General features: G+C 48.6%; 1 protein-coding gene across 1 annotated transcript; it reads left to right on the forward strand.

Moving 5' to 3' along the window:
• The first annotated feature begins 12,638 nt into the window (after nt 1–12,638).
• On the forward strand, nt 12,639–22,838 carry LOC147726999 (uncharacterized). The gene is made up of 3 exons (XM_086963551.1): nt 12,639–12,684; nt 19,993–20,115; nt 21,905–22,838. Exons 1-3 carry the CDS (start codon nt 12,639–12,641, stop codon nt 22,303–22,305), a joined length of 570 nt encoding a protein of 189 aa, XP_086819677.1. The 3' UTR covers nt 22,306–22,838.
• Nucleotides 22,839–72,089: the final 49,251 nt, after the last annotated feature.

Consider the following 72,089-nt stretch of genomic DNA (forward strand, 5'->3'; position numbering starts at 1 on the left):
AGAGCGACATGGTCAGCGACTGGCTGCCGCCCCCTCCCCAACTGCCCACACCAATCCCCGGACACATGAACATGAAACATGGTTATCTTTGGAAGGCGGGAGGTCGCAAGACCCCCCAGCAGTATTTATTAAGATATAAAAATAACACATTTTTTATTGCATGGTAAACAATTTATACAAAAATCAGCAGGACATTAGATACAATATTGTCAACAAGTTTGAGAGACTAACCTTAACAGAAACTCTAATACAGATTGTTTCCTAACCGAATCTAACATCCTCATCTAGATTTTTGTATACTACATTTCTGGCCATATGGCAAGGTCGCTAACCGGTGTCAGGTCCTACTAGCTGCGCCTTACCTAGAGATGTGCGCATGCGCAGCCGGGCCCGGTAATTACCCGGTCCACGCCGTGAACTCCATTTACCCACTAAAGGAGGGCCCTTACTCTGCGCCATCCGGTGACGTGTCTCTTCATCTTACCGGCCAGCACGTGTTCCGACGCCCTCTGTGGCCGTCGAATGTCCCGATATCCCAGTTCATGGCTCTGTGGAATTGTCCAGCCGATGCCTCGGGACCAGGAAAAAAGACCGTCGGAGCTGGAGTTCTCGCGGATCCATCTTCGCTCTGGCTCTGTCCGCGCTGAACGCCCCCTCCCGCTACGTCCCGATGAAGATCCGATGATCCTCCGTCATCCCTGCGTCGTCCCGCCAATCTTGACCTGCAGGGGGGTTAAAAGAGAAAACAAGAAGCCCCGAGCGAGGGGCACGACACGCTGTGGGGGAGCGTCCAGGGAACAAGAGGGTCTCCTGGGCGCTCCCCGCTTCTTTATTCCCAAGGGGCCCGGTGGGGGGGCGGCTACACCCCCCGCCCAGCCCCTCTTGCGGCCCGCCCCCCTGACCCGGAAGTCCTACTATGACATCCGGGTCAGGGAGAGCGCCAACCAATCGGTGGTGGGGTGCACCCAGGAGGGCACACCCCACCACCGAGAGGCACAGAGGAGGAGGCGGTCGCCGCGCCGCCAGGCGGGCGGGGGGGCCAAGAGCCCCCCCTTTTCAGATGATTTGAACAGAATAAAAGTGCCCACGTGTAGCAGTCAAGCACAACTCCGTTTCGAATTTGTCCTTCAAGGCAAACATTGGCCGATCTAGTCTCCTTCCTTAACCTTTTGCTTAGACTGAGAGTAGCAAAGCACGCAGAGACAGCCTAAAATCCAACATCTGGACTGGCATAAATCAGGATGCTGCTGATTATATATCAAACGCACAAAAGGTGGTGGGGATAAGGCTTGCTTATAGTCTAAACTACTGACAATTGCTCTGGCTAGCTTCCCCAACATGTTGATTTTGCCCACTGAGCAACCCCAAACAGAGAACACCTCTCTGCAAATCAGTACTGACCCTGTTCTGTAGGGGAAAAATCCCAACCCAAACTGCCAGCCAAGACCCCTTCTAGACCTAGAAGGGAACACGAGAAACCCCCAGACCTATTTCACTCTTGATAGACCTCTGAGTGAGATAGAGATCTTTAATCCTTGGCACAGCCAGCAAGAGACCCACATCTGGCATACACTAGGCCACTTAGGGGCGGGCATTCCATCAAACACACAAAAGGTGATGGGAGGGGTGCTTTCATATAGTCTAAACTATTGACAAATGCTCTGGGTAGCATTCCGCACCCCTTGTTTTTCTCCCACTGTGCCACTCTAGACTGACCCTGCTAACACTTATTTTATATACTGTGATGGGCCAGTTTCAGCACGACTGGGAATGTTAAGTATGAAATAAGGGGCAGATTTATGTTGGGAATGCGCCACGTTTGCGTCACGCAACTGCGGCGTAACGTGGCGCATCCCGGTGACCGATTTACAACGTGACGCATCTAGGCAGATGCGTCACGTTGTAAAGCCCTGCGCCACATGTGGACGTTCCGGCGCAGGTGCGCCTCGCAAAAGTGGCTGAGTGAAATCTATAAGATTTCACTCAGTCACTTTTAGGCCAATGCTGCGTCAAAACCCTGCGCCTGCTTGAAGCAGGCGTAAGGCTTGACGCAGCATTGGTCAGATAGGGCACCCCGAGCCTTGCTGTAGCTGCATCGCGCTTGCGACACAACTCCAGCAATGCGCCACTTTTACGGCACAGATGCGTGACGCATCTATGCCGTTTTTGCCCCATGGTGCGCCGCATTGTAAATGCGGCGCACCATGGGTGGCGGAGCTGCGGCGCACGATAACTGGCGCATCCCTGGGGATGCACCAGTTATCATAAATCTTCCCCTAAGTACTTAGGGGCAGATTTATGAGTTCTGGCGCATCTCTGCAAATCAGCAGGGATGCGCCAGAACTGATGCGTCACGCAATTCCCTCCTTGCGGCACCACAGACGCGCCGCATTTACAATGCGGCGCACCATGGTGCAAGGAAGGGCCGATGCGTGACGCATCTTGTGGTGTACTGTACGGGCGGCGCATTGCTGGAGTAGCGTCGCAAAAGCGACGCAACTCCTGCAATGTACAGAGGCCACCCATACATAACGTGGTGCGTCACTCCTTACGCCTGCTTCAAGCAGGCGTAAGGATTTGACGCAGCAGCCTTCGTAAAACTGACTCAGTGAAATCTTGTAGATTTCACTGCGTCAGTTTTACGGGGCTTTCCTACGAGGGAACGCCCACCCTGCGACAGAACGCCCACAGGAAACCTGACGCAGATTTCATGTGGCGCAGATCTTTACAACGTGACGCATCTGCTTAGATGCGTCACGTTGTAAATAGGTCGCAGGGATGCGCCACATTTCTGCGCCGTCACGTCACGCAACGGCGGCGTAAACGTGGCGCAAGTCCGTCATAAATCTGCCCCTTTATATATGATGTTATACCCACATCTTGTATTTTACTTTAGAATGAGTGGAAGGCTTTTAATTAATCTAAACACGAATGGAGTTCCCTTTGAGTGTTGACTTCGTTTGACATTTAGAACGACTGTAGAACATCGGCTTTTCTTTACCCCTTTCCCTGTGCAGATCTTGCAAACGAGGTTGCATGCCAGAGATTCCTTATATTCGATTCTTGGGGAGCTTCCGAGTTGATGGAGAGTATGAAGTGGCGCACAGCCGAGTTGGTTCCTTGCAGAACGGGTTTCATTCCTCACTTGACCTCTATGTGTTGAGTCAGGGTGAAGTTTTGCCAGTTAAGCACGTGTGCGGGTTACAGTTCCCCGTGCGCTGGTTAAAGCTGAACTTGTAGGTGTTTCCCTTCCTGTAAATGATGAGTGTTTGTGACTAATATTTAGCTTCTCCATTTCTCAAGTCTATGCAGAGTGCACGCAATGTTGCATACACTCTTTTATAAATAAACCATTTTAAAAGGCAACAGTAACTAACTCCCTCGCATAATGTTTTAGCTGCTATTTTAGCTTGGTAAATCGTCCTTGTTATACAACATTTAGTTTTATTTCTAAAAATCTTTTCGCATCTCTTGCCAGATTGGTTTATTACTTGTGTGTATGATCTTGATTCATCTTCCTTTTACCTCTCATTTGCAAGCTACACATTTTTTTCTGATTTTGTTCCTCACAAAGATACACTGGTGTCGCGGATCGTGGTGGCTCATGGGAGATGACTAGGGAAATGCAGTTCACGGCACTATTTCATCAGAGGTTTTTCAGCTCCAAGTAATATCATGCAGCTGTGAAAACTTGGTAATTAACAGCACAGGATAAAGGGATCTAAAGCAGAAAAACGGGCTTAAGGGGATTTAAAAACGAACTGTGCTTGTCATATGTGTTTTCAAGAAGGTGATAGGTTATATAACTAGCAGCTCCCTGTTAGATCTGGGTCAGAGTTTAGGCTGCTTTTGTTGTATTATCCGTGCTGCGTTAAAGCTTAGTGAGGCACGCGGTGTGTGCCGCTGTGACGCAGGAGAGGAGCAAAGGCCGTTTCTGTCAGGAAACGACGCATTTAAATTTTCCTTCTGGCAAATTGACATTTGGGGTGAGGGGGCAGACCAGACACAGAACCATTTTGTTGTGTGTAAAAGGCAGCTTTACTGAAACAGGTGCACATTAAGATAATATACCTGGCTACTGCCTTACAAAACTAAAACCTTGATATACATCCGATAACTGGCCCTGCCCCTACGGTTCCCTCAACATGCCCCCACCCTGCCATTAACATATAAACAACATTACAATGTATTGCAATTAAAAAAAGACACTTTTATTAACCAACATCCAATGCCTGCCTCTCTAAAACTATAAAATCACCAAAGTTCTACAACTGAACCTTAAATTACCTGCCTACGCTTTCCCTGCCCCTAATCCCAACTTTTAACTGTAACCCAAAAACTTCTGCCAACACGGCAAACTTTTAAAACCCCCGCCACCCAGAATAGGGGGTGTGACCACAAACCATTTTTTGCTCCCCTTCCTGTTCTACTTATCAGGCCCTCTGCCCGTGTGCCTTTGCACTTTCAAAGACCTAGCTAACACTTCTCTGACTTCCAGGGGGTATAAATCCATGCCCATCCTAGAGAGGCAAAAAATAATTCCTGAAAAATTCCACTATATCAAAACATTTCTCAGAGTGGCTAATCCTTCCAAAACCCAAGCTCCTACAAAAACGTGTCATTTCTGTGTTCACTTTCCTCATAGCTCTATCAATAGCACCTGGACTGATGGCTCCACGCGAAAACCTGTGGGGCACAAACTCGATCCATAAAACAAAACAACTTGCCCACTGTTCCTTAATCAAAGACAAGCCCCTTTTCTATATTCCTCATCAAAACCATGCCCTTTTCTTTGCACGGGTCGTTTTTGTCAAGGTGTAACACCAATGTATCTGCTCCTATGTCTATTACCGCCCAACAACCATTTATTTAGACAGGGAATTAGCTCCTTCCAGCACATGCCCCCTTTGCCCCTCCAAACAACTTTAAACATGCATTTGTTAAAACCTAAATTCAAACAGAAGTAGCTTTGTCGCGCCTGCACTTGCGCCCATTTCACAAAAGAGGGCCCCACGACCCAAATGTTCATTTTCTTTGCTTGGGGGCTGCGCAACGAGCCTGAAACTACAAAAATTAACATGAATTTCGTACATTGCTGCCCAACGCATGCACTTCCCCTGCTCTCCTTCTTACATAGCGCCTGAAACAACCTAAAGACCAGCAGCCCAGGTGCATGTTATCCTCTTGTGCCCAGCCCCTGGCTGTTGCTGCCCCAATGCAAAAAGAGTACGTCCCAAAAAAATCCCCAATCCACCCCGATGATTCTGACAATGACCCTGTAGAAAACAGAGACCTTCTCAGGGGTCCCACTGATACTTGATCCTTTTAAACCAACAAGGAAGAAATCGGCACAGAAGCTGTAATATAAAATTCATATTTAGTAAACCTCAGATGAGGGAGACTACGTCACACAGAAGCCTTAGCAAATGAATGAGGCAGTCTAAGGAGTACAGAAAACTGGGGCCTTATATATGCTTAGAGTTACATAGTCAGCATAAGACAAAGGGGCAGTCCTGGCTCATGTAGGCATGCAAAATGACTAATATGGACATGCAAGATCTGCTTGCTCAACAAAGTGGGAGGAGCTAACAGTTGCTAATTCTGGTGAACCCATCCTGAAATTTACAGACTAGGAACAGTTGCAAGGACAGCTACAAGCTCAACTGAGCATGTGCGAAGGTGGAAGATGCTGCATATAGTTTGTTTCTAGGCAGATTACCAGAGTAGTCAACACCGAGGGAGGACAGAGCGGTATACACCTGTTACAACGCAACTTTTACAACTACCTACCATTACAATGCAACTTTTACAACGCATACCATTACAACGCATTGCGCTGGGGGGCGCTCTAGGATAGGGAATAAGTATAATTTACTATCCAACACCTTCCCTAGTGTCCACGGGGACTGGAGTTGGAATAGTAAATTATACTTACCACTATCCAGCACCTCTAAGCGCTATGCGTTGTAATGGTATGCGTTGTAATGGTATGCGTTGTAATGGTCGCGTTGTAATGGTAGGTAGTTGTAATGGTATGCGTTATAACGTCATACATCCGAGGGAGGACAGAGCACATGGCGAGCACTTGGCAGCACAAGGCTAACTAAAATGGCTGTCAGAAATACAAAATGGCTTTCAGCTCATGCTAACAAATTCGTCCAATATTTAACAACCCTACCACCAAATGTAGCATCCTACATTGCGTACGTACCACAAATGGGGAGGCATTGGCGTCAGGATTCTGTCGGAGTGCTTGGCCAGCCCATGGAATCTCCCCTCTGTGAACAACACAAAGCATCCGCTATGTCATTGTCCACTGCCGGCATGTGTAAAGCCCGAAAGCGCTATTGTGTCTCAAGCCGCCCAACACAAATACTTTCTGCAATTCAATCAATCAATCAGTGACACTTATAAAGCGCGCTACATACCCGTAGGGTCTCAAGGCGCTGGGGAGGGGGGGGTGCCGCTACTGCTCGAACAGCTAGGTCTTCAGCTTCTTCCTGAAGGAGAGGTGGTCTTGGGTCAGGCGCAGGTCGGACGGGAGGGAGTTCCAGGTCTTGGCGGCCAGGTAGGAGAAGGACCTTCCTCCTGTAGTCGCTCTTCGGATGCGGGGGACGGCGGCGAGGGCGTGGTTGGCTGATCGGAGGTGGCGTTTGGGAGCGTAGAAGTTGACTCGGCTGTTGAGGTAGCTCGGGCCTTGGTCGTGTAGGGCTTTGTGTGCGTGGGTGAGGAGGCGGAAGGTGATTCTCTTGTTGATGGGGAGCCAGTGAAGGTCTCTCAGATGACCGGAGATGTGGCTGGATCGTGGGATGTCGAGGATGAGTCTGGCTGAGGCGTTTTGGATCCGCTGGAGTCTCTTCTGGAGCTTGGCGGTGGTCCCGGCGTAGAGGGCGTTGCCGTAGTCCAGTCGGCTGGTGACGAGGGCCTGGGTGACGGTCTTCCTGGTCTCTGCGGGGATCCACCAAAAGATCTTTCGTAGCATGCGTAGGATGTTGAAGCACGCCGAGGAGACGCTGTTGACTTGCCTGGTCATGGAGAGGGAGGAGTCCAGGATGAAGCCCAGGTTTCGTGCATGGTCTGTCGGTTTGGGTGCGGTGCCCAGGGCGGGAGGCCACCAGGAGTCGTCCCAGGCGGAGGGTGAAGAGCCCAGGATGAGGACCTCCGTCTTGTCCGAGTTCAGTTTCAGGCGGCTGGTCGTCATCCACTCGGCTACCTCTTTCATCCCTTCGTGCAGGTTGGCTCTGGCGGCGGCGGGGTTGTTGGTCAGGGAGAGGATCAGCTGGGTGTCGTCGGCGTAGGAGATGATGCTGAGGTGGTGTTTGCGTACGATGGCCGCGAGGGGGCTCATGTAGACGTTGAAGAGGGTGGGGCTCAGTGATGATCCTTGGGGGACGCCGCAGATGACTTCCGAGGCCTCTGACTTGTACGGTGGTAGGCGGACTCGCTGTGTTCTTCCGTCGAGGAAGGAGATGATCCATTCCAGCGCCTTGTCCTGGATACCGATGTTGCTGAGGCGCCGTGTTAGGGTGCGGTGGCAGACCGTGTCGAATGCCGCGGAGAGGTCTAGGAGGATGAGGGCCGCTGTTTCTCCCTTGTCCATCAGGGCTCGGATGTCATCGGTGGCGGCGATGAGGGCGGTCTCGGTGCTGTGTTTGGCTCGGAAGCCGGACTGTGAGGGGTCGAGGGATCCGTTCGTCTCGAGGAAGGCGGCCATCTGCTTGTTGACGGTCTTCTCGATGACTTTGGCTGGAAACGGTAGAAGCGAGATGGGGCGGTAATTCTTGAGGTCGGTGGGGTCCGCTGTTGGTTTTTTGAGTAGAGCGCTGAGTTCGGCGTGTTTCCAGCTTTCGGGGAAGATGGTGGTGTCGAAGGATGTGTTGATGATGTCTCGCAGGTGGGGTGCGATGACAGCGTCGGCCTTGTTGAAGACGTGGTGAGGGCAGGGGTCGGTTGGTGATCCGGAGTGGATGGAGTTCATCGTGCGGATGGTGTCTTCTGTGCTGATCGGGGTCCAGGCGTGGAGGGTGGTGGTGGGGGGGGGTGGCAGGTCGGTCGTGGTGTGCGTTGGTTGGTTGTTGAAACTGCTGTGTATGTCCGTGATCTTGTTGTGGAAGTATGAGGCGAGGGAGTTGCAGAGGTCTTGTGATGGGGTGATGTCGTTGTTTCCTGCGCTGGGGTTGGAAAGCTCTTTCACGATGTTGAAGAGTTCCTTGCTGTTGTGTGCGTTGTTGTCCAACCGGTCCTTGAATGCTGTTCTCTTGGCGGCGCGGATCAGCTGGTGGTGTTTCCGGGTGGCCAGTTTGTAGGAGGTCCTGTTGTCCGGTGTCGGGTCCCTTTTCCAGACTTTCTCGAGGGCTCGGCAGTTCTTCTTGGAGCTCTTGAGTTCGTCGGTGAACCATGGGGCCTTCTTGCTGGCGGGTCTGCTGGGCGGGGTCCTCAGCGGGGCGAGCTCGTCCGCGCAGATGGTGATCCACTTCGTGAGGTTGTCGGCGGCCTGGCTGGGGTTCGCTGAGCTGGCAGGAGGGTGTTGGCTCAGGGAGGTGGCGAGCTGGTCTGCTGTGATCTTGTTCCAGCTTCTGCGGGCGGTGTGTTGCTGGTGTTGGTGGGTCGTCGTTCTCTTGAAGGTGAAGTGGACGCAGCTGTGGTCCGTCCATTGAAGCTCTGTGGCGTGGCTGAAGTCGATGTCTGTGCTGGATGAGAAGACGGCGTCGAGTGTGTGTCCGGCGAGGTGGGTGGGGGTGGACACCAGTTGCTTGAGTCCCAGGTTGGCGAGGTTGTCGAGCAGGGTGCTGGTGTTGTGGTCGTTGTTGTTCTCCAGGTGGAAGTTCAGGTCCCCCAGGAGGATGTAGTCGGCGGAGGGGAGGGCATGCGGGCTGACGAAGTCGGCGATGTCCTCGCTGAATTGCGTGCGTGGTCCAGGGGGTCGGTAGATCAGGGTGCCTCTGAGGGTGGTGTTCGGGTTGGTGTGGATCTGGAAGTGCAGGTGTTCGGCGCTGGTCAGGGTGTTGTCGGTGCTGGTCGTGAGACGGATGGTGTTCCTGTGGATGATGGCGATGCCTCCTCCCATCTGGTTGGCGTTGCGGTCCCTCCGGATGATCTTGTAGCCCTCTGGGATGGCGATGGCGATGTCGGGAGCTGAAGAGGCGTTCATCCAGGTCTCCGTGAGGAAGGCAACGTCAGGGGCTGTGGCGTCTAGGAGGTTCCAGAGTTCGATGGCGTGTCTGTGGACGGAGCGGGTGTTGAGCAGGATGCACTTGAGGTGGGTGCTGCTGGAGTTCGACTTGTCGGGTGCTGGTGCGGGGCTGGTCCGGATGCAGGAGAACTTGCAGGCGTGGCAGCTGAAAGGTCCGTGGGTGTGTCGTGGTGTGGCTTGATGGCATTCTGGGAGTCGGCCGGTGTTGAGAGCGGTGAGGGTGGCGGCGGAGTACGTCAGGCGGGTCGGTCGGGCTCCTCGGGGGCCAGGGGTCCTGGCGCTGGTCGCGATCCGGTCGCGGACGGGCGCAGACGGGCTTACCTTTGGCGCGCCTTCGGCGCACAATCGGCGCGCCCGCTGCGCGTGACCGCTGCGCGTTCGCACGGTCGCCATTTAAGGCGAAGTGCGCGGGTGGGCGGAGCAGCTGGGAGGCGGGAGCGGGGAGGGAACAGAAGAGAAAAGGGGCGGGGACAAGCGGCGGTGGCGGGAAGGGAGGGCGGGGGGTGGCGCGGTAGGCGGGCAACAAGGAAGGAGAGCGCACACTTTAAAATACAAACAGGCAAAAATAAACGACAAAAAACGGGCAAAACAGAGAAAAACACAGATCGGCAAGACAAGCACAAATGCTTGACAAAACCTGGAAAAAAGCGGCAAAAGCACTCGCAGCGGCGGCAGCCGGCAAACGAGGCTCAACGAGGCAGCAGGGCAGGCAAGGGGCACACGCAGCAGCTGGTGGCCGTGCGGCGCGGGGGTGTCCCACAAGTGGGACCTGCTCATCCCTTGCGGACTGGCGATTCACAATTCCGACTAATGTCAACTTTCTTATGAGCTACTTCTTCCCCCCCGAGTGTCACTGCTACCACTGAGGGAAAATACTCCAGGAAAGCTATGCTTCTACCACCATCCTTCCAATGTGATGGCCATTGTTCTGCGCACCACCTCCCTTGCCAGAACAAGCCAAAGCCCTTGCTGTCTGCCACATCAGAAAATATCTGTACGTTCAATGTCAGGTCCCCTTCGCTTGCCAGCGGAACCTCATTGAGCACCTGTAAAAACACAGTCCACATCCTCAGGTCCTCCTTCACCCCAGCAAAAAGTCGAATGTGATGGTGATGTAGATGTTGCCCTGACAATGCGCACCCCAGTCTCCGACAGAATGTCCTCCCTGCCCTCACTACTCAACACGTAAAGTTGGGATGGCCCAAAAGTATCTATTTTTTTACCTTCACTTTGTCCCGTGATAACATGCCTCTCAGCAAGACCAACATTTTCTCTTGTTTGTCCTCTGGCAAGTGTGCCTGCATTGCCCTAGAATCGATCTCAATTCCCCAAAAAGACAAAGCTGTGCTGGGGCCCATCGTCTTTTCCGGTGCCAGTGGCACCCAAAGTTCTCCCATCAGTTCATGTAAACTGTCCAGGGCTGACTGGCATTCTGCGGAGCCCAGAGAACCCACAAAGAAAAAGTCATCCAGATAGTGTGTTACCAGCTGGTGCCCTGTGCGCCGTGAAAATAGCCAATGTAGAAACGTGCTGAAGCACTCAAACAATGCACACAAAATAGAGCAACTCATCGGCAGTGCTTTGTCCGCTTACCATTTTTCTTCAAAATGGATACCCAGAAGTTCCCAATCATCTGGATGGACTGGAAGCAACAGAAAAGCAGATTTTATGTCACATTTTGCCATTGGTGCAGCTGCGCCTGCCGTCACTACTAGTGACATGGCCATGTTAACCAATAAATAAGATACCGTGGCTCCCTCCTCATCGATAACATCATTGTCAAAAGTCCCTTCTGGCCAGGACAAATGCTGTATCAGTCTGTATTGCCTTTTTTGGCACTAATCCGAAGGGATAAATAATTAAGCTCTCAGTGGGCCATTCATTGAAAGGTCCTACTATCCGCCCTTCTTTCACCTATTTATTTAGCTTTTCTTGCACTATCTGTTCATGTTCTGTTGCTGATTTCATATTTTCTGCCCATCTTCTGTGTCTTGGACCCCTGTACCCCAAACAAAACTCCCATCTAAACCAGTTGCGCAAAACCTTTGCTGCCCCTGATCCTCATAACCCTTTAGCCCTGCCTCCACTCTCTTGAGTTTAGCCAGAGTATGAACCTTTTGGCCCAGGCCCTTGGGGCCCCTTACCTTCCCTCGTGCCCTCAAACTGCTACTGGTGCCCCTCCCTGTGTTTCCCCTTGCCTGGTCCCATTGCTGACCTCCAATTCATATTCCTCCTCTTTAGACCCTTCTTTGGACCTCACCTCCCTATACAGCAGCTTAAGCATTTTTGACATATTCTTCTTTCCAGATGCGCTCCTTCGTCGCCAGCATCAAGTGGGCCCCTAGCTTTTTTGTAACTCCTATATATTGGAGTTTCTTCATTTTCAGTTCCTTACTCTCTGGCCCTTCTTTCTTGTCCCCTTTCTCCTTGCTATCCTCCCCTCTCTGTGTTGGTTCTGCTCTCTATTTTGTACCCTTCGGGTCTTCTGCCTCCCTTGTGCTACCCCAATGTCCATGACGTATTTCCCTTTTCTCAACCGCCCCCCTCCTCCTGCACCTCCTTTCCCCAATGCCCACTGACACCATTAAAGGCTTTGCTTTTGCACGTTTTGCCTTACCTGGCTCTAAAGAGGGTGCCTGTATAGTTGCAGTCCACCTCACCACTGGGCCCATATTTTCTGAGATCCTGGGTGGCCTTACCGCAGCCCCCAACACCTTCTTTGGCTTCTCTGCTTGTGCCTGAAACATACTAGTAGACACATTAGCCTGTGCCCCCTTCCCGATCGTCCTCCTCCAGTAACTCGCCTTCTTCAAGGCTTTCCTCAGCAAAATCTTGCTCCTCCTGCCCCCACTCTTGGTGCCATTCTTGATTTAACTCTGCACTATGGGCCCTACCAGACCCCCTGCATCCTGTTCCTGGTGGAGCCTACTGTACCCGCTGGTACTCCTCCAGCACCCCTTACCCGGCTGATGTTGCTGCTTGTTGCCCCAGCGGTACACTGAGACCCACTGGGTATTAGGGCCAGCGAGATCGTTTTGGGCATACTTTTGCTGGCCGCAATGGATTCCCCTGCCGATATCGGGTGCGCCGTTCTGGGCTCCACCCGGCTTCTCCTCAGTGCCACGGAGCCACCCCCATCTCTGCTGAGTCTTCCGCTTTGCGCCGTTTCTCACCCTGCAACACAAATGTCTGGTCTGATGTGCTGGTTCCCTGCCAACTGCTCACCTGGTCCACCATCATTTTCCTACCCTGTCTAGCATTCCCTTCTGTCCTACCCCCAAGTCCACTGCCACCTCCTCACCGTCATCCCCCCTCTTCATCCCCGCTCCACTCTAACATGGCCGCGACCAGGGCCGAAGTGTGACCTGAGCTGAGCCCAACTCTCCCTTGAGTCCCCTTCCCAAACCTACCTTCATGCCTTGACCCCCTTTGGCCTCCCCTTACCATGGCCCATGGCCCTAACCCCTGGGACAAGAACCCCCTTTTGACATGTAAGTGTCCAACTGCCCAACCCTGTCCAGGCCCTTCACCTCAGCATTCCATGAGGAGAAGATATTCAAGCCCACCTAGGCCTGGCTATCCCATGATGGCTCTAACTCCAGAGGTATTTCATCCTCCTCCCCCCCTCTTGTCCCTGGGGCCCGCTTCCCTTTCCCAGAGGTCTACCCCTTCTATCTGCCCCTCTGCCCCACCACCTTGGCTCCTCCACTCCCCAACGACCATTCCAATATCCTCCTACTCAAAGTAAACCTTGTGCTCACCCGCCCTCACTTCTCCCGCACCCAAATTGGCTCATATCTCCCCTTACTTGGCTGCCAGTTTCCGTGCAGACAGTTCCTCATCGTGTGCCTCGTGCTCGGCCTCACGCTGGGGGATGGGTCCCATAGCCTGCCCCCGCTTCCTGGCTTCACCCGTTCTGAGGCGGGAGGCGCTTCCTCAGTAAAAGCTCTGGCCGCCGCTTGCTCATCGTCCCCATGCCCAGGGGCCATCACTGTATGTTGTTTGGGCCCCCGGCTACTTAGGGCCTCGCTTCCGACGTGCGCCATGTTTTACCCAACCTCCTCCACTTTCCCCCGAGGGGACATTACACGCCCCAACCTACTCTGCACCGAGGTTCCCGGGCCGCTCTCCTGGCAAATGAGAGGACCCTCTCACTCACTGCACCCACCTTGATCTTCTTGGGTGATGTGCATACTGTGATCGCGGCAGCTACGTCTGCCAACCCCTGCCTTAGCGGACGCGCCGGACCTGCCGCCTCAAGAACAACGAGATTGAGGCGCCCAGCCTCACTCAGCAAACACACTGCCTCCAAACCCCTAAAATCTTCCATGGCCTTCAGATAACACTTGCTAGCCCTCCCCTCCAACTATGCTCATGATCTATGAGCTCTGAAAAAATGTGTTCCCCACTATGCTCAGCTCCCACCCACCAGGTCACCAAACCTAAATGATAGCTGGGAGCCCAAGCCTGCAAGCTTATTGTGCATTGAGCTATGATTGGCCTACACCTATCTAGTCCAATGAGCCACAAAATGGAAGCCCCAGGGGTGCCCCGCCCCTCCCAAACTGCCCTGGGGGGGGAGGGTGACCTCCATTCGGTCACCTGCCCCGAAAACCCCCATCTGGAAGGCAACTTCATGGATTTTTATGGATATTGAAATTTTGTGGTATCAGTGGACGTTAAAGATTGATCCTTTCGCTAAGCAATACCAACTAAAGAGTGTGGTAAATATTGGCGGGAAACAGATGATGGCAGCTAAAGAGCCTATAAAAGTTCCCCGGCTCTGTCTACAACACTGACATACCTGCTAATAGTACTTTTTAAAATAGATTCAGTGGCAGTTGAGGAAAAATGTTGGTATTATACAAGTGGGGCATGGTGGAGGAAGTGACAACATTCTAGTTATTATCAGCTTCCGCCAAAGTGTTTCGTACCCTTTTACAGTGGGTAATGTTTCTGCATGTTGTTTTGTTGGAATGGCACATTGATCCAGTTTCATGCATGTCGTGGGTATGTGTCTCCTTGTGATTGGTGGCTGTGTGTTCTGCTGCGGGGGCTCTCTGGCAAGAGCGGCACGTCTAATTGCAGCAAAAAATAAACTACATGTTACAGTGGCCACGACACTATTAGTCAGAGCTGTCCCAGCAGGGCAGTGCAGGAACCACTGTGTTTTTCCTACTACTAGCCTCTTGCTGGATGCAGTGCTTTCCACATCAATAATCCATTGCCGCCTGGGTGAAGCATTTAGGAGCCCTCATTCCAGCCATACTTGTGACAGCAGAGACCACCAGCTCTGCTCTGTTCACGTGCCCATCTGCCAGGTGTTATCTAGCCTGTCTCTAAGGAGCGCCTGCCAGTTCCTGGCCCTGGACCCCTCGGCTTCTAGTTGCAGTGCTTCCAATTTGTTGGTTGCGCTTTTTCCCAGGGTACTTTGCTCTCACTATCCTTTCATTTCACCCCTGAAAACAGGGCTGACCTTGAAAACTGTCCTTTCTTGCTCAGCTCCCATCCCTCATTCTTGGCTGATGCCACCTCTTTTCTTCAAGACTCTAAGCTTCCTGGTGCCAGTGACTGCTGGGTAATTCCATACGCCCAGGGTGAGGCTGGCCCCCAGGACCTAAGACTGGTTAGCTGCGCCTCTTCTGTGTGCGAGAGAGGCTGGCACTGCTGGGATCCATGCTATATTTGAAAAGTCTAGATATTGGAGTGTCGTGGAGTAGACAGGGTTCTAGGACCCTGTGAAGACCGGGAGACCCTGAAGTAACTTCCTCGCAAAGGTGTAGGACAAGAAGTGGGTGAAAATAAAACACACACACACAATCACAAGCAGCTGTAGACTAAGGCAGGGACCATCTTCCCTCAGTGTAGGCCACTTGAGTATACTATAGGGATAAGAATTAAAAAATACCTCACTCGTCGGGCGCCTGGCCCATGATTCACTGCTGCATCTGACACTGGGCAGCACTAGTAGGCTGGACATGGAAGCTCAACCTTTGTCAGGAGGCTGCCACAGCTTTCAGGGACGGTACTGTTGATGCGCTGTCCTTGAAGGCTACAATATGCTCACTTCTCTGGACCTCTTTGCATTTGTTGGGGCAATGCCAATACTTTTGTGCAAGAGGCTCATCAAGTTTTAGCGATGTTCATGACTCATTGCTTTCCCTCCACAACTGAGTGTGCCTGGGTGGATTACCTGCCACCCTTTGCCTCCTGTACTGTACCTGTTCGCAGTGAATGATGCTACCATTGTGACTGTCAGTGTTGTACCAGTATATGAGGTATATATGCTCTGCTTCGCCTTCTCGTTCAGTGAGGGCAACTTGCACTCACGTTTTGCCTCACATCACACACCGGATGGATACACAACATCTACAGTAAGCATGGGCGAATTTTGCGGATCTCGCGTTCGCGAATTTTGCGGATTTGCGGATTCGCAATCCGCAAAATCCGCGAATTCCCGCGAATTTGCGGATTTTTTTTTTTTTTGTGTTCGCCCGTGTTTCTGCCAGTTCGCGAGGGTTTTTACAATTTCGCAATTTGCGAACTTACCTGTCGGGTCGCAAGTTTTGCGAACTTGTTGTTTCTACATGTCCAGCCTGTTTGGGACACTCTTCTTCATCACTGCCACTCTCTGTCACCACTGCCACTCTCTGACTACTCATGCCACCCTCTGGCCCACCCATGCCACCCTCTGTTTCATCACCACACCATCTGGTTGTCCAGTGTACATTATTTTCGGCAAAGCAAAGCACACCTTCCCTGCCTCAAGTGACCTGAATTAATTTGGGGCTGATTAATGTGTCACAGAATATTTTTTTAGCTGGCACCTGCTTCCTTAGTGCGCCCTGATTAGTGATCTTTTGCACTTGCTAAGTGCTTTCATTGTTGCAAAATTAGTTACAACACCTGCCCTGCCCCAACTGACAATAATGAATTAGGGGCTAATTAATGTGTCACTGAAAGAATTTAAAGTTCCAGCCTGGCACCTGCTTGTCTGCTCCTTTAGCTGTAAATCAGGACCTTTGTGGCATACAGTTAAGGTCAGAGCAGGGTCACACAATAGTTGCAAGCAGGCAACCGAATTCTGGAGGGCCCCCTCAGGAAGCAATACAAAGAATCGTTACAAATCATGAGGTTGACCTTTTGCACCTGCTCATTGCTTTTGCTTTTGCTGAAATCGTTTTGCGGTTTTTTTCGCGCTATTCGCGGGGCGCGGCGTCGTGCGAAACCGACCGCGGAAGCCGCCAATTCGTGCGAATGAGCATTTTATTTTTTTGCGGCTTGTTGTTTCGCGAGTTTTTTTGCAGTATTCGCGAGCCGCTTGCAGCGCAACACGCGAATTTACCCCAAGGTCGAGTACGGGCGCGGCCATTTTGTTTGCGTGACGTATTTCCGTTTCCGCCCGCTATGTATAATCTCGCGCAGTAAGCGCATTGCGAGTAGAGGTTCGCACGAGATCGCGCGGGAAATCTAGAGGTTCGCACGAGATCGCGAGGAAAATCTCGCGCGAACTGACTTTCGCGCTCGGAAACGGGCGCCGGCCATCTTGTTTTTCATTCATTTCCTGTGTCTGGGCATGGTGTTTAATCCTCTTGATATCTTTCCCATCCTTTGCTTGTTTTCAGTTTTTTTTTTACGATTTTGCTTCTTATCTATCCCTCTCTTTTCCTAGCTGTATATTTTTGTCTTTTCTGCTATTTTTCTTTACTTTTAAACTACTTTTGTAAACTCTTTTCTTTTCTTCTTCCCTATCCTATTCTTTCTTAATTTTCTACTTCTTCCTACCTTACCTGCCCAGACCATGGTCAAGCCAGGCGCCGTGAAGCTGCCCAGGCACTTGAGGGCCGCAGCGGCGGCGGGGAGTAGTGCTGGACCCAGTGGCAGGACAGCAGGCGTGAGATCGAGGGGGGAGCAGGTGACGCGCCGGGAGATATTCAGCCCGGAGGAAGTGGGCGCGCTGGTCTACTTCGTCCAGCGCCGCCTGCCCAGGACCATCGCGGGAGGCGGCAGGATCGCGGCCGGCGGCTACAACATGCGGGAGCGCCGGAAGCGGTGGGAGAAGGTGTGCTGGGCCATATCCCACCTCTACGGGGTCCAGCGCACCTACAGCCAGGTCACCCATCGCTGGACGGACCTCCTGGACCGCGAGCGCGACCTGCTGGACCAGCTCGGCTTGGAGATCCCCGGGCTTGGTGAGTAGTAGTAGCCATTGGCATTTAATCACTCACTACTATGATGTTTTCTCCTGCTCTGTGTTGTTGTATTGCAAATATTTGTTTTTTACATGGAGCAAGCCAATAATGCCGCTGATGACGATTACATTGTAGTTAAATTATATTTCAAAATCTTCTGTGCATTTCAGGTGCACTGCTCTCCTTCTCAGTGGGGTTGCTACTATGCTTATTTGTTTTCTATTTCGTGGTCTCATTGGCCTGAGTAACTATTATGTATGAGTGTACTTAACAGAACTGCGTAATGCTAGACACTAGGGGGCAGATTACATTTACAAGCCCCTTGCGCCACGTTTACGTTGCCTTGCGTGACGCAACAGCGGCGTAAACGTGCCGCATCCCTGCAAGTCATTTACAGCATGATGCATCTAGGGAGATGCGTCACGTTATAAAGCCATGGGCCTGCACCACAATGGGTGCGTTCCTAGTACGCAGGGTGGGCGGTCCAGCGGCTGTGCGCCTCGCAAAATTGCCTGCGTGAAATCTACAAGATTTAACGCAGGCACTTCTGCGACGCTGCTACGTCAATTCAATTCCTTATGTCTGCTCGAAGCAGGCGAAAGGACTGACACAGCATGTAAAGTATTGGGTGGCCCTGAGCATTACTGGAGTTGCATTGCGTTGGCGACGTGACTCCAGCGATGCGCCGCTCTTACGTGACGAGATGCGTCACGCAAGTGCCTACCCTTGCGCCAGGGCGCGCCGCATTGTAAATGAGGCACATCTGCCGTGTCGCAAGGGTAGTTTTGCGTGACGCATTTGATCTGGCGCATCTCTGGAGATGCGCCAGAACGCGTAAGTAAGTATGCCCCTAAGGGGCAGAATTGCAATTACCGTCGCATCCCTGCAAAGTAGCAGGGATGCGCCATTAATTGTGCGGCCCGCTACCACCACCAAACATGGTGCGCCGTATTTGCAATGCGGCGCCCCATGGGCCCAAAACGTCACCGAAGCTTTACTGCTGGAGTTGCGTCGCAACGATGGCGCAGCTCCATCAATGCTCTGGGGTACCCTATCTCCCCAATGCTGGGTCAAGCCGTACGTCTGCTTCAAGCAGGTGCAGGGTTTGTGTGACGCATCATTGTCCTAAAGGTGACTGATTGATATTTTGTAGATTTCCCTCAGCCACTATTAGGATGTGTTCCAGCGCAGGAATGCCCTCCCTTGCGCCGGAACGCCCCCTGATGGCGCAGGGCTTTATAACGGGATGCATCTCCCAAATGCGTCACGTTGTTATAATATTATACGCCGCACCATGGCGCCCTTTTTTGTTTAGCTGCTGCGTCACAAAAGTCACGCAAGAACGGCGCAAAAGAGCCGCAAGGGCTTAAATCTGCCCCTTCCTTTGTAACCCTGACAATAAGAAAAATAGTGGCGGTGGATTGATAGTTTGACTATTTAAATGACTGGTAATGTAGCAGGCAACTGTTAGTGTTGTCACTGATCTGACTGAAATCACAATGGAGTTTGTCTGTCACTTTGCGTCTTGCCTGCGGACTGCTGCCTGCCAGTCCTAGGTGAACGTTTCAGTACTTTGTTTAGTGAGTTACGTGACTTTCGAAGTCACAGGTCCGCAAATAAATAAAAAGTAACCATAATCAATATAATTTCGCGGAAATATTTTGTTATTGTTCTTTTGAAATGTTTGATTTGGTTGACATTGACAAGCAACAATCATCCATGTTTTCTGTTCTTTCTTTCATGTTGTACGTCAGCTCCCCCCAGGGGCGAGAGGAGGACACAGGAGCAGCAGGCGGCGGATGCTGTTCAACAGGGCCAGGATCGGGCAGGCGAGGGCTCCTCTGCTGGCCCCAGTAAGTTTTCATTTTAGACTAGTACCTATTTTTCCTAGCGTTCCTCATTTGAATTTTTTCAAAATTGTCTTTGCTCTTCTTGTAGACTGTATCTAAATTCTTATCCTGCCTCTACTATGACTCCCTGTGGTATTACTAGATTATTCTTATTAGTCTGTCTGTGTAGCTAACTAAGATTGCACGGTTGGCGAAACTCCCATGATTCTAGTCAGCAATAGCTCTATCAACTTAGTGCAGTCCTCTGGGATTGTCCATAATGTCTTTTGAAGTGTTCTATCTGGACTCATGCTTGCAAAAATTGCAAAACCTTTCGCTCAGTCACTCTAGTCTGGAGGACCAAAAAACACAGATTGTATTTAAATTTAAAAGCTTTATTAAAAGTAAACACATTTATTAAAATGAAGTCATAATAAAACTAAACGTTTAACTGATAATGGAAAATTGGTTAGTGCTGACGATTAATTGAAGACATTTCTTGTGGTCGAGCCGAGCTCTCACCTGGTTTCAACTTGATCTTGTTGTTAGAAGTCCATCTTCTGTCTGTGTGGAGAAAAATGGTGCGTGTTAAAAAATCAGCCTTCATCAGTTGTGCCAAAAAGTGCAGCAAGACAACCTTCCCTGGAAAAAGGGACATTTTTTTTAACTTTAACGTAGACAGTCACAAATTACATTGTTTTCACATGTCTTCATTCCTAGACCAAATACTAGTGACTAGTGAGTGCTTTATTCTAAGATTCTTAAATGTACTTTGTAGGTGGAACATCTGGTGGCGGGGCCAGTGTGGTGGTGGTGCTCGACACGGAGACGGAGGGCAATTCATCAGGGGAGGAGGCGGCGGCGGCGGCTGTGAGAGTTGAGACGGTGGTGGCGGCCAGAGGTAAGCTCTTATATATTCCTTACTTATTGAGATTGAAGACTAGCTGGGAAGGCAAGAATATGAGATGCATGGCTGGGTGAATGATGAAGCAATGATGGGTGGAAGGACAACAGCCTGGGTGGGTGACACAGAAACTGTATGTGTCCATATACCTGGATCATGCTACTATCTGACTCTTAGATAGCATATGTGTATCTAGAGCAGGGGTACTCATAGTACGGCCCGCGGGCCGGTGGTGGCCCGGCAAGCCTTCCTTGGCGGTGCGCAGACCTTGCAGACAATCACTGCTCCCCCGGCCCCCACAGAGCAGAGGCTTTTTTGTATTTCACCTGTTAGCGCCCCTGCATCTCCACTCTGACAATCACTGCTCCCCCGGCCCCCACAGAGCAGAGTGGAGATGCAAGGCCACAAAGAGGTGAAATAGAACAAAGCCTCTGCTCTGTGGGGCCGGGCAAGCAGTGATTGTCAGGGTGGAGAAGCAGGGGCGCTAAAACAAACAAAGCCTCAATAATATGTTAATGGTCTTTTAAAGACCTGTTAAGTACTTTGGTGTTGTTGTCTGTGTGTGCGCGTTGAGGAAGCGGTCTCAACCCGGGCTGAAGGCTGACACAGATAGACACACACACAGTGAGATGACAGAGGGAGAGGGAGGGCAGGAGGGAGAGAGAGATGGAGGGAGGGCAGGAGGGACAGCAGGAGGGAGAGAGATGTATGTAAATGCTGGGTCTGGTGGCTCAGTGGATGAGGGCATCTGCTGCAGGGACCTGTGTGCAACCTCATGGTCACAAGTTATCGTTTTGCTTTAGCCCCGCCCCCTCTGACTCCGCCCCCACCAGTGCGGCCCTCGGCCCCAAACTACACTGTAAATGTAGCCCCTGAGAGAAAGTTTGTGAGTACCCATGATCTAGAGAGAGTAGATGGTCAGTGGATGAACTAAGTGTAACTTTGAAGAGCATGTAACACTGCACCCGCACGTCCGTTCCAGTGTAGGAAAGGCAAGGAAAAGAACTTTTAATTTTGTCCAAATACTACCATAAATAGTAGCAGTAGTTTGTATTGCAAGCACTGCATAGATCCGGTTATTATGGTGGCCACTCCCTACCTCTCTTAATAAGTTTAGTAGTACTCAGTCATTCATGTGTGGATGTATCACTGCCTGTCACTCAATAAAAAGCAAAGCACCTAAAGTCATCCCATATATAAGCAAAAACATCCCATGTGAAGTGATAGATAATCAGATTATTTATCTTCTTCAATTTTCCATTTCTAGTACTCATTTCCACTGTAGGGTGAAAGTTAAATTAATTAAGCAGTAGCCCTTGAGTTGTAACAGAGTATTCTCAGTGCCACCCGTAATAGAAAAGTAAGAGATTCACCACCTGCATGTACTGGACGGGTACAGTAACGCAACGGCAACGCAAGTCTAGGTCACTCCTCATGGCGTGCGTCTCTTTTTCTCGGGTGCAAGTTTACCGCGCTGGCATTATGCCGGCTTGCAGAAAATAACGTACCAATTTTCCAAAACAAGAGACAAGAAGAAGAATAAGACTGGTGTACTTTCATAGTCGACTCCAATGGAAGTCCACAGTGCTCATAGAATTTGTTCCTTAAACTCCCACTAATGTTAGAGCAAGGATGAAGAAGTGTGAGGTTAGATAGATACTGGCCTCAATAGTTATGTAATGCGCTTGCAAGTTGCTAGTTGTACTGCAGCACACATTTCTGCTGAATGATTGAGTTAATCTTAAAGAGCATTGGTTACAGACTATGTCTTTCTTTCTTCATATAGGTTCTCCTTCCAAACGAACAAGGAGGAAGGAGCTGGCTAGAGCGGCCCGGCAACGGAGAATCGAGGCCACTGTTGCGGAATATCGGCGGCTGGTGGCCCTGGAGGACGAGGAAAGTGTGCGGTCGACAACAACGACAACGTCGTCTGCATCGGCCTCCGTGGCCCCACCGGCTGCCACCCAGCACAGTGGTCCACCGAGACTGAGCCGGGCTGCCAAAGGCAAACGCCACCGCCGAGCAGCAAGGCCAACAGCTGCTTCTCACAGGCCTTGCACCTGCAAGGCAGTGAAGGCACGCCTGCGCCGCACTACCCTGATGGTGTCCCGCCTTCAGCAGGAGCTCGCCTTGCTCCGCGAGGAGCATGATGCCCTGGCCCAAAAAGTTAACAGCATCCACCCATAGTGTCCCTTGCCCCTTTTTTAGAGACTTTTGGGGGGTGGGAATTGGGAGTTGGGTTTTTGGGGACTTTTGAAGGACAATCGTTGGGGTTAGGGAGGGTCTTGCGGGAGATTATTTTGTTAGGGATATAAATATACTTTTTCAAACTTTATCTGAGCATACCTGTTTTTTACTGCTTGCCTGGTGGGTGGGGGTTTAACGTTGACTGTTTTCCTGAAAGTTTAGTTCCATTTTCTTCCTTTAAGTGTAAATGCCCAAATGTTTTCAACACTAAGTGCCTCTCACAGACTAAGTGAAGTGAATCCAAGAGTCCTAGGACTTTAGTAGTACTACCTTCAGTCTCTCGTCTCTCGTACTAATACTCCATTATACCCCCAAACCACCAAACGCTTATCTTACCTGTAATTTGTGTTTGAAAGTAGGGCTAGGCCCAGGGCTGGCTCCACGGGAAACACCGAATAACGTTGGCAATCTTGGTCGGATAAAATTTCCTCATAGCGGTGGTACTAGTGGTGTGACACAGTGGCAGTTGCATGCCTATGAAAAAAAAGAAAATGAAATCTGGTTTGTCCTCCTGAGCAATTCAACGGTACAACTGAGAATATAGCAGGTGACAGAAGTACAGTAGAGCAGTGCCACATTGTAGCCTAACAAATGGTAAAGTATAACTACTAATTCGGTTGAAGTTCTTTCACATTAGCAATGGTTCTTTGTCAAGCAGAGTAAGAATATATCATCGACAACTGTGGAAAGAAAGAATGCGACAGTACAGGGCCTGTGTGGACTTATTGATAACTATATTCAACATAAGGTCTCTGTAGCCAGATACCCGAGAGCCTTGCTGGTCACTATAAATCCATTCACAACAACACTCAATGGGGTTGGTCTGGAAGGTGTCACGTTTACTCCCCGTGATCCAGTCGATGCAAATATGGTTCCACCTCCAAATGTCACCAACACCCAGAAGTGTAAACACAGGGTGTTCGAGGCATTAGGCGAGGGAGAAAAATAACAAACTAAAATAAAAAATGTGGGATGGGTAAAGGTAGGGTCAGCAGGGAAAGGATACCTGTAAGAGAAGACAAGACAGGCATCAGTGAAGTGATGTCCTAACATACAAGGGTACTCTCATATAGTCTCACTAAATAGTCTGCAAGTCTCCCGCCTACTCATGGGAAATGTAGTTTCATAGTACGGTAGGCGCTTAGGGGCTGCGTAACCTGACAGAAGGTATAGTAGATAGAAAAGGAGAAATTGCTTTTTTTCTAGGTGTCCCCTCACTCACCAGGGTTGCCCCTTGGTGACATGCTTCATCATTGGGGCCATCCCAGTCCTCTACGGCCTGGGGCGTGCTGCGACTTGCGAATTACGTAGGAGCACTTACAAATGACTATGTGTGGTGCAGATAGTGGAGTGGACTAAGTGATGTGTTAAGGGATCAATGTAGAAGCCGAGAGAGAGCAAAGAAATGCAGTCACAGTCAGAGAAAAAGGCAAGGGATACTGTATCTATGTGGTTGTAGTGGTCCTGTTGGAAGTGGTAAGTAAGTTGCCCGCAGAAAAAAAATCCTCCTATTAGCGGCACTCCTCCATTGCAGCCGACGCTTCGTCCACCGATGTTGGTCACCAGAAGACACCCTGTCCACTGCCTGCCTGATGCTGAATTGTGGCTCGCTACTGTGAAGCCTGACTCCATCCTTTTTTCCCCATTGCAGAGACTGAAACCCGGCCTGTAATTATTCAACGAAAAACAGGAAGTGATATAATATTACAACACCACTGATAAATAAATATAAGGTATGTAGGCTGTGGAGTGCAAAAAGTCACAATTTGTTTTTCCTAGTAGACAGACAGTACAATGTTTTTGAAAGTGCGTACTCTGAGTCACCTTTTGAAGGATAAATAAGTATGGGCAAATTAATGTAGCGGATCTTGCCCCTCAAGCTAGGTGTACTGTAAACTGTGTTTTAGAACAAAAATAGATCTTCCTAGCAGTGCTCCCACCCAAAAAACGAGGCCTAGCAGAAAACTGGAGACAAAACTTACTTTGAAAGTAAAAGTAGGCCGAAGTACCCTAATTACCCATTACCCCCCGTGGATTGCATTCAAACCACTTGCAAGCAACCAAGCAAAAGTAGCCATAGCCAGCATCGCTCCAAGACTCGAAATCCCCCCCACTCAAACACATGCAATAGAAATACTGCTAACCCTAACGAACCCTAAGTTAAGAATAGTGGCAAAGGCTTTCTTTAACTATGCCAAATCCCCCCTTTCCCACCATGGATTTTCTTCAAATGACTTGCAACCAAAATTACACATTCTCACGAGTGCTCTAAGACCCCAGAACTCAGTTTGAAAAATCTAGAACACCCCGATACACATGCAATCCTGCTGCTAGGGCTAACCCTAACGAACCCTAAGTTACAAAAAGTGCCAAAACTAAAGGCTTTTCCGCGCGGATTTTGTCCCAACCACTTCTACCCGGTATTAGACCTTCCCAGGAATGCCCCAAGACCCGGCAACCCACCCGCCAAGAAGCATAACACCCCCAAACAGGCCAAAAGCAAAATCTCATACTTGCAATATTTCTGGGCCTTCGGTCCAAACGCGCTGCGTAGCTAGGCCATAAGTCGGGGTTGGCACGACGGATTTCCTGAAAAGCAAATGCAATCAAGATTAGAGTGTCCCAGCAGTGCTCCCAGACCACGAAACTCACCCAGAAACACCAGGAAGCCCCCCAAACAGGCCCCCGAAAACGCTACATAGAGCAAAATGTCAGAAATAGCCCAAAAAAAAATCGGCCTGGATTTAGTCCCAACCACTTCTACCCGGTATTAGACCTTCCCAGGAATGCCCCAAGACCCGGCAACCCACCCGCCAAGAAGTATAACACCCCCAAACAGGCCAAAAGCAAACTCTCATACTTGCAATATTTCTGGGCCTTCGGTCCAAACGCGCTGCGTAGCTAGGCCATAAGTCGGGGTTGGCACGACGGATTTCCTGAAAAGCAAATGCAATCAAGATTAGAGTGTCCCAGCAGTGCTCCCAGACCACGAAACTCACCCAGAAACACCAGGAAGCCCCCCAAACAGGCCCCCGAAAACGCTACATAGAGCAAAATGTCAGAAATAGCCCAAAAAAAAATCGGCCTGGATTTAGTCCCAACCACTTCTACCCGGTATTAGACCTTCCCAGGAATGCCCCAAGACCCGGCAACCCACCCGCCAAGAAGTATAACACCCCCAAACAGGCCAAAAGCAAACTCTCATACGTGCAATATTTCTGGGCCTTCGGTCCAAACGCGCTGCGTAGCTAGGCCATAAGTCGGGGTTGGCACGACGGATTTCCTGAAAAGCAAATGCAATCAAGATTAGAGTGTCCCAGCAGTGCTCCCAGACCACGAAACTCACCCAGAAACACCAGGAAGCCCCCCAAACAGGCCCCCGAAAACGCTACATAGAGCAAAATGTCAGAAATAGCCCAAAAAAAAATCGGCCTGGATTTAGTCCCAACCACTTCTACCCGGTATTAGACCTTCCCAGGAATGCCCCAAGACCCGGCAACCCACCCGCCAAGAAGTATAACACCCCCAAACAGGCCAAAAGCAAACTCTCATACTTGCAATATTTCTGGGCCTTCGGTCCAAACGCGCTGCGTAGCTGGGCCATAAGTCGGGGTTGGCACGACGGATTTCCTGAAAAGCAAATGCAATCAAGATTAGAGTGTCCCAGCAATGCTCCCAGACCACGAAACTCACCTACAAACAGACGGAACCCCCCCTAAGAGCACCTCAAAGGCAAGCAAGTCATCAAAAACACAAAAAATTTTCCGCCTGGGATTTGGTCCAAAACACTTTTATCCGGTATTAGAGCTTCCCAGCAATGGCCCCAGAGCCGTCAACCCAGGAGAAAACGAGTAGAAGACCCCCAAACAGCCAAAGAGCAAAAGTACAAAAATGGGGACTTAGTCAATTTTTCACAAATTTCCCAAATCACTCCGCGCGCGCTCTGCAGCTAGGCCCTAAGTCCCCTCTGCCACCATGGATTTGCTTCAAACCTCTTGCAAAGTAAAGTAGATATAGCCAGCAGTGCTCCCAGACCACGAAACTCACCCAGAAACACCAGGAAGCCCCCCAAACAGGCCCCCGAAAACGCTACATAGAGCAAAATGTCAGAAATAGCCCAAAAAAAAATCGGCCTGGATTTAGTCCCAACCACTTCTACCCGGTATTAGACCTTCCCAGGAATGCCCCAAGACCCGGCAACCCACCCGCCAAGAAGCATAACACCCCCAAACAGGCCAAAAGCAAAATCTCATACTTGCAATATTTCTGGGCCTTCGGTCCAAACGCGCTGCGTAGCTAGGCCATAAGTCGGGGTTGGCACGACGGATTTCCTGAAAAGCAAATGCAATCAAGATTAGAGTGTCCCAGCAGTGCTCCCAGACCACGAAACTCACCCAGAAACACCAGGAAGCCCCCCAAACAGGCCCCCGAAAACGCTACATAGAGCAAAATGTCAGAAATAGCCCAAAAAAAAATCGGCCTGGATTTAGTCCCAACCACTTCTACCTGGTATTAGACCTTCCCAGGAATGCCCCAAGACCCGGCAACCCACCCGCCAAGAAGTATAACACCCCCAAACAGGCCAAAAGCAAACTCTCATACTTGCAATATTTCTGGGCCTTCGGTCCAAACGCGCTGCGTAGCTGGGCCATAAGTCGGGGTTGGCACGACGGATTTCCTGAAAAGCAAATGCAATCAAGATTAGAGTGTCCCAGCAATGCTCCCAGACCACGAAACTCACCCACAAACAGACGGAACCCCCCCTAAGAGCACCTCAAAGGCAAGCAAGTCATCAAAAACACAAAAAATTTTCCGCCTGGGATTTGGTCCAAAACACTTTTATCCGGTATTAGAGCTTCCCAGCAATGGCCCCAGAGCCGTCAACCCAGGAGAAAACGAGTAGAAGACCCCCAAACAGCCAAAGAGCAAAAGTACAAAAATGGGGACTTAGTCAATTTTTCACAAATTTCCCAAATCACTCCGCGCGCGCTCTGCAGCTAGGCCCTAAGTCCCCTCTGCCACCATGGATTTGCTTCAAACCTCTTGCAAAGTAAAGTAGATATAGCCAGCAGTGCTCCCAGACCACGAAACTCACCCAGAAACACCAGGAAGCCCCCCAAACAGGCCCCCGAAAACGCTACATAGAGCAAAATGTCAGAAATAGCCCAAAAAAAAATCGGCCTGGATTTAGTCCCAACCACTTCTACCCGGTATTAGACCTTCCCAGGAATGCCCCAAGACCCGGCAACCCACCCGCCAAGAAGCATAACACCCCCAAACAGGCCAAAAGCAAAATCTCATACTTGCAATATTTCTGGGCCTTCGGTCCAAACGCGCTGCGTAGCTAGGCCATAAGTCGGGGTTGGCACGACGGATTTCCTGAAAAGCAAATGCAATCAAGATTAGAGTGTCCCAGCAATGCTCTCAGACCATGAAACTCACCCACAAACAGACGGAACCCCCCCTAAGAGCACCTCAAAGGCAAGCAAGTCATCAAAAACACAAAAAAATTTCCGCCTCGGATTTGGCACAAACCACTTTTAGTGCTTCCCAGCAATGGCCCCAGACCCGTCAACTCACCTGCAAAGAGGTAGAACAACACCCCCACAAGTGCTGAGTCTTTCTTCATTGGGCGTAAACCAGCCCTCTGCTTTGATGGAAATAGGAGTCTGGAGGAGGAGGATAGAGGAGCATGTTCTTCTGAACTTGTGAACCTGAGGAATGCAGACTGCGGCACCTTCAAATAAATTAGCAAACAAGTGAAGACAGTTCTGCTGATGGGCTTGTCTTTGTGATTATCTGATTAAAGTTTGAATTATATTAACTGTGCACAACAAAGAAAGACAGACACACAGGAATAAAAGTGAATAAGGATGAAAAAGAAAGTTATTGATTCGTTGTCTCATTTTCAGGGCTCGAAGTCGGAATCACGGTCCAGGAATAAGAATAAGGCTTCGTCATCATACTCTGCGAATTCAGCCCGGGTGAGGTCAGTGCCACCTGACAGAGTAGAAATTCCCTCATCTATGGTGCTGGCCACCTCCTCTTCATCCGGCACGCTCTCTCGTACTCTTATATCTGGTGGTATGAGGTGCTGATTCATCTTGATCATTGTTAACCTCTCCACATTTTTGGGCGAGAGGCGGCTCCGTTTGGGAGTTACAATCCCACCAGCCGCACTGAAAACCCGTTCAGAAGACACACTTGCGAGTGGGCAAGACAAGTAGTTTAAAGCCAGGTTGGTGAGCTGTGGCCACAATTCTTTTTTCCCATGCCAATACGCCAATGGGTCAGAATTAACATAGACCTCTGTGGAGTCATTCAGATAGTCCTTCACCATCGACTCAAGGTCCTCCTCCAAGGTTCCTCCACTTTGCGTAGCTCTTGCTGTGCCTCTGACCTTTTGAGAACCAAACCCACGCAGAGCTAGCCAATCCTCTTCAGCCTCCAATGTTTCTGCTGTCTTTCGTGCAGATGATGCGGTTGCCGGTGTCTTTAACGGCTGAGAGGTCACTTGTGCCACAGCCACAGGTGCAGAAGTGGATTGTTTTGACTGGGGATGGCCTGCTGATGTACTGCCATTTCCTTCAATTTCCAGCCGTTCTGTTTCAAACTTCTTGGCTGACAAGGCTAGCCAACGTTTGTACTTTGTAACATCTTCATCAGCAAAAGGAAAGAATGCTCTGCCTGCCAGCGCCTTTTTGTAGCGTGGATCCAGAATAGTAGCACAAATGTAATGCTGTTCTGAGTGGATCTTTTGAAGACGTTCATCACCTTGTAGGAGCTCTAATAATTTCTCAGCCAGAAGCAAAGAGTCTTTCTTTTTGTCATCTTTTCGAAACACAGAACACACCTCCTTCAGTTGGTCCTCCAGCATGTACAACAATGGGATAGCTTTTCCCAAATTAGAGTCCTCCTTGCTGACTGCACGTGTGAAGACCTCAAAAGGACGAAGCATGCGTGTTAGGCTTTCAACTATGTTCCATTGCGGCCCACCCATCCTCAGCTCCTCTATACCCTCTTTCAAGAAATATTGATCGAGTTGCGTATACTGCTCATACAGACGCTCAAGCATGTAGAAGGTTGAGTTCCAACGTGTTACCACCTCCTGGATGAGTGCTTTCACTGGCATTTGACTTTGATATAGCATGCTCCTCAGCTGCTTGCGGGCCTTAAAAGAATGCCTGAAATGCTTGCATATTTTTCGGCAGTTCTCCAATACACTGTACGCTGCACTGCGTTTATTACCCAAGAATTTTTGGACAACCAGGTTTATACAGTGCGCCAAACACGGCACTCTGAAATAGTAACCGTCCCTCATGGCCTTAACTATATTGGAGCCATTGTCTGTGGAAACATAACCAACCTTGCGTTTTAGTGGGGACAGACAGTTAAGGACCTTTGTGTTAAAGACATCCAAAATGTTTTCTGCTGTGTGACGTTTCTCCAAACCAAACATGGCTAGTGTTGCATGTTTCCGAGCACCTTTAAAAACAATGTTAGTGTCAACACCTGAGTTTAGCTTTGCTTTAGCCCCTGAAAAAGAGACCCAGTGTGCAGTGATGCACATGTAATCAGCGCCTGCGCCACTGGTCCACATGTCTGTTGTCAGATGTATAGTGTGAACAGCACTCTTCTGCAAAGCTGCCCCAATCACCTTCAGAACATCTTCATGTAGTGCTGGAACCGCAACTCGGGCAAAATAGAACCGGCTAGGAACCTTCCATTTAGGGCAGAGCGCTGTCACTAATTCTAGAAAACCAACCCCTTCTACAAAAGAAAAAGGGAGAAGGTCCAGAGCTAGCATTTTAGCCAGCTTAGTGTTATACAGACGGGTCATTGGGTGGTTGCGTTCATATTGCGCTTCTGTAAACAACATCTTTTTAATGTTGCCCTGGACCAATGATTTACGGGATGATGATGATCTCTTCGACCCAGTTACGCTCGCTGATGAACTTTTCCGCATTGATGTCTCACTCTCTCCCACACTCTTAGTGTGGCTCCCATGGGGTGTGCTGCTGACATGGGAACTGGGTGTAAGTGAAGTGTTTGAATCGTCTTCTACCTCGTCATCAGCAGATGACAAATCAACGTTTTCATTACGTGCAATTCCGGCTTTCTTGACCGCCTCTAGGTGCGGAAACCATTCGACAGGGTGCCTTCTCTCAAGATGACCTCTCTGGCCTCCGGTACCATAGTTAGAACCAAGCTTACCACGACTAAATCGAAGCTTACAAAGGCTACAAATGGCTACGTTTTCCTTTTTTGGGCAAACACTAAAGAAGTCCCAAACTGGAGACTTGAAATGTCTTCGGGGGCCGGAGGAGGCGGCGATACTGGTGGTGGTGGTCCTGCTGCTAATGACAGATGAAGTGGAGGATGTGGATTGCCGAACTTCAGTACGTTTTGCACTTTCACCACCACGAATTGAGGTCGAGGACGAGGTGGGTACCTTCTTGCGAAGAAATATGGAAGCGGTAGGTTTTGGTGTACTACTTAACTCCAAATCTAATGATTCCATTTCCATTGCCTCCTCGCCGACATCATCATCACGCTCAGCAGCTTCTCGGGATAGGGTCAAAATGTCTCTTTGCTGCATGCCCGGTGGGGCTGCAGTGACCTTTGTGATGACTGGCTCGTCGTCATCGTGAGAGGCTTCATCACCAGCAGTATCTGTCACTTCTTGTTGAGCCTCATCACACTCCATAGGTTTGAGTTTTTGGACGACCTTCCTTTTACGCTTAGGTACCGGTGGCAGATCATGGTGTGCCTCTGCCTCACTGTCAGACCGCAGTTGTGGTGGTTCCCAAGACAGATCACTTGCACCAGAACGAGGTGGGCTTGAAGAAGATGTAGACACCCCCCTTGATCTTTTCCTTGCTAGGGATGTGGAAGACAATGAATGATCATCAGGAGGAGTGGCTTCCAATGATACCTCAGCTTCATTGTCGATTTCCAAATGTGCCCCTACTTCGGGAGGAACAACTATTGTGGGCACTTGTGAACGTCCATGCACCTTTGCTTGCGCATCTCCTTTTGCTGCCTCTCCTTCCACATGTACTTGGGCGTGTACTTGCACATGGTGTTGTTGTTGCGGCTGTGGTTGTTCAACACTTGTCAGATGAGTTACAACAACCTGTGTTGATTCAGGGACATTGCTGCTACTTTCTTGCGATGAGCCAACATCACTGGTCGATGGTGATTGGAGAAGTACACTGACTGCCTCTGAAGCACTCAAGGGCTTTGACTTAAGTTGGCGTGGTGGTGGAGGCACTGAACCCAATGGAGCAGGGGTGCTGCTCTCAGGTTGGTCCCCAGCAGATCCTGCTGCTGCAGGCGTACTTTTTTTTTTGCTCCCAAAAAAAGTGGCGGGTGGCACACCAGCCTCCTTGGTAACTTGCTTCTTCTGCTCCTTACTAGCAACTTTCTTGCTAGAGGAGCTACGGAGAACTTTCTTTGGGGCCATCTTCTTCAGAGCAGGTCAGACAGCAGGCCGCAGTTGCACGAATTGTAGAGTTGTCTGAGGCCAGACGTGACGTCGCGTGACGTTATGCTGCACACACACACCGCTGCAGGACTTCTTCCTGGCACTGGTGGTTCTCTTGAGTCTTGTGCACCTAAAAAAAATGGAAGACAGAGGAACATCAGTTCAGTTATAGAGCACAAAAAAATCGAAAAACACTGCAAAATCAGCACAATCCCAATCCATCCATGCCCTCCATAATGTTTAAATTCAAGACAACCCACAGAAAGACTAGGCCCATGCAAGACTCACTACCCCTGGCATAAATAAAGGTTGAAAAGTAGGCAAAATGGTTGGAGGCCTAACAACAAAGCCTGCATTCAAAATGGCCACTTGCCTGCCAGCACATGGCCAGTGCCTGTAGCTGCACTCAAAATGGCCACCAGCCACATGGCATGTCCCTCCCCATGAACACCCCCAAAAATCGAAAAACACTGCAAAATCAGCACAATCCCATTCCATCCATGGCCTCCATGATGTTTAAATTCAAGACAGCCCACAGAAAGACTAGGCCCATGCACCACTCACTACCCCTGGTCAAGGCCCCAACAACAGGTCAAAAATCGAAAAACACAAAATTTTACAAAAAAAAAAAATCGAAAAACACAGAAAAATCAGCACAATCCCAATTCATCTATGGCCTCCATGATGTTTAAATTCAAGACAACCCACAGAAATACTAGGCCCATGCAAGACTCACTACCCCTGGCATAAATAAAGGTTGAAAAGTAGGCAAAATGGTTGGAGGCCTAACAACAAAGCCTGCATTCAAAATGGCCACTTGCCTGCCAGCACATGGCCAGTGCCTGTAGCTGCACTCAAAATGGCCACCAGCCACATGGCATGTCCCTCCCCATGAACACCCCCAAAAATCGAAAAACACTGCAAAATCAGCACAATCCCATTCCATCCATGGCCTCCATGATGTTTAAATTCAAGACAACCCACAGAAATACTAGGCCCATGCAAGACTCACTACCCCTGGCATAAATAAAGGTTGAAAAGTAGGCAAAATGGTTGGAGGCCTAACAACAAAGCCTGCATTCAAAATGGCCACTTGCCTGCCAGCACATGGCCAGTGCCTGTAGCTGCACTCAAAATGGCCACCAGCCACATGGCATGTCCCTCCCCATGAACACCCCCAAAAATCGAAAAACACTGCAAAATCAGCACAATCCCATTCCATCCATGGCCTCCATGATGTTTAAATTCAAGACAACCCACAGAAATACTAGGCCCATGCAAGACTCACTACCCCTGGCATAAATAAAGGTTGAAAAGTAGGCAAAATGGTTGGAGGCCTAACAACAAAGCCTGCATTCAAAATGGCCACTTGCCTGCCAGCACATGGCCAGTGCCTGTAGCTGCACTCAAAATGGCCACCAGCCACATGGCATGTCCCTCCCCATGAACACCCCCAAAAATCGAAAAACACTGCAAAATCAGCACAATCCCATTCCATCCATGGCCTCCATGATGTTTAAATTCAAGACAGCCCACAGAAAGACTAGGCCCATGCACCACTCACTACCCCTGGTCAAGGCCCCAACAACAGGTCAAAAATCGAAAAACACAAAATTTTACAAAAAAAAAAAATCGAAAAACACAGAAAAATCAGCACAATCCCAATTCATCTATGGCCTCCATGATGTTTAAATTCAAGACAACCCACAGAAATACTAGGCCCATGCAAGACTCACTACCCCTGGCATAAATAAAGGTTGAAAAGTAGGCAAAATGGTTGGAGGCCTAACAACAAAGCCTGCATTCAAAATGGCCACTTGCCTGCCAGCACATGGCCAGTGCCTGTAGCTGCACTCAAAATGGCCACCAGCCACATGGCATGTCCCTCCCCATGAACACCCCCAAAAATCGAAAAACACTGCAAAATCAGCACAATCCCATTCCATCCATGGCCTCCATGATGTTTAAATTCAAGACAGCCCACAGAAAGACTAGGCCCATGCACCACTCACTACCCCTGGTCAAGGCCCCAACAACAGGTCAAAAATCGAAAAACACAAAATTTTACAACAAAAAAAAATCGAAAAACACAGAAAAATCAGCACAATCCCAATTCATCTATGGCCTCCATGATGTTTAAATTCAAGACAACCCACAGAAATACTAGGCCCATGCAAGACTCACTACCCCTGGCATAAATAAAGGTTGAAAAGTAGGCAAAATGGTTGGAGGCCTAACAACAAAGCCTGCATTCAAAATGGCCACTTGCCTGCCAGCACATGGCCAGTGCCTGTAGCTGCACTCAAAATGGCCACCAGCCACATGGCATGTCCCTCCCCATGAACACCCCCAAAAATCGAAAAACACTGCAAAATCAGCACAATCCCATTCCATCCATGGCCTCCATGATGTTTAAATTCAAGACAGCCCACAGAAAGACTAGGCCCATGCACCACTCACTACCCCTGGTCAAGGCCCCAACAACAGGTCAAAAATCGAAAAACACAAAATTTTACAACAAAAAAAAATCGAAAAACACAGAAAAATCAGCACAATCCCAATTCATCTATGGCCTCCATGATGTTTAAGTTCAAGACAACCCACAGAAAGAATCAGTCCACCCACCACTGAGTACCCCTGGGAAAAGGCCCCAAAACAGCCCAAAAATCGAAAATCCCAAAATTTTAGTTGCAGCAACTGTAATGCCCCAAACAAACTTACTTGTAAAATTTCTAATCCAACAGTGATCCAAAGAAAGTCAAAAAGGCCTCAAATCCAAAGATCCAGCAGCATCCACAAAAGGTAATCCTTCCAGGTCCACATCCGAATGAAAAGTGACCAGGAGATGGACAAAGCACTGGGAGGAGCCTGCTGAACAGGAACAGGAAGTTGAAGACTATGGGGCACTTCCTTCCTCCCACCCCCCTGCCCCCCTCCCCAAAATGGACTCCTCGCTAAAAAAGTGCAGGCAAATGTCAAACTAAGGAGTTATTCACATAAAAATCATCATTTCTAGAAGGTTTATGCTGCTTGCTGGTGGATTTCTTGTGCAGAATTGCAAATTTATATTTTCGCGCGCCGCATCTCAAATCTCGCAATTGCGAAGTACCGCGAGACGTGATCTCGTCGTACTCGCGTTGACAAACTATCGCTGGCAAGCCGCGATGACGTAATCGCGCTCGCCAATTCCCGCGGGATCACACAGCAAGATCCAAAATGGCGCAGCACTCGCAAACTATCGAAAAAAACAACTCGGCAAACGATGATAAACGCCGCGCGCCGCAAAAATTGTATCACCAACGCCGCGCGCCGCCAAAAAAATCCGCTGCGTGCGAATTTGCGGATTTTGCGGGAAATCCGCAAATCTCGCGGATTGCGGATTTCCCGAAAATCCGCAAAATCCGCGAGCGGAACGGATTTTCCGCCCACGCTTAATCTACAGTAGCAGTGCAGTCATACCTACAAACACAGCAAGTGTGCTGCAGCACCAGTACAAGCTTCCTACACACTACAAACAGGGACAACAGAAGCAGAGCAAGGTGCCCAACCTCACACACAAAGACATCACTGGCAATCACAATGCCAGACTCATTCACAGTGAACAAGTACAGCAGAGGAGGCAGAAATGCACATAGGATGGTTACACAGCATCTTCAGCAGCAGGGCAAGCTTCCTTGCAGAATTAGCAACAGTGCTGCCAAGTGCCAATGCAAGCTTCCCTCACACACAAAACAGGTACAGCACAACAAAAACATTTTCTCTGCCCATGATATACTTTTCCTTTGTGTGTTAAGAACGTGTCGCTTGCTCATGCTTCATTAGCTGTTCAAGTGATGGGCACTTGCTCAGCTATTGACAATGTTACACCTGTTCTGTATGTGAGGGGCATCTGCACACTGTGCTGCTCCTTTTCAGTGTATGTGACTGTCCCTCTGGGTAGGTTTGTATGCTTGCTTGCATTGTTGATTTCTTGTTGTACCAGTTATTGTATGGGAAACACTAGTGCAGCTGCTTTCTTTGCTGTGTGTCTTTGTGTGAGAGAATGTTGCACTGATGCGGGTTGTATCCAGTGGGTCTGATGGAGGCTTGCACAGCTTCCCGCCGTGTTACACTTGTCTTATACTTGTGAGGGTCATGAGAATTGCGGCTTCATGTGCTGTACCTAGCGGCGGCTGCTGCAGGTAAGAGCAGTGGGGCTGTGGCCCCAGGTGAGGGAGGATTTCAAGGGACGACGACGAAGGAAAACTAAATAAATAATACATTTTCCCCCTTGGTCGTCTCTCGAAATACCCCCTCAGCTGGCACCACCGCCCCACCGCTCTTACCTGCAGAGGCTGCGTCTGGCAGTACCTGTTCTGCGTGGGAAGCTTGCACCGCTGCTGCGAGTGCAACTCCTGTCCTGGATGGAATGCGTAGGAGTGCTCCCGCAAGGTCACTATGGGCCTACAAGAGAACACTCTTGTATGGGGCATCTATTGATTGCATCTCTTCCGTAAGATTAAACAGTCATCGTACAGCTGGCTTCCGCAGACCAGCAAGGCCAGAACTACATTTCCGTCCGCAGGCTCTGGATTCCTTTTCCCTAGTTCAAGACAGGCCAGGAGGGGTTGAGAAGTTTAGTCACTGTTCTGGTGAATGATCCATGCACTCCAGTACTGCTTTGGTGCAACTCACAGAGACCAGAGCTCACCCCTTTGCATGAAGGCGAGCATGGAAAACAGAGCTCTCTTCACACCATTCTTGGCCCAGAGAGAGACTGTTGCCCAGGAGTTATGGGGCAAGGAAAAGTGAGAATAGTGGCTCTGGGGGGAACCTGTCAGAATTCTGAGACTTGTCTTGGATCTTGGAGACACTTTAGGAATACAAAAAAAGTTAGGGGTAGAATATTTGAATTATTTTCAGCCACTGGCAATTACTCAGGCCCCATCCCAGTCTATCAGTTTTTTTGTCCAGCAAAGCACCTCAAATAGGACCCAACCATATGCAAATAAGGCCTCTGTCCTACTCATGTCAGGGCATTCTATCCTTTCAGGGGATCCTTCCTCTGCTTAATGATTCACTTGATCAGGGAAAGGTACCTGCAGGGTTTAAACACGCTCTACTCATTCCCTTGATTAAAAAACCCAGCCTGGATCCTCATGATCCATCAAATTATCGCCCGATATCCTTGTTGCCATTCCTTTCAAAGATCCTGGAGGCACATGTTGCTAGCTGTCTCTCTAGTTTCGTTGAAACCACTGGATATCTAGAACCCAACCAAGCTGGGTTCCGACCGGGGCATTCTACCGAGATGGTGACATTGGCGGTCCAGAATGTACTTAGATGCAACGCGGACAAGGACATTCACCAAGCACTAGTACTTCTTGACTTGTCGGCCGCGTTCGACACGGTTGACCACACCATCTTGGTCGACCGTGTCGAACAGGCGGGCCTTAGAGGCTCGGCATTGAGATGGCTGAAGTCATTTATCTCGGAACGCACCCAGGCAGTGAGATTAGGAACCTTTACAGCCCCTAAAATTAAAAATGAATGTGGAGTCCCTCAGGGCTCGTCCCTGTCCCCACTTCTATTTAATTTGTATTTACGACCCCTGTTGTTTTCATTAAAAAATTTTAGAGCTTTAATTTTTAACTATGCAGATGATCTGCAACTGACCCTCCGTCTGGACTCCCCTGGTGCGGCCACCGAATTTCGGGAGGCCATGGTCCACATTCAGATATGGATGAGCCTAAATCACCTGAAACTCAACCCAGGCAAAACTGAATTGATTTTGCCTGGGAAGAGTGAACTGTACTGGGGGCCACATTTTTGGCCTCCAGAAATGGGAAATCCTCCAGCTAAGTCCCAAACAGTAAAAAGCCTAGGGGTCACTTTTAACGAAGATCTTTCGCTTAAAAGTCAGGTAGGGACTGTGGTATCTTCAAGTTTTGTTCAACTTCGTAAGATCAAGAAGATTGCCCACCTATTAACCCACCCTACTCTGATCCAAGTCATCATCGCCCTTGTGCTGTCCCGCTTGGACTATTCCAACAGCTTATATTTGGGTCTTCCAGCTGGGCAGCTCAAGAGACTTCAACTGGTTCAGAACCAAGCAGCCAGGCTGATTTGTAAGATTCCCAAATGGCAGTCAATCAGGCCGGGACTGGCCAGTCTCCACTGGTTGCCAGTAGCGCAGAGAGCAACGTTTAAAGCTGGATGCATTATCTTTAGGGCTCTACAAGGTAAGGGCCCTGGATTTATTAGCAGCCTGCTTGTTAGTTACACCCCCTCTCGTGCTCTCCGCTCAGGTCAAAAGAACTTGTTAGTGGTGCCTCGTATTAGGAAACAACGCCAGGGAGGCGGATCTTTTCACTTCTTGGCCTCCTCCCTGTGGAACTCTCTGCCACTGACACTGAGACTTCATGAAGACCTGCTAGCTTTCAGACAGGCTTTTAAAACTTGGCTCTTTAGGCAAGCCTACCCATAGTTAACTCTGTCTCTCTCTGCTATATGTTATGTCTTTGCAAATCTTCCTACAGCGCCATGAAGCCTACGGGCGTACGTGTGCTTAATAAATTTAATTTAACATAACATAACATAACATAACATGTTGGATAGTCCAGACCGAACTGCCAGACCAGGTCTCCTGTAAACCCAGACTAGTTGGGACCAGTTGAAACCCGTGTCACAGTGAGCAGTGGACACATGCCTGGGTATATCCGTCACACTTTGGGTGTGGCATTGCCAAACATAAAAAATGTTTTGGGTGGGATGCCTGAATTAATATTAACCACTGGTAATTTCTTGGGTCGCATCCCAGTCCAACCTTTTTTTCACCTTGTCACCTTAGACAGGAACCAGCTATATTCAAATCAGCATTGGTTCTTGGAGAACTGATTTGCATATGCGTGGTTCCTTTCTGTGGAGGCATGATTAGGGTAAAAACTATGGACTGAGGCAGCCCCACGTGATTACCAGTGGATGAGATTAATTTAAGCATTTCACCCTCACATTTTTGTATTCCTCAGTGTCTGCATTATTGAGGTACACTCTCCTCAGTCATACACCAGAATGAAAATCCTTGCAGAAACCCCAGTGGAGACACAATTCTTTATCCTTCTCAATGGATCTGTCACTGAGCCCATGATAACCTACCAGGAACCTTCATCACTCCGAGTCCGAGCTCTCTCATCACAGTCTTCACACAATAATGTGTACCTCGCTGAACAGACAAGCTTTACATACCCCAATCCTGACAACATAAGTGAAAAACAAATCACCCTGGTCTGTGGGTATGGTCCTTCCTGTTTCTGTCTGCCATAAGAAGATACCATGGACAGCACACTTCCAGCCCTGCCAAGCAGCTCCTCTTCAACCCTATGGGTGGACTGAAAGGAAGGAAGGAAAGCCAGGAATGTGACAAGTGAGACTAGGTCTTGGAGTAATGACGATTACTGTAGTGCTGTTAGCACTCTAGTGGACGCACGTTGCACGCATCCCTACATCCGCAGGCCAGGCGTGGCCTGCGGGGTTGAATAAATGGAAGGCGTGCGCTCGGGCACGTCACTTCCGACTGGCACTATGTGTGAGGCTCACTGGTTGCTGCTGCGTGCTGCCACCCCTACGCAAGCGACCAGTCTACCGGGCAGGCCCCATACCCTGCCCCACAACATTGGCGACGAGCGGAGGGGGCTCAACCCTCGCCCGTACAACTCTGATCGAGCGGAGCAGTCTGCTCGCTCTCGCGGTGCACACCGCGTGTGACCCGGCGGCTCCACCTGCCTCGCGGGAGCCGGCGCGCTCCTCCCTGCCAGCCTCCTGCCTGCTGAACGGTGCCTGCCCGTCACCCCACTGCTCCGTGAAGGGAGCGTATGCCACCACCATCGACCGTCGCACCGCCGAGCCTCTCGCTGCGACTGGGTGCTGTTTGCCACGCATCCCGCGTGGTACGCGAGGCCTCCGCACCTTGCCATTCCTCACGCTTCTGGTGTGAGCAGCGGGAAGACGCCGTATGCTGAGGCCAGGGGAGGCCTGGTTACAACCTGGGGAAGATGGCGCTGACGCTGGCAGCCCGGAGAGTGGACCCTGGTGCAGCCCTGTCCGCCCCTCGCTTGCCAGCCACGAGGCACGTGGGTTTTGGGCGGCAAACACAGGGAGAGGAGGACATAGAGAATACCTACATATAAAGGTACGCACCCTGCCGCGGCCCTGCGTGGGAACTTGGGTGAACTGGGAACCTGCCCTTCCTACTATTGGGAGTCGCCACCATGGTGGATGCTGATGCTGTGGCGCCCGTCATTAACATTCCATTCCAGCATGCTGCTGCTGGTGTCCTACCCCCTTTAAGTGAGGCGAGTGATCCATCCACTGTCTCTCCCCGATGGAAAATTTGGCTGGAGAGGTTAGAGAACTACTTTGTGGTCACAAGGGAGACGGATGACGCAGTAAAAATGTCCCTACTGCTCCACTACGCAGGGGACGAGGTCTTCAGACTTTTCAAACACCTCCCCAACCCGAATGCAGCGACCACCTATGCGGCTGCAGTCACCGCCCTCAACAACCATTTCGACCCCCAGTTGAATGTAGACTTTGAAGTCTTCAAATTAGGGCAAGCCCGCCAACGGGAAGGGGAATCCATGGACCAGTTCCACACCCGGGTGAGGGAGCTGGCCAGTTCCACTGATGAGGACCAGCCAAGGGCTATACGACGCCAATTGATCCAGGGGTGCCGAGATAAAACACTAAGGGGCCACATCCTGCGAAAACCAGGGATCTCCCTGGAAGACATCCTCATCCTAGCTAGAGCTCACGAACTCTCGGACGCCAGAGCGACGGCCATGGAACAGGCCCTACACAAAACTCCCGCCAAAACTGAAACCGTCAAGGTAGAACGTGCTGACGCGGTACGTCCTCGGACACGTGGCCAGGCACAAAAGGGATACCGGAGGGACCCGCCTCAAGCTCGCTGCGGGTACTGCGGCCATGAACCCCATGCGGCCAAAGACTGCCCAGCCCAAGGACAAACCTGCGGGAATTGTGGGATCCCAAATCACTTTGCGTCTGTCTGCCGGAGGAAGAACCAACCCAGGAACCCCAAGAAGCCATGGACGCCCACGAAAGCTGTCCGCCAGCTATCACTAACAGACCCGCCCCCGGAGAGGACTGCAAAACACCTACCCACAATCTATGACGATTCGGACTCGGAAGATGAGGAAGCGTATGTGATCTCCTTTGCCCGGGAACTGAAACAGAGACGACGGCCACAGCCGACATGTGTGGTACAAATGGGGGAGAATGAGGTAAAAGCTATCATCGACACAGGCGCCACCGTCAACGTTATGGGGCTGCAACAATTTAACAAGCTACGCCCTCGCCCTCTTGTCTTACGTTCCAAGACAAGGATCTTCGCCTATGGAGCGGATACACCACTACCTCTCAAAGGGAAAATTGTGATACCCATCCGGACAGATGAGACAGAAATAACAGCAACTATACACATAATTGACCGGGAAGCCGACACCTTGCTAAGCAGCCACACCGCTGAGGACCTAAAACTAATCGCATTCGCTAACCGTATCAGAACCCATCAGGTGGACGAGCTGCTAGGGCGCTTCCCTGAACTGTTCAAAGGACTAGGTTGCATCAAGTGCGACCCCATTAAACTCCACATCGACAAGAGTAGAGTAGTAAGTAATTCTTTATTTAGATATAAAAACATATCTATAAAAGATTGTACAAATCACGTTATGTACAGTTTTATAATAAAAAATGATAAAAGAATAAAATGTAACCGTAAGCATGCTAGTTAAAACATTTCAATTCATAGATTGGCCCACCCGGGCATTGCACGTTCTGTTAAAGAGCATGTTCGATCTTGACACTCGGCAGTACAGTCTCAGCAATGTCCATTTTATCTAGGGTGCGATAAGCGTGCTGAATGAATTTGGACAAATTTATGTTTAAGACAGTATTATCTGGAGATAGAGCTGCAATGATGGCATGCCTACAGGTCCGAATTCCGAGCCTGTTCCATTCTGGCTTAAGCAGAGACCTGCGTTAGAAATTAAATGAGGAACAGATGCAGAGCACATGCAAGATTGTTTCTGTTGCTAACCCGCATCCTCTGCATGTTGTGTCTTCCTTCTTACGGCGCCAGGTGGGTAAATTTTGGAGAAAGCGCCAATCTCCCATTCTTAGGGCTATCAAGCAGCGCTTTAGATAAAGTGAAAATGTCGAGGAGAGGTAGGCTGCAGGGGTCAATCGCTTGTAGGAATTAACTACCGCCCAGGAGTGACTACGTTTCGTGACAAGAGCTTTGTCTAACGCCAGAGATTTCAGTCTTACACATTTTTTGATTATATTTTTAAAAACAGTCTGACAAGTCCGTCACCCCCACAGCACTACGTCACCGGCAGATACCATTCCACCTTCGGCCGCTAGTGGAAAAAGAACTCGAAAAACTTGAGAACCTGGGAGTTATCGAGAAGGTAACAGGGCCCACCCCATGGGTTTCTCCCATGGTCATAGTCGAGAAGCCCAAGCAGCCGGGCGAGATCCGCCTATGTATCGATATGTGGTTGCCGAACACTGCCATCAGAAGAGAAAGACACTTGACGCCCACAATGGACGACATAGTGGCCGATGTAAATGGCTCGAGATGGTTCTCGAAAATCGATCTCAATGCAGGCTACCATCAACTGCCCCTCGCAGAGGAAAGCCGTTTCATTACTACATTCAGTACTCACCTGGGCCTCCGGCGATATAAGCGTCTCAACTTTGGAATATCCTCGGCGGCGGAGGTATTCCAAAATACCATCAGAGAGCTGTTGTCAGGCTTGCCGGGGGTAATTAATGTCAGCGACGACATTTTAATCCACTCTGCCACCGCGTCTGATCATTACAAACATCTACAGGATGTCTTGAAAAGACTGAGCACACATGGAGCAACCCTCCACAGAGACAAATGCCAATTCTTTCAATCTTCAATTGAGTTTTTTGGTTACGTTTTTAACCAAGAAGGAGTTCAAATCGACCCAAGGAAGTCCAAGTCCATAAAAGATGCTCCAGCGCCGAAATCACCAACAGAGGTGAGGAGTTTCCTTGGGATGGCTACGTATTGTGGCCGATTCATACCAGGCCTGGCGACACGCAGTGAACCCCTACGAGCACTCACGAAAATGGACGCCAAGTGGCAGTGGGGCCCGAAAGAAAATGAAGCCTTCCAGGGGATAAAGGATGCCCTCCTTGAAAATGCGACACTGTCCTACTTCGACCCCGCCAAACGGACCGAAGTAATTGTTGACGCCAGCCCGGTGGGCCTAGGGGCAGTTCTGACTCAAGAACACGAGCCTGGCCAATGGACGGCCTTAGCTTTCGCCAGTAAGGCGTTGACTCCAACTGAAACCAGATACGCTCAAATTGAGCGGGAGGCCCTGGCAATCAAGTGGGCCTGCAGCCATTTTCACCTCTACCTGCAAGGACACTCCTTCGTCATGGTAACAGACCACCAGCCCCTAGTGCCTCTCTTCAAGGGCACTGCCCCCCATTCACCACCACGCATTGAGAGATGGGTAATTCAGCTTCAAATCTATGGCATGGAAGTGGTATACAGACCGGGAGCCAAAAATCCGGCTGACTACCTGTCGCGCCACCCACTGCCTCAAGAACCGGTGCCCGTTGATGATGACTGCGAGGAATACGCCCGGTGGGTAGCACTCACATCTTGTCCTCAATGCATGACCATTGAGGAGATCAAGGAAGCGACAGTGGATGATAACCCGTACATGAGGTCGCTGCAAGCCGTACAGGAAGGATCCTGGACCAACTACCTACACCCTCCTGACACCTGGACAGCATCGGACAAGGAAGCCCTCACGAAGTTCTGGCACGTCCGCCACGAACTCAGTGCCACGGAAGAGGGTGTACTGCTGAGAGGAACACGCTTGGTGATACCAAAACGCCTCAGACACCGTGCCACCCAACTTGCTCATGGCGGCCACCAGGGCTCCACGAAAATGAAGGCACGCATGCGTGAAAAGGTGTGGTTCCCTGAATTGGAGGCAATGGTGGAGGACTACGTGAAAAACTGCATGTCCTGCCAACTGACGAGTGATCCCGAGGGGCCACCCCCGATCATCACTGAGGAAGCATGCACGACCCCCTGGACCAAGATCAGCTTGGACTTTGGGAGTTTCCCGGGGGAGGGACACACATTGGTAGCTATTGACTCGTACTCCAAATACCCCCTAGTTGAGAGGGTTCCTTCCACCGCATTCACACACGTGGGGCCGGCGCTAGAAAGACTGTTCTCCATGTTTGGTTACCCGGAGGAGATAAAAAGCGACAATGGACCACCGTTCCAGGGAGCGGAGTTCACCACGTTTTTGAAAGCCAGAGGCATCACCTACCAACGCATCACACCCCAATGGCCGCAAGCCAACGGGGAGGCAGAAAGATTCATGCGGTACTCTCAACAAGATGTTCCGGATAGCGGTGGTAGAGGAGGCCGATCCAGAACAAAGGTTACATGAGTTCCTAAGGGAATATCGAGGAACTCCCCACTGCACTACCCAGAAGAGCCCGTGGTCCCTCATGTTCCAGGGCCGACGCCGAGACCTCCTTCCTGCGGCCCCGGAGCCGGCGCCGATTCCGAATAACATGAATGAGACTCAGGAACGTCGACGCCAAAACAATCAGCGGGCGAGCCAGCGGCGTAGAGCAGCACCACGACGACTATGCCGAGGAGATCGGGTAGTCATAAGGAACAGACGCCCCGGAGGAAAGTTCCAAACCTTCTACGAACCAGGCCCATGGACTGTAACGGCCACAAAAGGGACCATGGTGACTGCTAGAAGAGAGGGGGAGGAAGTGTCGAGGAACACATCGTGGTTCAAAGTGGTCCCCCCTGGGCCGAGGACAAACACAGGAGACGCGGATGGAGTCAATGAGTCACCCCGAGCGGCGACACAAGAGGAGGAAGGTAACTCAACAGCCGACACCCGAGGGCCAGTGCCGGAGTCTGAGTGTGGAACTTCAACCATGTCCACACCCATCAGGAATCCATCCCGCAACAGAGAACAAGGGCCAGATAACACCCCACGGTACAACCTGAGGCCCAATCCACCCCGAGTCAGAGACTAAAAGACTATGCCTGTCAGCTGAGACCCTGAAACCGTCATCGAAGGGACACGCAAGTACAGAGCAATTTATTAAAAGTTGTTGTAATGTAATGGACACTTCTGGTCTGGACATTTTCCAAAAGTTTATATAGTTGGATAGAGATGTAGTGCTGTTAGCACTCTAGTGGACGCACGTTGCACGCATCCCTACATCCGCAGGCCAGGCGTGGCCTGCGGGGTTGAATAAATGGAAGGCGTGCGCTCGGGCACGTCACTTCCGACTGGCACTAAGTGTGAGGCTCACTGGTTGCTGATGCGCGCTGCCACCCCTGCGCAAGCGACCAGTGATCTCCTTTGCCCGGGAACTGAAACAGAGACGACGGCCACAGCCGACATGTGTGGTACAAATGGGGGAGAATTAGGTAAAAGCTATCATCGACACAGGCGCCACCGTCAACGTTATGGGGCTGCAACAATTTAACAAGCTACGCCCTCGCCCTCTTGTCTTACGTTCCAAGACAAGGATCTTCGTCTATGGAGCGGATACACCACTACCTCTCAAAGGGAAAATTGTGATACCCATCCGGACAGATGAGACAGAAATAACAGCAACTATACACATAATTGACCGGGAAGCCGACACCTTGCTAAGCAGCCACACCGCTGAGGACCTAAAACTAATCGCATTCGCTAACCGTATCAGAACCTATCAGGTGGATGAGCTGCTAGGGCGCTTCCCTGAACTGTTCAAAGGACTAGGTTGCATCAAGTGCGACCCCATTAAACTCCACATCGACAAGAGTAGAGTAGTAAGTAATTCTTTATTTAGATATAAAAACATATCTTTAAAAGATTGTACAAATCACGTTATGTACAGTTTTATAATAAAAAAATGATAAAAGAATAAAATGTAACCGTAAGCATGCTAGTTAAAACATTTCAATTCATAGATTGGCCCACCCGGGCATTGCACGTTCTGTTAAAGAGCATGTTCGATCTTGACACTCGGCAGTACAGTCTCAGCAATGTCCATTTTATCTAGGGTGCGATAAGCGTGCTGAATGAATTTGGACAAATTTATGTTTAAGACAGTATTATCTGGAGATAGAGCTGCAATGATGGCATGCCTACAGGTCCGAATTCCGAGCCTGTTCCATTCTGGCTTAAGCAGAGACCTGCGTTGGAAATTAAATGAGGAACAGATGCAGAGCACATGCAAGATTGTTTCTGTTGCTAACCCGCATCCTCTGCATGTTGTGTCTTCCTTCTTACGGCGCCAGGTGGGTAAATTTTGGAGAAAGCGCCAATCTCCCATTCTTAGGGCTATCAAGCAGCGCTTTAGATAAAGTGAAAATGTCGAGGAGAGGTAGGCTGCAGGGGTCAATCGCTTGTAGGAATTAACTACCGCCCAGGAGTGACTACGTTTCGTGACAAGAGCTTTGTCTAACGCCAGAGATTTCAGTCTTACACATTTTTTGATTATATTTTTAAAAACAGTCTGACAAGTCTGTCACCCCCACAGCACTACGTCACCGGCAGATACCATTCCACCTTCGGCCGCTAGTGGAAAAAGAACTCGAAAAACTTGAGAACCTGGGAGTTATCGAGAAGGTAACAGGGCCCACCCCATGGGTTTCAGTCGAGAAGCCCAAGCAGCCGGGCGAGATCCGCCTATGTATCGATATGCGGTTGCCGAACACTGCCATCAGAAGAGAAAGACACTTGACGCCCACAATGGACGACATAGTGGCCGATGTAAATGGCTCGAGATGGTTCTCGAAAATCGATCTCAATGCAGGCTACCATCTACTGCCCCTCGCAGAGGAAAGCCGTTTCATTACTACATTCATACTCACCTGGGCCTCCGGCGATATAAGCGTCTCAACTTTGGAATATCCTCGGCGGCGGAGGTATTCCAAAATACCATCAGAGAGCTGTTGTCAGGCTTGCCGGGGGTAATTAATGTCAGCGACGACATTTTAATCCACTCTGCCACCGCGTCTGATCATTACAAACATCTACAGGATGTCTTGAAAAGACTGAGCACACATGGAGCAACCCTCCACAGAGACAAATGCCAATTCTTTCAATCTTCAATTGAGTTTTTTGGTTACGTTTTTAACCAAGAAGGAGTTCAAATCGACCCAAGGAAGTCCAAGTCCATAAAAGATGCTCCAGCGCCGAAATCACCAACAGAGGTGAGGAGTTTCCTTGGGATGGCTACATATTGTGGCCGATTCATACCAGGCCTGGCGACACGCAGTGAACCCCTACGAGCACTCACGAAAACGGACGCCAAGTGGCAGTGGGGCCCGAAAGAAAATGAAGCCTTCCAGGGGATAAAGGATGCCCTCCTTGAAAATGCGACACTGTCCTACTTCGACCCCGCCAAACGGACCGAAGTAATTGTTGACGCCAGCCCGGTGGGCCTAGGGGCAGTTCTGACTCAAGAACACGAGCCTGGCCAATGGACGGCCTTAGCTTTCGCCAGTAAGGCGTTGACTCCAACTGAAACCAGATACGCTCAAATTGAGCGGGAGGCCCTGGCAATCAAGTGGGCCTGCAGCCATTTTCACCTCTACCTGCAAGGACACTCCTTCGTCATGGTAACAGACCACCAGCCCCTAGTGCCTCTCTTCAAGGGCACTGCCCCCCATCCACCACCACGCATTGAGAGATGGGTAATTCAGCTTCAAATCTATGGCATGGAAGTGGTATACAGACCGGGAGCCAAAAATCCGGCTGACTACCTGTCGCGCCACCCACTGCCTCAAGAACCGGTGCCCGTTGATGATGACTGCGAGGAATACGCCCGGTGGGTAGCACTCACATCTTGTCCTCAATGCATGACCATTGAGGAGATCAAGGAAGCGACAGTGGATGATAACCCGTACATGAGGTCGCTGCAAGCCGTACAGGAAGGATCCTGGACCAACTACCTACACCCTCCTGACACCTGGACAGCATCGGACAAGGAAGCCCTCACGAAGTTCTGGCACGTCCGCCACGAACTCAGTGCCACGGAAGAGGGTGTACTGCTGAGAGGAACACGCTTGGTGATACCAAAATGCCTCAGACACCGTGCCACCCAACTTGCTCATGGCGGCCACCAGGGCTCCACGAAAATGAAGGCACGCATGCGTGAAAAGGTGTGGTTCCCTGAATTGGAGGCAATGGTGGAGGACTACGTGAAAAACTGCATGTCCTGCCAACTGACGAGTGATCCCGAGAGGCCACCCCCGATCATCACTGAGGAAGCATGCACGACCCCCTGGACCAAGATCAGCTTGGACTTTGGGAGTTTCCCGGGGGAGGGACACACATTGGTAGCTATTGACTCGTACTCCAAATACCCCCTAGTTGAGAGGGTTCCTTCCACCGCATTCACACACGTGGGGCCGACGCTAGAAAGACTGTTCTCCATGTTTGGTTACCCGGAGGAGATAAAAAGCGACAATGGACCACCGTTCCAGGGAGCGGAGTTCACCAAGTTTTTGAAAGCCAGAGGCATCACCTACCGACGCATCACACCCCAATGGCCGCAAGCCAACGGGGAGGCAGAAAGATTCATGCGGACTCTCAACAAGATGTTCCGGATAGCGGTGGTAGAGGAGGCCGATCCAGAACAAAGGTTACATGAGTTCCTAAGGGAATATCGAGGAACTCCCCACTGCACTACCCAGAAGAGCCCGTGGTCCCTCATGTTCCAGGGCCGACGCCGAGACCTCCTTCCTGCGGCCCCGGAGCCGGCGCTGATTCCGAATAACATGAATGAGACTCAGGAACGTCGACGCCAAAACAATCAGCGGGCGAGCCAGCGGCGTAGAGCAGCACCACGACGACTATGCCGAGGAGATCGGGTAGTCATAAGGAACAGACGCCCCGGAGGAAAGTTCCAAACCTTCTACGAACCAGGCCCATGGACTGTAACGGCCACAAAAGGGACCATGGTGACTGCTAGAAGAGAGGGGGAGGAAGTGTCGAGGAACACATCGTGGTTCAAAGTGGTCCCCCCTGGGCCGAGGACAAACACAGGAGACGCGGATGGAGTCAATGAGTCACCCCGAGCGGCGACACAAGAGGAGGAAGGTAACTCAACAGCCGACACCCGAGGGCCAGTGCCGGAGTCTGAGTGTGGAACTTCAACCATGTCCACACCCATCAGGAATCCATCCCGCAACAGAGAACAAGGGCCAGATAACACCCCACGGTACAACCTGAGGCCCAATCCACCCCCGAGTCAGAGACTAAAAGACTATGCCTGTCAGCTGAGACCCTGAAACCGTCATCGAAGGGACACGCAAGTACAGAGCAATTTATTAAAAGTTGTTGTAATGTAATGGACACTTCTGGTCTGGACATTTTGCAAAAGTTTATATAGTTGGATAGAGATGTAGTGCTGTTAGCACTCTAGTGGACGCACGTTGCACGCATCCCTACATCCGCAGGCCAGGCGTGGCCTGCGGGGTTGAATAAATGGAAGGCGTGCGCTCGGGCACGTCACTTCCGACTGGCACTAAGTGTGAGGCTCACTGGTTGCTGATGCGCGCTGCCACCCCTGCGCAAGCGACCAGTCTACCGGGCAGGCCCCATACCCTGCCCCACAACAATTACCAGAGTAATCAGGGCGATTCCTCCTCAGCTGTCTTCCTTGTCCCAGCCCTCATGAAATGAGGATGTATTCAAGTAGATACCGCCCGACCACAAAGAAGTGGAAAAAATGATATGGGTGCTGCACACAGACACGTTCAAAGAAATAATTAATACGAATCCAGATAGAGACAGATGGCAACCGAAGAGAACCAAAGGAGTACAACCTGCAGCCTGGTGGAGGCACCCAAGCAGCTCTCTAGGAAGCCCCACTCCTCCCTAAATCTGCCCAAGATGCAGAGAAACTGACAGATACTAGATCACACACAAGGGTCGACCTTGATGTCAATGGCACAACAGTTGAGTAGTTGAAAAAAGACCATTTCTCAATGAGCCCAAAATTACAAGTGTATCCGTCAAGTAATCAAAAAACTAAAGTATTCTGCCCTTGGTCCCTTAGGTCAAACAGAACGTTTTGGGTAATACCTCGTGACCAAGGGTGTGTGTTTTGTTCAGGTAAGCAAACCTCATTTCACAAGGGCTGCGATGAGTGAAGAAAATAGAAGAGGAAGTAATGAGAGAGTGTGTGCATGTGTGTGTTGCACCTTACTTGTGTGAATGACGGAGGCTTTCTGTTTTGCTCTCTGTGCTTTTTTTAAGGTTTGTAAGGGAACGTGGACTGTTGGTGCCCGTATTGTAACTCTTCTGTTTATGCAGAAAGTTTGCACTGATGCTGCACCTTACTTGGTCCAAGTTTTGAGAAATAATTTTTACTATACATAAGCAAAACCTATTGGCTTAGGTTTATTTAGGAATTCTGCAGCTTTCTTCCTATTGTATTAGTTTGTGATGTACCAACTCAATGCCAAGTACGAAGCAAGACATTTCTTTACTCATGCAAACAGAGTAAAGATCTCTTCACAAATTGGTTGACTACTAATTTCCAACCATCTTTGCTCACAACCATCACCATGCTACTATCATCACCAGACATGTATATGCCATAGCACACTGCTACAGTACACTACTGCTTTAGAGCACCAGGAGAATTGGTGAGGAAATGACAGATCTGAGACAGTCGAAAGTCCAAACTGCTTTGCCCTAAATAGTTGTGTTGGTCACTGAAACATATCTATTTTTATTCTGCTGGCATCTTGGGCATTACAGGTATGGAAGAAATGAGCAGTATTCAACTAAATAAGTAAATCAAATTTTTAATATTTTTTGAGGCTTTGTTAATCTTGCTCCAACAGTAATATGAGTCAGCTGAGTAAGCTTTTATATAGCTCGTATCTAGTCAAGAGGCAACAGATAGCCTTACAGGGTGAAAGAAAAGCATAAAGTCAAAAAGTGATAGAAGAACTCGCTGGTTTGCGGACTGTTCATGCATTGTGGTGTTGTGTTCTTTAAAGAGGTGCGCCTTCAACTCTTTTCTAAATTGGAGCAGCGTTGGGCGGTCTAGAGGGATACTGAAATGTTATTAATGTTATTCCTGCTCCTGAGTGCATAGCTGGGAAAGGCCTGCTGTTTACTATTTTGAATTTTTGTAATGCTTCTTTATTTATTTATTTGTTTATTTATAACGTTTTATATACTGTAGTCTGATTATGTTCAGGCTGTGGGTGTGAAGAGAACCATGAGAGATAAAGAGCTTGTGTACAAGATAAGCAGGGGTGCTGGTTGTGATGGCTTTGTAAATGATGCAGCTAGTTTTGAAGATCGTGCAGGATTTGGCATGAAGAGCAATGAAGTTCCTTCATGATGAGACTGATGTGATCATATTTATTCAGGCACTCGATTGGTTGTGCTGTGGGGTACCCTTAAGGGGTGCCACTGTGGAGTCTGGGAGGCCATGGTGCAGGGCATGACCAGCATCCAGCTGGTGGAGTAGGAGGGCTTGAACATCACTTCCATAAGACACTTTCTGGAAGAAACAGTTTTGCTTTCTTTAGAAGAGAGAGCTGGTATCAGGCCATCTTTGTTTTTTGACAATGTGCTCTTTGAAGGTGAGGTGTGTGTCCAGAGTGCATCCAAGTGACTTCATATTCAGTGAAAATTGGAGCCCAAAGCCGTCCAGGTTCATGCAACTGAGCCAGGTTTATACTGTTTTTTGATCTTGGCAAATAATTCTGTCTTACTTAGGTTTAGCTTTAGGCAGGCCCTGGATGATGTGCAGACAATGTTCGAAGTGCTAAGGAGCAGATTTACAAGCCCCTTGCGCCACTTTGCGTCACTTTTCCCATGTTAAAAATGACGCATACGTGGCGCAAGGGGATTGTAAATCTGCCCCTAGATGTCTGAAGCAGAGGAGACTTTCAAATATAGTTATGTATCATCAGAATTATAGTGACTCTTGCTACTGTAATCTGTGAGTAGAGCACCAAGTTGCTCTATGTAGAAGTTCAGGATGACAGAGGACTGTATGTAACGCCTGGGGTATTCCGCAGGTGATAGAGATCTATTTGGACCTAGAGTGCCCATGTGACCAAACTAGTGTCAATTGGAAAGGTAGGAGGAGAATTAGTGAAGGGCACTGCCTGTGAATCCCATTCGAGACTCTAGCGTGCATATGAAGGTGAGATGGGCGCCTGTGTCACAGACAGCTGAGAGATCCAGCAATACCCGGGGGTAGGGTTCTTCTTCATCTGTGATCATGAAGGCATCACCCTCAATGTGTAAGGAAGTGGGCTCCATGCTGCAGTATGATCTAAAGCCAAAATGGTAGTTGTGTAGAAGATGGTTAGAATTAATGTGATGTTGGAATTGAACATAGACTGCTTTTTCATTGGTCTTGCTGATGAATGGTAGGTGAGGGATGGGTAGGTAGCTGATGAGGGCATCATGATCTAGCGGATGTTTATTTAAGATTGGGAGGTTCTGGGATGGCTTGAGAGCTTAGGGCAAGGTGCCTTGAGCAAGGGGGCTTTGGCAATGATGGGTAGGGTTAGAAAATGCACCCAGCGAGAGGTTTGGTGAAAGACGAGGATAAAGCATTATCTTCATAAGAAGATGATTTGAGGGAGTTGTGAATGTCAGTGAGGACTGCAAGAGAAAGGGAGCCTTTTTTAGAAGCCCATTGCGCCATCAGTGTATCACTTTTTATAACGCACCAGCAACGCAATGGGTTTCCCATATTTACAAGGCCACATAAAGTCACCTTGCGTGAATTTTCATGGCCTTGTAAACATGGGTCCTTTTCATGAATTGCTCTGCATGAAAGGGGCGTTCCATGGGTGTTGCTGTGGGTGCCCCGACGCAACATTCATGGAACCTGACACATTCCCAGATTTACAACTTTTTGTAAAACTGGAAATGCGTCAGAATCCTACGCCTCCCCAGGGGATGTGTAAGAGTGGCGCAACAAGGAGAAATACTTTTATTTCTCCTCGTTTTCCCTCTTTCTATGCATGCTGCATTCTTCTGCACGCAAAGGAAGAGAAAAATGCCACCAATTCTTGTTTTTGTTCAGGAAGACGCCCCTTCCTGAAAAAAAGACTATCATCCCTGCAACGCAGGCACCCTTGCAACATGACGCAAGGGTGCCTGACTGGCGCATGACAGACAATTATGCGCCAGCGCTGGGGAAAGTATAAGGATGCGTTGTATTGTTGTTAATACGATGCATCCCTGTGCTTTTAAAATGACACAGCTCAGCGTAGCAAAAATGGCTTGCAGCGCCACGCTGCATCATTTTGTAGTAAATGAGGACCAGGGTTTTGAAGGATGACCAATGCAGAATTCCACGGAAAGTGGTGGGCATAAGAGATAACATCAGGCCCGGACTGGCCGTTGAGGGCACCGGGCAATTCCCCGGTGGGCCGCGTGGTTGGGGGCCGGTTTTGGGCCCCTGGGGCCGTTTTTGTTACAGGGCCGTTATGCTGCAAAAACGGCCCTGTAACAAAAACGACCGAAAACCGGCCCTGTCACAGAGCGCGGTCGCACCTCTCACCCCTCCACTCTCCTCCCGGAGGGGGGAGAAGGTCCGGCCGAGCACTTTGCCAGGGCCGGTTCTGGTTCCCAGTCCGGCCCTGGATAACATATATAGAGGTTTCTAGTAAAGTGCGGGAAAAGTTAGATTTTGATACGATTAGGCCATTTACCACTACTGGTGGCGGCGTTCCAGTGGACAATTGCTCAAGTTTGATCGAAGTACAATGTGTGCATGAGACAATCAACAGGTTCACAATGAGATGCCTGAGTATGATTTTTTTAATACTTGAAGGCTTGTCTAGTCAACTAACCACAGGTAATGTGGGAAATAGTTTGTTCATGTGCGATATAGTACTAAGGTGATTGCAATTTACAAAACGAACTAATTACAGATCATGTGGGAAAACTTTGTTCATGTGAGATAAAGTAATACGGTGATTGAAATTAACAACACTGCCTTTTATCTTCCATAGCCCAGTGGGCTGGAACAATGGGTGAAATGTTTTGGTGAAATACGCTGTTCAGACCATTGCTGATTAGAAGTTTAAATTGACAACATATGTTAGGAGTGAGGTTCAACCCCCCCAACTTACTAAGCAGGGAATAGATTTTCCAAATGTTCCTCAATACAAAATGAAAGCTGAGACAATCGAAGGTGTCATTCCAGTGATTGAAAAATTCATAAGTCAAGGTGTGCTAAAAGAAATTGAGAGCAGCCCATGTAATTCACCGATTATGGGTATTAAAAAGCCAAACGGAACATATAGAATTGTTCAGACCTGAGAAAAATTAACCAGATTGTTGTTCCATGTTGTCCAATTGTTCCAAACCCTGCGGTAATTCTTTATCAGATTCCGCATGAATCAGAATGGTACACAGTCATTGACTTGTGTAATGCCTTCTTTACAGTTCCATTGCATCTAGAAAGCCAGCATATTTTTGCTTTCAGGTTCCAGAATCGCATCCTAGCATGGTGTCGTATCCCACAAGGGTATACTGAGAGTCCATCTATCTTTAATCAGTTATTAAAGAAGTCTCTGGAAGATCTGATATTGCCTGATAATTCCACTTTGGTACAGTACATTGATGATTTGCATGTGGCAGCAAAAACACGAGAAAATTGTGTTACTGATACCATTACTCTTTTAAATCGTTTGGCAGATGAGGGACATAAAGTGTCACCAGCAAAATTGCAGTTTTGTAAACAAGAAGTAAAGTATCTTGGTCACAGAATTGCAAAGGGAACAAGAAAAGTGACAGTTGAAAGAATTAAAATGATTCGAGCAATTCAGCCACCGACAACACAAAGGCAGGTTAGAATGTTTCTGGGAATGGTTGGTTACTGTCGACAATGGATTAGTGGATTTTCAGTAATTGCAAAACCACTTCAAAAGCAGACATAAAAGATCCAATCAGATTGTCAAAAATTGAACTGGAAGCTTTTGAACAATTAAAAAAGAGCTTATGTGAAGCTCCGGCTCTGGGTATGCCAGATTATGAAAAAGAATTTGAACTTTATTGCAGTGAAAGGGAAGGATGTGCATTGTCTGTGTTGATTCAGAGACATGGTAAGTTGAGAAAGCCTATTGCATATTTCTCAGCTGTTTTGGATCCTGTAGCAAAAGCTTTGCCAGGTTGCTTAAAAGCAGTGGCTGCAACAAGTGTAAGTCTTGAACAAAGTGAGGGTATCATTATGGGATTTCCTGTAAAAGTATATGTACCTCATTCAGTTGAAATTCTTCTTACCAGAAGTAAAACTCAACATTTGACAAGTAATAGACTGACGAAATATGAGAAAACAATTCTGGGATCAGATAATGTATCAGTTGCAAGATGTGTGAACCTGAATCCTTCCACACTGCTGCCAGATGGAGTTGATACTGAGGTAAATAATGAAAATGACATTGATCATGAATGCCTGGATGTTGGGGACTATTGCACAAAACCACGACAGGACATAAAAGATGTTCCTTTGCCTGAATCAGACTTAGTGTACTTTGTGGATGGGTCCTGTTTGAGAACTGATGAAGGGATTCTGAGAGCAGCATATTCGGTATGCACAGTTTCGGATGTTGTTGAAGGTTCACCTCTTGATGGAATTCGTTCTGCTCAAGTTGCACAGTTAATTGGTCTAATTCGAGCTTGTGAAAAGGCAGCTGGTTTAAGGGTTAACCATAGTGACTGATAGTCAGTATGGGTATGGCGTAGTTCATGACTATGGACAGCTATGGTCACAAAGAGGTTATTTGACCTCTGCTGGTACGCCAATCAGAAATGCAAAACTGATCAAGAGATTGATCGATGGCATTCAGTTACCAGAGAAAATTGCTGTTGTCAAATGTGCAGCTCACAAGAAAGGTGATGATTACATCACTAAAGGGAATGCATACGCAGACGAAATTGCAAAGTACTGCGCAAAGAACAATTATTCCATCAATCTGGAAAAAGACAAAAGTCACACGTTGAATTCTCTCATGCTAATTTCTGTAGTTGAAACATGGCAGGAGGTTAAAGAATTTCAGGATGAGGCAGATGATGAAGAAAAAACACATGGTTAAAAAAAGAATGCAGACAGCGAGAGGAAGATGGAATTTGGGTTTACAAAGATGGAAGGCCTGTAATGCCAGACTGCATGATTGCTGACATGGCACGGATGTACCATGGTCCAGGGCATTTAGGGAGAGATTCTATGATTAGACTATTCAGAGAAACATGGTTCAATCCAAAATTTAGAATCATAGCAGAGTCACTTTGTCAAAGATGTTTGACCTGTCAACTGATGAATCCAAATAGGAAAACTGTTGTAAGCATGGGAACCATAGGACAGGAGGGTGGTCCTTTTACCAGATTACAGATGGATTTCATTGAAATGCCAATGCACAATAGGCTAAAATATGTGCTGGTGTTTGTTCGTTTGTTTTCAAGATGGGTGGAAGCTTTCCCAACTCGTCACAATGACTCAGTCACTGTGGTCAAATTGCTTTTGAGGGAGATCATACCTAGGTATGGATTTCCGGTGACCATTGAAAGTGATTGTGGAACCCATTTTGAAAACAGATTGATGAAACTGATTTGTGAAGCTCTAAACATTGAGCAAAAGCTGCATTGTGCATACAGACCAAAAGCATCAGGTGTTGTTGAGCAAGTAAATGGAACTATCAAAAATAGAATTTCAAAAATGTGTCTAGCTACAGGAGTAAAGTGGACAGATGCTCTTCCACTTGTTCTGATGTCATTAAGAAGCACTCCAGAGAAAAAGACAGGCCTTAGTCCCCATGATATTGTAATGGGTAGAGTAATGAGGCAAGCATTTGTTCCAGTTGGCAAATTATTGAGTATTAATGATAGTGCAATCATTGAATACTGTCAGAATCTTTCTGATGTAGTTAATTCTGTATTTCATCAGGTGGGAACAGATGTAATCTCAAAGGAGAAAGTGCAAGCACATGATTTGTTACCTGGAGACTGGATAAGGACTAAAATTCACCGGAGAAGAAACTGTCTAGTACCAAGGTGACAGAAGGCAAGACAAGTGATTTTGGTCACAACAAATGCTGTCAAATGCAAGGGGTTGAGAAGGTGGGTGCATGCGAGCCACATAATTCGTGTACCACCTCCTGAAAATCCTGATGAAGACAGTGAAGTGACAACTGATTCAGATTCAGAAGGAGATCCAGAAGATCCCAAGTCTGATGATCAACAAGAAAATCAACATCAAGAAAATCTAGATGAGAATCAGAACTTGAATGAAGAAGATCTGAATATCGAAGCGGGAAATCGAGGTGTTGATGAAGACCTGTTAGAAAAAGAATCTCAAAAAGAAAAGGGAGATTCAGGAGCAGAAGATTCTGAGCAAGACGAAAATCTAATCCAGGAGAGTATTGAAAAGCAAAGAAGTAACTCTGTGTACAGGAGCAAGAAGCCTGAAACTGGGAAGCTGAATGTGATTCCTGAAGAAGAGGAAGAATTACCAAGTACCAGCTGTAAGGATATTGTTCCTAATGGAGTGAAGCTGCCGAGTAAAGAAGTTCCTAGGTACAGATTTGAAGTCTCAGATACAGATACTGATGAAAGTGATGAAGAATCTGAAGTAAGAAAATTCAGAAAAAGAGCTTGGAAAGCTGAATGTAATGAAAGCTTGCCAAAGAAAAAGATCCTGAGGAAAGGAGATATTTGGCCTGAAGATAATTTGAAATTCAAACTGGTGAAGAAATCAAAAGAGCAGATAAACAAAGTAACTCGTCAGGGGGGTGACTCTGATAGGAAAAACAAGAATAAAAAGATTGAAGTAATCACTCGGAAGACAAAAAGAGTAATAAAGCCAAACCAAAAGTATAAGTCCCCAGAGTGGACCTATATCATAATACCACCAATTGTAGAGGTGGAAAGCAGTAGTCAGGAAGATTTGGAAGAACTTAGTGACAAAGATTGATATTGTTTAAATTTTAGATAAGGGTTTTGTTTCCTGGCATAAGGCTGAAGAAAATGTGTTAGGTGACTTTAGGTCAAAGAAATTGTGTTTAGTTGGAAAGCACATATTTATGTGACACAAGGTCGAAGAATAGCTGTTTAGGGTTTTATTCTAAAAAAAAAATTTAAAAAGGGGGATATAGTTTATAGTCTAATAGTTTATTCATATTTTAGTTAATTCACATTATTTTAAATTTTTGTTTTTCAATCGTTTTTCAGAATGCCTAGATCAGATACTTCAAGGTGTTCAATACTGAGAAGATGTTGCAAAATGACTTCAATTTGTGTGGTTTTATTAATCGTAGTTTGGTTAATATTAGCTGTAGTTTATCCTTTTGGTATTGACAAGCAAAAACTCAAGACTAATATAACAAGTAAGGCAGAGACTAAACATGAGAAACATGCTGGCAAGTCTAGCAGAGTTATTGAGCATGATCCAGAGATTCATCAAGACAGATCTGTTGGAGATGGTAAACAGTCATAATATCTATTCCAAAATATAGAATGGACATAATATCGAAGTAAAAATATAGAATGGACAAAATATCGAATGGACACAATATAGTGGTTAAAAATATCGAATTTAAGGTAAGTAATATCGATTTTCAAAATATAGAAGTCAAAATATCGAAATATACAATATAGGCATTAAATATATCGATTTTTAATAATATCAATTTTTTAAAGTGTTTTGTATGTTAGTATATGTGTGAAAAGTGTATATTAATTTTTGTAATGTATGTTTAATGTATTTTAAGTAATGAATTTTATGTTATTTAATTTTTGCGTAATTTAATTCTGTAGCGGGTTGTGGGTTTATAGGGGAATAGGGTGGGAAGTAATTTAATTGTAATTAATTAAATATTTTTATTTATTTATTGGTATTCATTTTGAATTTATTGTTATTTTGTAATTGGTAATTAATTTTTATTAATTGCCAATTAATTTGTATTAATTGATTAATTGTTAATTATGTTAATTTTCTAAATTTATTTTCTGTAGCGGGTTGTGGGTTTATAGGGGAATAGGGTGGGAAGTAATTTAATTGTAATAAAGTAAATATTTTTATTCATTTATTCGTATTGATTTTAAATTTATTGTTAATTTTTTAATTGGTAATTAATTTCTTTTAATTGGCAATTAATTTTTATTAATTGGTAATTATGTTGTATTAATTAAATATTTGATAATTATGATAATTGTATTAATGAATTTTCTGTAGTGGGATGTGGGTTTATAGGGGAATAGGGTGGGAAGTAATGTAATTGTAATTAATTACATATTACAAATATTTTTTGTGTATTGATAATTAATTTACTGTTAATTTTTAATTGGTATTAATTTTTATTATTAATTAGTTTTTGTTATTTAAAATTAATTTGTTGTTGAATAATTATGAATAGGTTATTAATTTTTAATAACTAAAATGTAGTTGTATTTCTAATTAATTATTACATAATATTAAATTGGTTATTAATTTCAATTAATGTTTTATTGGTATTGATATTTAATTTATTTTTTATAATATATTACATCATTACTTTCCCTACTGTTAAACTCACTGGAGTGGGAATAGTAATTTTCACCCTCCCGCTATCCAACGCTTTCCCTACTGTTGCACTCTCTGGAGTGGGAATAGTAATTTTTACCCCAACGCTATCCAAAGCTTTCCCTACTGTTGCACTATCTGGAGTGGGAATAGTAATTTTCACACTCCCGCTATCCAACGCTTTCCCTACTGTTGCACTCGCTGGAGTGGGAATAGTATTTTTTACCCCTACGCTATCCAACGCTTTCCCTACTGTTGCACTCTCTGGAGTGGGAATAGTAATTTTTACCCCTACGCTATCCAACGCTTTCCCTACTGTTGCACGCTCTGGAGTGGGAATAGTAATTCTTACCCCTATGCTATCCAATGCTTTCCCTACTGTTGCACGCTCTGGAGTTGGAATAGTAATTTTTACCCTCCCGCTATCCAACGCTTTCCCTACTGTTGCACTCTCTTGAGTGGGAATAGTAATTTTTACCCTTTTGCTATCCAACGCTTTCCCTACTGTTGCACTCTCTGGAGTGGGAATAGTAATTTTTACCCCTATGCTATCCAACGCCTTCCCTACTGTTGCACTCTCTGGAGTGGGAATAGTATTTTTTACCCCTACGCTATCCAACGCTTTCCCTACTGTTGCACGCTCTGGAGTTGGAATAGTAATTTTTACCCTCCCGCTATCCAACGCTTTCCCTACTGTTGCACTCACTGAAGCGGGAATAGTATTTTTTACCCTCCCGCTATCCAACGCTTTCCCTACTGTTACACTCTCTGGAGTGGGAATAGTAATTTTTACCCTTACGCTATCCAACGCTTTCCCTACTGTTGCAGTCACTGGAGTGGGAATAGTATTTTTTACCCCTACGCTATCCAACGCTTTCCCTACTGTTGCACTCACTGGAGTGGTAATATTAAATGTTACCCTCCTGCTATCCTACGGTAAAATATTGTACATTTTTTATTAATAACTTAAATTAATTATATCTTAATTTTAAGGTTATTTGAGTATTTTTAAGTGTGTTTTAGTTAATTATATTTATTATTTCATTAATTTTAAATTACTTTTAAGACATTTAAAAAAATTCGATATTTTGACTGACTATATTTTTTACAGACTATATTTTGGATTCGATATTTTTGTACTTACCTGTTTGTAGATAGGAATTCGATATTTTGGCATTCTATATTTTGGTGACTATATTTTGGTAAGTCTATATTTTGTCATTCTATATTATGTCAGTGATCCGTTGGAGATTTCTCAAGCAATTCATTTTCAAGGCTTCTGTATGAATATGTTAAAGTAATGAATGTTAGAGATTGTTATGTTTGCGTGAAGCTCCCTGCTTCTGTTTCAGAGGGGTGACTTATAATATGTTACCTCTCACTTATGGCATTACTTGCAGTGTAATTGCTAGCCTGTTTTATCAAACTGGTCGCCTGGAGTATTACTATTCAGACTTTGATGAGGTTTTTGCAAATCTCAAAGTTGTAAATAGCTTGAACAAAGTAAAACCTGCGAAACAGATGAGGGAATTCTTTTTAGTTACTAATGAACTTAACTATGAGTATGCATATAGAAATAATTTAACATGCAAAATGAAAGCAGAAGAAAAGACTTTCCTGAACATGGTTGAGGAGAGAAGGGCTGTTTACAAGAGAAATTAGATGCTAAAACATGCCAAGTCCAAGTACTGGCAAATGAAGGATGCTAAACTAAATGGTGTTAACACAAATGCTGCTATACACATAGATGAACCAGTTAGTGGTAAATTTTGCATTAGTAGAGATAATACGCTTTATGATAACTATTTTGTGGGTGCTAGTCAATGTGAGGATACCTAACGTATCATAGGGGGATGGGGATTTAAAGGTGGTAAGGATCCAATTTTTCCTGGAATTTATTTTATTTGTGGCAATAAAGCATATTTTAGCCTCCCAGACCATTGGTATGGGACATGTTATCTTGGATTAGTTTTTCCAAAAATGTTTCATGTTGACAGAAATGAAAAAGGTACTTTTGAATTTGGTGAACACCTTAATAGGTACAAAAGAGAAAGTTTTACAGAAGTCCTGGGAGATATCTTTGGTGCTGTCATTCCTATGGTAGGAATTACCATGAATTCAATCAAAATCAGAAAGGTTTCTACAATCGTAGATAGAGTGTCAACAGATACTGCAAGTGGTTTCCAATTAGTCAATACAGAACTTGTTGCTACCAGGAGCGTGGTTATGCAGAATCGTCTTGCATTAGACATTATGCTTGCAAAAGAGGGAGGAGTCTGTGGGGTCTTGCATGTTCAGCATTGCTGTACTTATATTCCTGACAAGAGTCGGAATGTAGAGTCGCTTATTAAAAACATTACTGAGTTTCACAAAGAAATAGAACCCCTGGAAGAAGAGAGTTTCACAGAACGAATAGGCAAAAGAATGGAGGTAATAAAAGAATGGTTTTCGGAAGTTGGTAGCTCCATCATTGGCAAAGTGCTCTATCCAGTAATTGTCATCATTATAGTGATAATGCTGATACAAATTAGCTGTATGATTCACAAGAGGAAGAAGCATCAGAAGGAAAAGAGGAGGATTTACAAACTCAGAAAGGAACAGGAGAAGGAATATGAGTTAGAAGAGATGCGGAGGGCTCAGTTTGAAAGGGATGACCAGACAGCAGAAACAGGGGTTTAGGGAGACTAATACCGAGAGAATTCAAAGTGTGATGTCTCTAATTGGGTTCAAAATTTTCCTGAAATTTTTGGGTGTTGTTTGGTGATTTTTAAATCACCAGATGAGGGAGTTGATGGAGCGAGTTTCAGAAATTATTTTATTCTGACTCGCAAAATTAATTCTCTGTAACATGAACTAATATTATTAATAAATTGTTGCACGTTTTGTATAATTAATTCAACCTAGAGTAAAATTGCATTCACACACAAACACGCGGGACTAATAATATGTGCTCTTGTTGCATTTGCGAGTCTGTCATGTAATACATGATTAATATTGTTTTGTTCGTCCTATTGTCCTTGTCACTATTAATACAGCTGATCATTTTATGGCATGTGCTTTCATTATGTGTGCTTATGTGTTTGTCTTATGTCGTGATTGTTTGTCTGTGTATTATTAGATCATCTTTTTACTCTTTCAGATACATAAAGACTTCAGCTGAACATTATGAAGAATGGTAGATATTAAATGTGCTGCTTTATTTGTTTGCTTCTGCTAGATTAAATTTTTTTAATGGGTTAATTATTAGCAATGGTAGGGTGGGTAACTGAAGGGTTTATTTTACTTGAATTAATCACCTTTTTGTGTTTGTTTAAATACTAGCTCGAGTGAAAAGTTTGAGGCCTAGTGCTAATGAAAAGTTGGTTGGCCTGACAAAAGGAGCAGAGCGCGACGTGACGATCTTGTCATTTTAAAAACTTCCACGGAAATGTGCAGAAGCTCAAACAAAGAACGTTCAGTGTATCTAGCTCCGAAAGCTAAAGCGTCAAGGCCAAGAAAGCGTGTAGAGGCAGCTTGGCTAAAATCCTGGAGGAAACGAATATGAACTTTAGTTAAAAGTTGCAACTTCGGGAAGCCAATGTTGCTTCGTGTCAATGGACAATGACATAATGATGTCACCAAGACTAATGTGTTAGGCTCACGGTGGTCTGATGGATGTCAACCAATTAGGTAGCTGCTTTCCTTTAAAAATAACATATTAGTTAGATTAGTGAGTAAGAAAAGGTATATAAACTTGGCCTCTTGAGGGGAGCGGGGCTGACTGTTTCCTGAGGGCGAAGTGCTGTCCGTTTTCCTTTGGACATGTAAGGCATGTTTGCTTAATAAATTGTTTTCCTTTTCAGGTCAGAAAGCTAACTTAGGGAATAGGGTTAATGTTTTCTTTAATTCATTATTCTATGCAATATTGAAGAGCCGGACCTATTGAGCCAATGATTTATTGAATAAAACTGATTTAATAAAATGCTTGAAATTAATAAATGAGCTAATAAAGATTTTGAAACTTTAATACTTTTAAAATAAAAGACTTAAAACGTCAAGCTGGTCTTGATTATTTAGTCGTTACCATTAGTATATTTCCATTGGCCTCAGTGGTCAAATTAAATATTTCCTTGATAAATCTATGAATAAAAATGTTATACTGCAGTTGTAAATATGTATATATGAGTTTAATAGTGTAGTATATTAGGCCACATGATTCAGCTCTGTCCTGGTGCATGGGCCTGGTTATTGATTAGTTTGGTGAGTATTAGGTAGTGAATGGTGACGCATGTGAGACAGAATTTCTATAGTGACGCTGGATCCCCCGTTTGCTGGAAATGTCTTTTTCTGTTGCTTTTCTATTCCAAATTGCAGGCTCATGATCGCAATTTGACCAGTTTGGTTTTATTCGCACCCAAACACATTAGGGCGACATTACAGTTTGCCAGTGAATTGCTACTTTCATTTCTCAGCTTTATGTGAACATCATTGTTTGCCCAAGTGGGAAAGTGCACCATTCCTGCGGTCCTGCAATCCCCGGTTGATGTATGGAGTAGAAAATGTTTGATGTGATCCTTTTCGGCTATTTTCCCTATTTTCATTTATAAAGGGTGTACTGTAGCTCTGTGTTCAGGGATGTGGTCTTTTTAAACCACACTACTCATGTTTTGTAAGGAGTTAAGCAATTGACATTGAAACGGGTCCCTCCAGGTCCTGTAGTCATGTCCATAACTTTTCAGGCAAAAACACTCACTGATATCTGAATAGTAAGTGGAAAAGTGTCAAGGTAACCATGTTGTTCTTGCTTCATGTTATGCTTTAATTAATCCTGCATTCCCTTTGAGTATTTGCGATTTCCATGATATTACATTTTTTTCCCAGGCAGCACATTACTTAGGCTTTAGAAACATCCACAGCTCTCCCTCCAACAACAATGCCATTAGTGAACTAAGAGGCATGTCAACAGTCACGTAAACTTTATTTCTTATTATTATTATAGATGGAGCAACATTACTGTCTATTAAGTCAAACATAAGAGGTGCTTGCACAGCACGCATCCAGAACTCAATTATTGAAAAGAAGGCTCATATGTGATATTAAAGAAAAAGGAGGCTCTATGAAATAAAAAAAAATGTGCCTAGGATCACACAATTTGGATAACCAGGCAAGCCAGTGTTGATTCCAGGTTATCTGGTTTCTCCTTTTAAAATTCAGCCACCAGAACTCTGCCTCACCCTCTCTCTCTCCCGTTTAAATCAAAGGTCCCTGTTCTGTCTTTCCTTCTTGTCTCAGGTGGAGAAAATCCAGCACAGACATCAGACCTGACTTAGGACCCCCAGACCCAACCATAAATGAAAGAATGAACTTATTTGAGGATGCACACCCCCAAACAACCCCCCCCCCCCCCACCCTGCGAAGCTAAGCCCCTGCATTCAGGGAGGATCTGGGGGGCATTGTACTGTGGCCTGAAGAGGGCTCAGCCTGGGAAGGACTCCATGTGGCCTGTGTCACAGTGGTTTGTTTTAGAAACCAGGGGATGGTTCCACTGTGGCGTGTGTGGGACAGTCTGTGCCATGTGCCTGCGGCTAGTCCTGGTGGAATGGAACTTTAGTGAAGGTCCACTTTAGTCCGCGTGGGATAGTCTGGACAGGTTTACACTGGGGTGCATGCTATGGGACAGTGCTGACGATGAAATTACCAAAATGTAAGCGACTCTGTCGGTTGTTTTTAATTACAGGCATCACTGCAGTCATATTCAGGACTAAATTAGTAGGTAAGTCTGGGAGCTGCAGAAGGCATTGATTGCAACGACCTGGTTGGTTGTGCCTGAGGGTTCAGGGCACCGTCCATACCTACGAGGTCAGACGAGCAAAGGTGAAAGCGGCAAACCCGTATATTTCCGAGTCACCAAAACAGACTTAAATTAGAATGTAAGTATAATGACATGGATTGACATTTGACAGCCCACACGGGACTAAACTTGAACATTATTATAAGAAAAATGAATGGGGAAATATTTCAAATTAAACATGTAACCAAACCTATATTTGTGTATTGAAGAAAATTAGAAACGGTGTGAATTTGAAAACGCCCCTTAGATTTCTAAAGTGGTGCCACATTTCCTATGAAAAGAACATATAGGTTTATTTTTAGATCACAGTCAGCAATAGGCAAGGTTCCAGTTGTACAGCCAAAAATTAAACATACCCCAGTCTGAAGTCTCTGTAGCATTAAGTTGTCAGCACCACGGAGCCCAGGTGCAGTCAGTAACTGCCACGGGGAGGAGTGGGGGTCTTTGAGACCCTCCTTTATCCTTGCCAAAGTCCCTTCTTGGACAAAGTAAACTGAACTGTGCTTTAAATAGGCAGACATTTCTTTTTCCCCCCAAATATTTTTTAATCGATGGGAAATACAGGAAGCAATGAAAACATGTGCACCTTACATACATCAAAGGACCTGTTGGACAGGCCTCGTGGACGGCCCGCTCCCTCCCCGCATGGCGGGGCCCGGACCTCTGCTCTCCCTGTATCCCCGACAAGAACCATCCCGGCAACCCGCGGGGGCAACCCACGACCCATCCACAACTGAACTCCAGCCCCCGAACACCCCGGTATCGGCTGGCCCGGGCTCCCGTCAGCACCACTGCCCCGGCCCAGCCGCCATCTTTGGACCCTACGTAACAAGGCCGCGTGGCCTCGGCTCGACCCCAACCCTGGGCCTGGCCAGGCCCCGACATCGAGGCACCACCATCCACCTAGGGGGTGAAGAGACCACTTGGCAGGTCAATGGGAGAAGGAGTGTCAATGGCTCCCCTCCGCCAGGTGTCGATCGCCCCCGGCCTCCCCGGGCGCTGGCTCCACCCCCCTGCTGGGTGTCTGGACTCCCTCGTCCCAGACCTCCCGACCTCCGAGTGCGAGGGTCCGGACATCAAAGGAGACCAGACCTATAACTGGGGCAGCTCCAGAGCAGGAAGTTAGTTGTATCTTGGAGTCGAGAGACACCGTGAGGAACTCATCCTTGAAGGGCTGCTGGCGCTGCCGCGGCCTTTTCTTGTGAACCATCTTCGAAGCCTGCTGGCGCTGCCGCGGCCCTCTGCAACGTGAACCATCGTCTTGGCCTGCTGGCGCTGCCGCGGCCTTCCTCGTCGTGCACCATCTTCGTAACCTGCTGGCGCTGCCGCGGCCCTCCTCGTTGTGAATCATCGTCCTAGCCTGCTGGCGCTGCCGCGGCTCTCATCGTTGTGAACCATCGTCCTAGCCTGCTGGCGCTGCCGCGGCTCTCATTGCTGTGAACCATCGTCCTAGCCTGCTGGCGCTGCCGCGGCTCTCATTGCTGTGAACCATCGTCCTAGCCTGCTGGCGCTGCCGCGGCCCTCCTCGCTGTGAACCATCGTCCTAGCCTGCTGGCGCTGCCGCGGCTCATCTTTGCGGACCCCCAAGCTCGAGGATTGTGAGCTTCCCTCTTACCGCACCTGTACCGGACCGGTACTAAGACTGTCCCGCTACCCCTTTTCCCTACAGAGACTAGAATTGGCAGGATCCTCGTATCCTGGTTCCACTGTATCGTTATCACCTTGCCTCAAGATTCGTATATAAAGCGTGTTGAACTCATCCTTGTTTGGTGTCCATCTGTGGGGGGGAAGTTACTTGTCTGTACGATCGCCGGAGACGGCCCTCACCGGAGGCCTCTCCCCCTGTACTCGGCCGACCCTCCGGGTCCCCGTCTAACATTGGTGGCCAGCGGCGCGATCCGAACCAACGCATAATCGTACAGAGAGTAACTCACCCCACGACACACAACCACCATGACAACAAAAGAGAACGGAACAACGGAAAAATTCCAGATGGAAAAACTAGAAGAATACAGCCACAGAGAACTAAAACAATTCTGAATAGAACTGGGCATTGGTACCACAGGACTGAGCACGAAAGAGGACTTCAAACACGCCCTGGAAGCTTGGGCAGAGACGGGTACGGCCGTACCCCAAAACCAAAGCCTCGAGACAACCGAAACAAGCAGAAACAGAAGAGAGTAGACCGGGTCTCTCGCCAGAGGAGGCCCGAGAACGAGAAAACAGCAGGCTCCACGAATTGGAACTAGCTCGACTTCAATTAGATGGAGAACTCAAATTGGCGGAACAAAAAATAACTTTGGAACACTTACGGCTCCAAGAGGAGCGAGAAGAAAAACAAAGGCAGAGAGAGTTAGAAGAGAAAAAGCTAGCCTACGAGCATGAGCGCAACTTGAAGGAACTAGAGATTCGGAGGCAGAACAAAGATCTCGGGGTCCCCGGGCACCCGAGCCCCCCATATCACTACGGACCCCAAGGTCCACATCCCCAAGGATGTCGTCAAAGAATATTACCGGAACGATGATATCCAGCAATGGTTCAAAGCCTACGAGGTAGCCATGACCTCCCACCGGATTCCCCGGAGCGACTGGGGAGCCGGGTTATGGGGGAGGTTTGTCAACGAAGGGCGAGACGCCCTACTGCAACTCCCGGACCATCAGATGACATCCTACGACCACATGAAAGCCGCCCTCCTCACTCGATACGGACTCACGCCCGAGATGTACCGCCAGAGGTTCCGCGACTGCAAACGGATCCCGGGTACGACTTGGGTGGAGTACGTAAACTTCTTTAGCCGAGCCTTCGAGGGGTGGATCAAGGGCAGCAAGGTGACCACTTACAAGCAACTCTTTGACCTTATTGTGTGGGAGCACCTTTCTAACAACCGCTTCGTCGAGCTCAGGCAGCACCTCCTTGACAGCAAGCTAACTGAACCTCGGCAACTCGCCGCCGAGGCTGACCGATGGGAAAGCACCCGAGTTTCCAGAAACGGGCCCAGCGAACAGAACAGAGCCGCCCAAGGGTTCCATCGCCCCCGAGGGGGAGGAGGAGGCCAGGGTCGGGGCAGAGACACCGTCCCAGTGACTCCCGCCAGCAACACCCCGCCCCCGGCCGGCAGGGGGAACCCCCCGATGTGACCAGGTTTCCACGCCAACGTTACCTGCCACCAATGCCAGCGACCCGGCCACTACGCCAATGATCCCAACTGCCCGAAGAACCAGAGCCCTATGCCCCGCCAGGTCGCTGCCGCCGCCCTGGGAGAAGAGCAAACCCAAGAAGACACTGAAGAGTACGAGCCAGACCAGCCCGAATGTGAACCAGCCGCCATGTCCCTGGTCTGCCTAGGGGAAAGAGACTTGATTCCACGGGCACCCCTTCCCGCCAACACGCAGAAGTACAGCCAGTGGGTCAACATTAATGGGCACCGGGCTGAGGCCCTCCGCGACACCGGGGCCAGTGTGACCGCAGTCCGCTGCCATCTGGTGACCCCGGACCAGATCTTGCCAAATATCCTTTGCCCCGTACGGTCGGCCGACAACTCAGAAAGCCTATGTCGGATGGCCTGCGTCCCCTTCGAGTGGGGAGGAGTATCCGGAATGCTGAAAGTAACTGTCCGCGATGATGCCCCCGTGGACTGCCTCCTGGGGAACGACCTCGAAAGTTCCCCCTGGTCTGCCGTCGAGAGAAGAGAGCACCTGGGGATGCTGGGCCTCCCTGAATGGGTCTGCGTAACGACCCGGTCCATGGCAGCCCGCGCCATCCCCAGTCCCGAAGAACCCGAATGGCCAGAGCCTCCTCCCCCGATCGTCCAAGAGGGAGCCACCCTGGAAACCAGTTCGCCGGAACCCAGCGAAGGAGGACTCGATCGGCTCCAGGGCCTTCCCGAACTGGCCCAGTGGCGTCAAGAGGGTGGCCCCACCCAGGAACAATTCCGACAGGAGCAGAGAACCTGTCCTTCCCTCGAGGGACTCCGGCAGCAAGCCCTCGCCCAGAGCGCAGGAGACGCCTCGGGGGCCCACTGAATTTATTGGGACAATGACCTGCTCTACAGTGAGGAAAAGATTTCTGAGCTGGGGGCCAGCCGGGTGCTGGTGGTCCCCCTCCGCTTCAGAGACTTCCTCTTGAACCTAGCACACGATGTGCCCCTTGCCGGACACCTGGGGCAAGATATAACGTACAGCCGCCTGGTGACCCACTTTTACTGGCCCAACCACTGCCGGGCCTGCCCAACCTGCCAGGCCAGCGGGAAGAGCGGCCGAAAGATCAAAGCACCCTTGCAGCCTTTCCCCATTGTCACCACCCCGTTTGAACGGGTGGGAATAGACATTGTGGGGCCCCTGGACCCCCGAACAGCACAAGGGCAGCAGTTCATCCTAGTCCTGGTGGACAACGCCACCCGCTATCCCGAGGCCATCCCTCTTCGGACCGTGACGGCGCACGTGGTAGGCCGAGCCCTGATGGGGATCTTCTCTCGGGTGGGCTTCCCCCAGGAAGTTGTCAGCGACAGGGGCACGAACTTTATCTCTAAATACATGAAGTCTCTCTGGCAACAGTGCGGGGTCACCTACAAATTCACAACCTCATATCACCCGCAAGGAAATGGACTGGTCGAGCGGTTTAACCGCACCCTCAAGGGGATGATCATGGGCCTAGAAGAACCCCTACGTCGCCAATGGGATGTGCTGCTCCCGTGCCTCCTGTTCGCCTACCGAGAAGTCCCCCAGAAATCCCTGGGCTTCAGCCCATTCGAACTCCTGTATGGACACCCCGTCCGGGGTCCCCTCAGCCTGGTCAAAGAAAGGTGGGAGGTGGCCCCCCAGAACACTCCTCCGGATGTATACTACAAGTACCTCCTGACCCTCCGCAACCAGACCCGGCGATTCAGGGAACTCGCCAAGGCCAACCTTGAAGCCAGTCAGGAGGACATAAAGAAATGGTATGATCAGCATGCCTCCTCCATCGAGTTCGAGCTGGGACAACAAGTCTGGGTGATGTCCCCGGTTGAACCCTGCGCCCTACAGGACAAATGGACAGGGCCCTTCAAGGTGGTAGAGCGCAAGGGGCCCGTCACCTACCTGATCGACATGGAGTCCCCCCGGAACCCCCTACGGGTCCTCCACGCCAACAGACTCAAACCCCACTTCGTACGCTCAGAACTCAGCCTCCTGATGGCTACCGATAGTGGGACGGAAGAAGACTCCGAGCCCCTTCCTGACCTACTGAGGACACTCGAGCAGGACGGCTTGGTGGAAGGGGTCAGACTCTCCAATACCTTATCCGCAGAGCAACGCCAAGACTGTCGAGACCTCCTGCTACAATTCGCAGACCTGTTTTCTCTCATCCCCGGAGTCACCCCCTGGTGCCTTCACGACGTGGACACCGGGGATAGCCCCCCTATTCGACACAGGGCGTACCGAGTGCCAGATCGAGTGCGCGCCTGCATCCAGAACGAAGTCTCCAAAATGCTGGCCCTAGGGGTGATCGAGCCGTCTGACAGCCCCTGGGCCAGCCCGGTCGTACTGGTCCCCAAGGCTGCCGCCCCGGGCGTGGCCCCCGAGCTCCGGTTCTGTGTGGACTATCGGGGCCTGAGCGCCGTTACCAGAACCGACGCTCACCCCATCCCCCGGGCGGATGAACTGATTGACCGCATGGGGGCCGCCCGCTACCTGAGCATCTTCGATCTAACAGCGGGCTACTGGCAGATCGGCCTCACCCCCGGGGCCCAGAAGCAATCCGCCTTCTCTACCCGGATGGCCACTACCACTTCAAGGTGATGCCATTCGGCATGAAAAACGCCCCAGCTACCTTCCAGAGACTCGTGAACCAAGTACTGGCGGGCCTCTAAGAATTCAGCGCCACCTATCTAGACGACATTGCTGTATACAGTCGCCACTGGGCAGACCACCTCCACCACCTCCGGGAGGTCCTGCACGCCCTCCGGCAGGCCGGGCTCACCATCAAAGCCAGCAAATGCCAGATTGGCCAAGGGTCCTTGACCTACCTGGGACACCAAGTGGGGAGCGGTCTGGTGGCCCCCCTCCAGCTCAAGATCGCTGCCATCCAGGCCTGGCAACCACCTGTCACCCAAACCGAGGTCCGAGCCTTCCTGGGGCTCACCGGGTACTACCGGCGGTTTGTAAAGGACTATGGCAGCCTTGTGGGGCCCCTCACAGAACTCACATCCAAGAAGAACCCCAAAACCGTCAACTGGACTCCGGACTGTCAAGCGGCCTTTGAGAAACTGAAGGCCGCCATGTGCACCGCCCCGTGCTCCAGGCCCCCGACTACAGCCGGGAGTTCATAGTGCAGACGGACGCCTCAGATCACGGCATTGGGGCCGTCTTCTCTCAACTCAACACCGAGGGCATCGATCAGCCAGTGGCCTTCATCAGCCGATGCCTGCTGGCCCGAGAACAGCGCTGGAGCACCATCGAGCGCGAGGCCTTCGCCGTGGTATGGGCCCTCAAGAAGCTCCGGCCCTATATCTTCGGTACCCACTTCCGGGTGCAGACAGATCACCGACCCCTGCAATGACTGATGCAGATGCGGGGGGAGAACCCAAAACTGCTGCGATGGTCCATCTCCCTGCAGGGGATGGATTTCACTGTGGAACATCGTCCAGGCCAAGACCACGCCAACGCAGACGGCCTGTCACGCTTCTTCCGCCTCGGCGAGGAGAGTACCCAAGAGGATGGGTGACTCTCCCTGCCTTCAGCTGGGGGGGACGCCTGTTGGACAGGCCTCGTGGACGGCCCACGCCCTCCCAGCATG

This window comes from Lissotriton vulgaris, chromosome 3_1, assembly GCF_964263255.1.
Source record: "Lissotriton vulgaris chromosome 3_1, aLisVul1.2, whole genome shotgun sequence".
In the NCBI taxonomy this organism is placed as follows: Eukaryota; Metazoa; Chordata; class Amphibia; order Caudata; family Salamandridae; genus Lissotriton; species Lissotriton vulgaris.

What these genes read in the sequence shown, in the direction of transcription:
- LOC147726999 (XM_086963551.1), top strand. Translation starts at nt 12,639, where the DNA reads ATGGCCCATGGCCCTAACCCCTGGGACAAGAACCCCCTTTTGACAT. An exon ending in CAAGAACCCCCTTTTGACAT is followed by an intron (nt 12,685 to 19,992) that starts GTAAGTGTCCAA and finishes TGTACTTTGTAG; the next exon opens with GTGGAACATCTGGTGGCGGG. An exon ending in GACGGTGGTGGCGGCCAGAG is followed by an intron (nt 20,116 to 21,904) that starts GTAAGCTCTTAT and finishes TTCTTCATATAG; the next exon opens with GTTCTCCTTCCAAACGAACA.